Raw genomic sequence first — 72,089 nt, 5'->3', positions numbered from 1 at the left:
CAAAAAGTTATACAATTCCTATAGAAATATGGAGCATTCATTTTAATAGAGCTCTATGTGACTTAGGAGCTAGCATTAACCCTACATCAATAATTAATCAGGTAAAACAATTGGATCTAAGCTAAAGGAACTCGCATAGTCAAAGAAAATGATAGGAAAAGTTGATACATGAACTTAGGAGTAGATTTAGAGTTAATTCAATTTATTTGGTTATTATTACCATCTCGCTTCCAGATTAACACTACTAATTTGTGACTCGAGTAGATTACTAGTTATTTTAGATAATTGGCTTAATAGTAGTTTTCCCCAAACTGCAATCCCTAGGGTACAATCCTCAGAATACTTACCAAGTGTTTCATAGTAAACAAATTATATTACAACCTAACCTGTATACTGGCGGAAGCCACCAAAATTTTATATTTGGTTACAATATTCACACTCTAGACATTAGTACATCAATAGGCAATCAAGTTGTTGGCACCGTTACCAAGGATTGCGATGGTGAAAATTGTTATTGTTTTAAATACTTTGTAAAATAATATTAATCAAAAGACAAATGAGCTAGATAGTGTACTAATTTTTATATTCATTAAGTGTGTTATTTTTCTCAATTTTTTATTTACCTTGTTGACTAGAAGATTTAGTCATAGAGAAATTTGATTATAGGTGGTTTAATGATGAGAGGACTTTTTGGGACGATGAATGGAACTACGTAATGGGTTGGTAGAACGGAGCCTTAACAAACCAATGGAGCGACGACAGCGAAGGTGGAGAAACTAAATATGAACCTCTGTTTGAGTCATACAACCAAGAGAATGATATGCTCGAACATTCAAACGAGCGCTTTTGTGATTCATATAATATGCCTTCATGTGAATTTGCTATGTCGTCCAACTTTGAGCTGTTACCAAACATGTTAGACATGGCAATACAAATGTGGAATGTAACACCTTAACCCGTAATCATCGCTGGAATAGGGTTTCGAAGCATTACTGTAAAAACATAACATAAACACACATATTTCCAAACATTAATATAAACATAGCATAATCAATACATATACATCCATATCGTCCCTTAATCAAGCCCTTGAGTACATAGAAACATTTTAGAAATGATTCGGGACTAAATAGAAAACATTTGGAACATTGAGAAAAAAGTTAGAAATTTCAAACTACAGGGGTCACATGGCCATGTGGCCAGGCTATGTGATTCACATGGCTGAGACACACGCTGTGTCTTATGTTGTTTAACAATCGAATTAAGGACACACGGCCATGTCCCAGCCCATGTCCATGCCCATGTAACTCTCTGAGTTGGGTCACACAGCCAAGCCACACACCCGTGTGCCAGGTCGTGTAACACTCAAAATGGCCTCAGACGCCCGTGTGCCAAGCCGTTTGCTAGGCTGTGTAACTCCCTGGCTTGTATCATGTAAAACCTATAGGGGACACATGGCTGTGTCACATGGCCGTGTGTTACACATGGCTGGGACAAACGCTCGTGTCTTAGGCCGTGTGGGCATGAAATTGGCCAAAATCAAGCCATTTCCATCACCCATTTCATGCATGTACCTACAAGCCATTTCCACCCTTTTTTAAAGCATCAAAACATACCAAAACATGCATAAAATGACCAATTCACTAAACCATTATTCCATCCAACCAATATGCCAACAACGCACCTCCATCACAATTCAACAAATATATCTAAACATATGCAAGATTGACCATATCTCTTTCATATCCAACTAGCTCATTTCTAATTCAAACCATAACCTAACTTGTTCACATTGCAAACATACCATCACTTACCAATTTGGTCATTAAAACATGCATCAACTTAACCATATTAACACCAAACCACAAGGTATCAAAAGTACCAAAAGTACCACAATTTCAATGTAACACCCCAAACCCGGTCTAGATGTTATGACTGAATCTAGCGATGTCACATTGTAACACCACTTACCTGTATTCGACGCCGGAATAGGGTACGAGGCATTACTAGAAGACATACATTTGCATACGTATTAAACCGAGTTACAAAATTTCATCCGAACTAAAACTTTTAAATTACTAACGTGTTTTTATAATTCTTTACAACATATCCTCGAAATATTATATTCATAACAAATAGGGCCTACGAGACCCGATATTTACTCATGTAATTCAAAGCTTCATTTTCATTTCATTCAATTCACAATTTCTCATGTTCACAATTCAAATCAATTTCTCAATCCAATATATATTTCAATCATCTAAGAATATAATTCAAGTTACACGAACTTACTAGGCTAAATTGTAGAAATACCAAAATTTAGGGACATTTTGATAATTTTCTATTTTCCTCAAATTTTCACCCAATCTTGATATAAATTAATATTTCATTCAACTTATTAATTTCAATAATAAAACAATTCATTTCATGTAATTTGGTCACTTTTTGACATCTTTACCAATTTACCCTTAAAATATTACTTTTATTCAATTTAGTTTTTGAATCTAAAACATGCAAATTGGCCATTTTTTATGAGAACTCATGCTAGTTGAATAATCATTTATTTTTATCCTTCTCCTCTCAATTCCACATCCTTAATGTATAATATGCTTATATGTAACATTATCTATAATTCCACCATTTATTTATATATTAATTCAAAGCTGTCCACTTGAGTCATAGTCATTAAATTATTTATATCTTGAGCTACGAAACTCAAATTTAGATCCGATAAATTCATATGAAACTACACTCACATATATTCTTACCATAATATTTTCATAATTTTTGGTTTATCCAATAAGTACAGTTTATTCTTTAAAGATTCCCCAATTTCACTATTTGACAGTTCCGACCCCTCTTCACTAAAAATTAATTATCTCTTTATACAGAATTTGGATGATGTTTTTGTTTGTTTATATTGAAAATAGACTCATTCAGGATTTTAAACATATAAATTTAAGCCTCTAATTATTTTTATTCAATTTTTTATGATTTTCCAAATTTTGAACAGGGGAACCCGAATTCATTCTGACCTTGTCTCACAAAATTTATTATATCTCATGATTTAAAATTCCATTACTTACACCGTTTCTTCTGTGAGAAACTAGGGTTAATAAGATTTAATTCCATATTTTATTAATACTATAATTCAATTTTCACAATTTATGGTGATTTTTCAAAGTTAACCTACTGCTACTGTCCAAAACTATTTTAGTGCAAAATGTTGATTACAGGGTGTATAACTCCCTTATTCCATTTCTCTATAATATTTCTCATCACTTTCACTTATTTCTCTTTACTAATATATCAAGAACTTAAGACCTTATATAATAAAACTCTACTATAACATTATTTCCATGCTTTTTCAGTAATATCAAACTTTAAATATATATTGAAATCTTGATGTTCTTACCTTGTGCTATTGATTTCAATCTTTAACTTGATTTTCTCTCTCCTCCAGCTTCTATTTCTTGAATCTAACTTGATATTCTAGCTCCCCATTGCCTCCTTATCAATTTTCTCTCTTGGTGGTTATGGAAATTTCTTTGATTTCTAAGTGAAAATGGTGAATTTTTGGTGGGAGGACCAAATTGTAAAGAAAGGAAAACTTGTTTCTTTTCCTCTCTTCTCACGTTGGTTGCATGGAAAAGATGATGATTTTTTTCATCATCTATCCTCCCTTCTCTATTAATCATTTAATAATAAAATAATACTAAAAACCTTAATAAAATATTAATTAAATAACATTTATCTAATTAATTAATTAAAAATATCACAAACATCATCATTACCTTCTAGAATTCTCTCTCTCTATTTGACCATTTTCCCTTTATAATCTTTTGAAATTCCATCATTGAGTCATCACTTAATATGGTAAAATTGCAATTTAGTCCCTCAAAATTCTTCATATTTTCAATTTGGTCCTAATTTATCCATTTTCCTTAGTTTCTAGATTATTCCACTCTTAAAATATTTTCACTATTGGTCCTTCAAATTCTTTGTATTTACACTTTAACCCCTCAAATTTTGAGTATTTACTATTGGGCAACAAAACTTTTCTCATTTTTACAATTTAATCCTTTCTTAAATTAATATGTGATAATATACTTCCCAATGTTGACATAACTCAATATTACCCTTTTTATCACTTTATTTCCTTATTTTACTATATCAAGAATATTATCTTACTTTCTTACTGTAGTAATTTTCGGGGTATTACATTTCTCTCCCCCTTAAAATAAATTTCATCCTTGAAATTTCCTTGTTTTATTTTGATCATGAACTTCATCATTTCTATATTCTTTCAATTATCATTTTCTATCCATTCTTATCACTAACATTTCTAGTTTTTATATCATTTTGTACTTCCTTTTCAATAATATTCTTCTTTTTACTGAATCGAGTTCTTATTTTCTCTCTTTCTTCATAACCAGAAGTCCTTTCTTCATTTAGTTTTCTTAAAGTTATCTATATCATTCTATAGTTCCCTTCTGTACATATTTACCTAGATTAGTATTTGTATTCATTCTCTATTCTTTCATTTCAAATTTTATTTTTAATTCAATATATCAAACATGAATCAGAGGTAAATATTTACCTTGTAACGAAAATTATTTATCTTTTTTAGCAGAGGCTCAGTAGATTAAACAGAATACTTAGGATATACGGAACTGATATAGAGGTGCATTATTATGCACTATTAAACAGAAAGCACTAAAGTATTATACAGAGAACATAAATGTGCTAATAATCAGAGAGCACCGATGTGCTAATAATCAGAGAGCACGCTAAACTCCCTTAATATCCTAATAGTTCTAATCTCATCTACTTGGGCAAGTTATTTCATGCATGCATCTCACTTTTACACTTTTCTTATAATGCTTTTACATGATTTACAATTTAATTCTTGTATCAATAATCCATATATTTATATCTTTTCTACCTTTAATACATGTATTATATTTCAAAATACATTATTCATCCGTAATTTACTAATAATTCATATCATGTACTTCACATATCACGTTTACATGTTTTGCAATTTAGTCATCAGCACAATATTTCTTGTAGCAAAACAATATACTTTCTAAATATGCATGCAAAACAGAACAATAACAGGTCATAAACTGACCAGACCAACAGGGCTTTCGTCTAACATTATAATTAGCTAACATTCTCACAACATAAGAACTCTATCAGAACTGAACAATTACACATACATATCTCTGAGAACAAAATAATATATATAATATCCAGAAAAGATCATCATGTTCATTGCGACTGTAACCTTCACACACAGACATCTTTACCACTTAATTACCATTTCTCTAACTAATTATGTTATCACGAATCTCACTTTATTCCATTCACTAAAAAAAAAACTTCCAATTAATACATACATTCTTTTAGGTATCATACCTGAATATTTTGTCTCATCAAATTTAACTTCTTCTTTATTTACTTTCTTACTTGTTTACTTACTTGCTTGCTTAAACAACTCATGATTATAACTTACTCCTTCCTTATTGAAATTCCTATATCAACTAATAACTGAAATATTCTTAATCCTTATACTCACCTAAATCTATTTATCATACTTTTACCTGAACTTTCATGTAACATAATTTCTTTACTAGCCCGTTGAATTACTTGGAATACTAAGGATACTCAAGTCTCTTATCTGAATATAACATGCCAAAGCTATGTCCCAGACATAGTCTTACATGGGATTTTTCCTGTACTGCCAATGCCATATCCCAGATATGGTTTTACATGAGAGTTCTCATATCAGTGCCCATGCCATGTCCCAGACATGGTCTTACGGGGGACCTCTCATCTTGGTGCCAACGCCATATCCCAGACATGGTCTTACATGGGACCTCTCATCTCGGTGCCAACGCTATGTCCCAGACATGGTCTTACATGGGACCTCTCATAATTTTAATAATGCCAATGCCATGTCCTAGACATGGTCTTACACTGGCTCACATATCAATGTCGATGCCATGTCCCAGACATGGTCTTATACGAGATCACATGCCGATGACATATCCCAGATATGGTCTTATACGGAAATCACATATCACATGTTGCCACGGTCCAATAATGGTCTTTTCCGTCAATTCATCACATATCACAGAACGAAAGCACTCATTCCTGTGTTCTACTCAATTTGATCTTTCAATTCAATTTTCATACTATTATAATATTCATGGTTCAATAGAAAAGACATAAAACAAACATCATATTATTTCTAATTTAACAATTAAACATAAGATTCTATCATATAAACATACTGATTACACTTATTCAAGCAAGTGTACATAAACATACATTCCATCTATTTGTGTATATTTACTTACCATATTTACTTAATCAAATATGTTGAGCACATAACATCATATGCGCGCTAAGCAAACGCGGATGAGCATATCACCATATAAACTTTCATTTTATTCTATGTTTTTACATTTTTCAACTCATGGTTGTCTTACTTCATACGTTAACACATACTTATCATGAATTTTCTATTCATACCTTTCTAAATTTCGTTCCATCATAAACACATTTCAATCACCTCAACATAATTTTTTTTCTTTTAGCATTATTGGAAACAACTCGGTTCGAAGTCATCTCTGTCTTACAAAACAATTTCATTGGAGTCGGAAGATATTACATTATCACGAGTAATATAATGGCATGTATAGCTAAACTCACATACACTATGTTAGTCCAAGAACCGACTAAACCATAACTCTGATACCACTAAATGTACCACCCCAAACCTGGTCTAAACGTTGTGACCGAATCTAGCAATGTCACATTGTAACACCCTTTAAATGTATTCGACGTTGGAATAGGGTACGAGGCATTACTAGAAGACATACATTTGCATACGTATTAAACCGAGTTACAAAATTTCATCCAAATTAAAACTTTTAAATTATTAACGTGCTTTTATAATTATTTACAACATATCCTCGAAATATTATATTCATAACAAATAAGGCCTACGAGACCTGATATTTACTCATGTAATTCAAAGCTTCATTTCCATTTCATTCAATTCACAATTTCTCATGTTCACAATTCAAATCAATTTATCAATCCAATATATATATTTCAATCATCTAAGAATATAATTCAAGTTACACGAACTTACTAGGCTAAATTGTAGAAATACTAAAATTCAAGGACATTTTGATAATTTTCTATTTTCCTCAAATTTTCACCCAATCTTGATATAAATTAATATTTCATTCAATTTATTAATTTAAATAATAAAACAATTCATTTCATGTAATTTGGTCACTTTTTGACATCTTTACCAATTTACCCTTTAAAATATTACTTTTATTCAATTTAGTCCTTGAATCTAAAACATGCAAATTGGCCATTTTTTATGAGAACTCATGCTATTTGAATAATCATTTATTTTCCTCCTTCTCCTCTCAATTTCACATCCTAAATGTATAATATGCTTATATGTAACATTATCTATAATTCCACCATTTATTTATATATTAATTCTAAGTTGTCCACTTGAGTCATAGTCACTAAATTGTTTATATCTTGAGCTACAAAACTCCAAATTAAGATCCGCTAAATTCCTATGAAACTAGACTCACATATATTATTACCATAATATTTTCATAATTTTTGGTTTAGCCAATAAGTACAGTTTATTCTTTAAAAATTCTCCTATTTACTGTTTGACAGTTCCAACCCCTCTTCACTAAAAATTAATTATCTCTTTATACAGAATTTGGATGATGTTTCCATTTGTTTCTACTGAAAATATACTCATTAAGGATTTTAAACATATAAATTTAAGCCTCTAATTATTTTTATTCAATTTTTGATGATTTTCTAAAGTCAGAATAGGGGAACCCAAATTCATTCTGACCTTATCTCACAAAATTCATTGTATCTCATGATTTAAAATTCCATTACTTACACCGTTTCTTCTATGAGAAACTATACTTAATAATATTTAATTCCATATTTTATTCATACTCTAATTCAATTTCCACAATTTATGGTGATTTTTCAAATTTAACCTACTGCTGCTGTCCAGAACTGTTTTAGTGCAAAATGTTAATTACTAGGTGTATAACTCACTTATTCCCTTTCTCTATAATATTTCTCATCACTTTCTCTTATTTCTCTTCACTAATATATCAAGAACTTAAGACCTTATCTAAGAAAACTCTACAATAATATTATTTCCATGCTTTTTCAATAATATCAAACTTTAAAAATATATTGAAATCTTGATGTTCTTACATTGTGCTATTGATTTCAATCTTTAACTTGATTTTCTCTCTCCTTCAGCTTCTATTTCTTGAATCTAACTTGATATTCTAGCTCCCCATTGCCTCCTTATCAATTTTCTCTCTTGGTGGTTATGGAAATTTCTTTGATTTCTAAGTGAAAATGGTGAATTTTTGGTGGGAGGACCAAATTGTTAAGAAAGGAAAACTTCTTTCTTTTCCTCTCTTCTCATGTTGGTTGCATGGAAAAGATGATGATTTTTTTCATCATCTATCCTCCCTTCTATATTAATCATTTAATAATAAAATAATACTAAAAATCTTAATAAAATATTAATTAAATAACATTTATCTAATTAATTAATTAAAAATATCACAAACATCATCATTACCTTCTAGAATTCTCTCTCTCTGTTTGACCATTTTTCCCTTTATAATCTTTTGAAATTCCATCCTTGAGGCATCACTTAATACCATAAAATTGCAATTCAGTCCCTCAAAATTCTTTACCTTTTCAATTTCGTCCTAATTCATCCATTTTCCTTAGTTTCTAGATTATTCCACTCTTAAAATATTTACACTATTGATCCTTCAATTTTTTTGTATTTACACTTTAACCTCTCAAATTTTGAGTATTTACTATTGGGCAACAAAACTTTTCTCACTTTTGCAATTTAATCTTTTCTTAAATTAATATGTCATAATATACTTCCCAATGTTGACATAACTCAATATTACCCTTTTTATCACTTTATTTCCTTATTTTACTATATCAAGAATATTATCTTACTTTCTTATTGTAGTATTTTTTGAGGTATTACATTCAAAGCAACATTTACATGCCAAAAATATCAACTAGCCATTAAACATAAGTCCACCTATACATGCCATTATAACCTTGGCAAAAACATCAAAAACTACTGATATATTCATTGGATAGTGTGATAGGTCTCCGACGAGCTTCCAAACTAATCGAGCTTTTAATAATCTATAAAACATAGGAAATAAAACTACATAAGCATATAATGCTAAGTAAGTTCATAAATCATAAATATAGCTTACCATTTCAATGCACAATCTTATAATTTAAACATGATTCAATCCAACATAAGCTTGGCACAAGCCTGAGCATCATCAATAACCCATGTTAGTACTCTAACACATAACTCAAAAAAGTTCTCACATGGTGAGGTAGATTACATGAATATAGTGCCATTGAATTCATACTTTCCATAAACATAAATATGCATACATTGATCATTATCATTTCATACCCTTCCTTAAGTTCATAACATAGTCAATTGGAACACTTATCATTCCTTCCCTTTACATGCTCATTGAACCACTTAGAATAATATCAGATACATGGAAAAGCTCACACAAAGTGTGCTAAACATATGGTCGAAACCATTCCTTTTCCTTTTCCTTTACATCGTTGCTCACTCGGGCCATAAAATGGGTCTGCTCACACAAGCTGACGGTCGGAATGTAAGCTACAAGATCCACTCACACAAGTTGACGAGCATCCGTAACAAATGCAGGACCTCAGCCATCGGTAGGACATTCAAGACCAGCACCCGAAACATGGTAACCCTAATGACATGTCATTTATATCCTATATATTCCTGAGGTTCAAACAAGGTTCGATAGTCATCGTAACATCGTAGGCTTCTCATCATTTCGTTACGTGATATATAGCACAATAACATAAATATCAAAATAACATTACAATGTTATTTAAACATACAAACTTACCTCAATACCCTAAAGATGTCGAAACAAGATCAACTAATCCAAGGCTTTAGTTTTTCCTAGTTCTAGATCCGTACGAGGTTTATCTTGATCATGCAAGCAAAATGCAATGGTCAAACCCTAGCTATTCTTTTTCTTATTTAATTTTATCTTTATTTACCTTTTTACATTTTTAAACCTTTAAAAACATTCATAATTTCAACGAAACCAACCCATGAATATCCACTGACTATATAAATGGTCTATTTACCATCTAAGTCCTCTATTTTAAAGTTTCATAACTATTTGATACCTTTAGCTACTAGAACTCTATTTCTTGCACCTTTTTTATTATTTTAGTCCTTTTTACTTAATTAAGCATGCAAACGAAAAAATTTCTTAACGAAATTTTTATACGATCTTACTAATAAACCATAGACATTAAAATAATAATAAAATAGATATTTACTCCACTACACCAAAATAGGCTTTTAGCGGCATTTTTTGTGGTGTTTGGACAAAAAAAGCCACTAAAAATTGAGCATTAGCGGCGCTTAGAACAAAATGCCGCTAAAGATATAGCATTAGTGGCGCTTGTTTGGAAACACTGTAAAAACTCGGATCTTTAGTGGCGTTTTTTAAAAAAACGCCGCAAAAGAACATCATTAGTGGCATTTTTAAACAAAAACACCGTAATAATGCTGACAAAATGCATCGTTTAATCTTCAAGAATAGCGGCAGTAGCGACGCATTATACAAACACCATTATATAGTACAATTAGTGCCATTTTTTTGTAAGCGCTGCAAAAAATGTTGAACAAAATGCGGCGTATGATATTGAGGTATAGTAGAATTAGTGGCGCTTATGCAAAAACGCCGCTAAAGCACAGCATTAGCGGTGCTTTATGAAAAGCGCCGTAAAATATCTTAACCAAAACGCAACGTTTGGTCTTGAGGTATAGAGCCAATAGCGGCGGTTGTAGAAAACGCCGCTATATCCCGCAATTAGCGGCGCTTAAATAAAAAACGTCCAAAAATTTTAAACCGAAACGCAATGTTTCGTCTTGAGCTATAGCGTCGTCAGCGGCGCTTACTCGAAAACGCCACTATATATCAGCTTGTAGTGGCGCTTCTACTGAAGCACCGCAAAAATTTTGACCAAAACGCATCGTTTCGACTTGACCTATAGAGGCGTTAGCAGATCTTACCTGAAAATGCCACTATATCCTTCAATTAGCCACGTTTAACTAAAAAACACCAAAAAATTTTAAACTGAAACGCAACGTTTCATCTTGAGCTATAGCACCGTTAGCGACGCTTACCCGAAAACGCCGCTAGTAGAAGCGCCGCAAAAATTTTGACCAAAACGCATCATTCTGGCTTGACCTATAGAGTCATTAGCAGCGTTTATTTAAAACCGCCGCTATAGAGCAACTTTTAGTGGCGCTTTAGGGAAAGCGCCGCAAAATTGTTAACCAAAACGGTGCAGTTTTTAGTACTTCAGTGGCGTTTTAGGTAAAAATGCTGCAATAAAATTAATGTATTTTCCATTTTAGGATTTAGAATTTAAGAATTAATGTTAATGGTATAGAGTTTTAGGGTTTATGGTATACTACTTTTTATTTTGGGCTAGGGATTGAAGGTTTGATGTTCAAGGTTTAAAGATACTATTTGAAAACTAATTAATGAATAACATTTGAATTTTACTGGGATTCATGCCACTTTGTAGCACACCTATATTATTTAATATAATTAAGAATATAAAATATATGTTTTGTACTAAACTAACATTGGCCACTCGAATTCCCAAAGTTATGGTTTAGGATTATGGTTTATGATTTACGGTTTAGACTTTAGGGTTTGGCCAGTTTTAAGGTTTAGAGTTTATGATTTGGTGGTTGTTGTTTGTGTTTTACAGGTTTAATGTTTAGGGTTTAGGGTTTAAGATTTTCGATTAATGTTTACGATATAGTGTGGATTGGATTTTAGGGTTTGGTGGTTTGATGTTTTATGGTTAATTGACGAGTTTAGGATTTATGGTTTATGGTTTGGGGTTTGGGATTTATAGTTTATAGTTTGGGGTTTAAGATTTACGATTAAGGCTTATAGTATAGTGGGGATTGAATTTTGGGGTTTGATGGTTTGGTATTTTATATGGTTGACGGTTTTAGGGTTTCCACTTTGGGGTTTGGGGCTTTGTGTTTAATCTTGGATATTTTAGAATATAAATGTAAATAATATAAATATAAATTATTATTTAAAAAATATATCAAAATGGGTTAAATCCCAAAAGCACACATGAACAATGTTTTATTGTTCAATTGTATACATTAACTTTTAATAAGTTTGATCCAGATCTTGTAAAATAGTAACATAATTATTGATATAATTAAAATAATTTTTTATTTATATTGCATACATAAATATTTATATTTATTCAATATAAAAATATATTGATGTATTTATTTTTTAAAATGTGTAATTATTTTTTAAAAATGCATTACTCTCCTTTTTTTATTAGTTAATATTTTCTCTCTAATTTAAAAGAAATTATAAACATTAGCGGCGTTTATGTTAAAAGTACCGCAAAAAGTGAGGCATTAGCGACGTTTTTATGAAAACGCCACAAATTTTATTGAAATGTTAGCAAAACATCGTCGTTTTGTTCTTTGTTTTTAGTGGCGCTTTTTGTAAACACCGCAGAAGTTTATTATGAGTTAAGAAACTGCGTAGTTTGGCATTTGTCTATAGTGGCGCTTTCCTTAAAACACCGCAAATATGTTTTAAGTTTTATATAAACGGTGCCATTCTTTCTATATTAGTTGTGGCGTTTTTTAAAAACGCCAGGAGTTTGATTTAACTGATGCGGAAACGACTGCGTTTGACTATATTTAGTGGCGCTTATGTATAAACGCCGCAACTGAGTTAAATAGGAAAAAAAAGGCGTCGTTTGTTTTCCATCCTTTTGACCGAAACAAAACCAAACCCCTATTCTCCCCCCAAATTGTCATCTCCCCTAAATCCCTAAAATTTCCCCTAATCCCTAACAGTTCCCCAAACCCGACGTAATCCTATATGGTGCCGTCTGCTTTGCTGCATCACAGCCTCCGTGCGTCTCCGATGTTGCAACCATCGGTAAGTTCGGCAACTTCCATTTTCTTCTTCATGCGTGAATGTTATCTAGAATACCGATTTTGAACCAAAAAAAATCCATTTCGGGGTGTTTCGAGTAATGTCGTGAATTTGGGGCTTCAAAACATTTGGTTTTTTTTATTTTCATTTTCAAAAAACGTTATAGGTTGAGAACTTTGCATAAAAAAATCAGTTTTATATATTGACATTTTATATATATCAAAAACCAGTTTCATATATCCTTTTCATTTCATATAGTAGGGCAAATCTCGTTGAAATTTATATGTATATGTATATGTATATGTATATGTATATGTATATGTATATGTATATGTATATGTATATGTATATGTATATGTATATGTATATGTATTAAAACTAAAGCATACCTATTCTTATTTCTTTTTTGCCTTGTTGAAAAATTCAAGAAAAAGAAAGAATTGAAGTCTTACGGTACTTAGATGAAAAAGAAAATTCAAAGTGTTCTAGTATGTTTTACCCTTCTGTAATGGAAAAAAAATGGTTGAGTTGGAAAAAGAAAAATATTAAGTTATCATTAAGGGAGATGAGAAATGAATGATTTATTCTCAATTTGATTTTTGATATGCTTGAGCTTAGGTTGATTTATTTGTTAACTTGCTAGTTCAGTGCAACTATTTACTCTCTCTTTTTTTGTTCAGTAACTATTTATTTATTCGTTATTACTTTTTCAATGTTAAAATTTGACAGCACACATATATGCAGTAAAGGTTTAGTGTTTTAATATTTTCTAAGTATTTGAATTTTTTTAAAATCGTTTGTGCGTAGATGGCATTCTTTTTTTTTAACATATTTGAGATTTTAAATTCTTAAACATGCTACTTGATTTTTTATTCACATCACTGTATTGTCTTCATTAATGGATGCTAAGTATCTTATGTTTCACTTGACTTTATCAATTGATACTTTGTTTAGTTACTTTTCTATAGTTTCGTAAACACCTGGATGCTTTTAGTTCTCTTTTCTTTATATTTGGTTTAGGGTCACTGGTATTCATTTAGTTTTTATATTTGGTTCTCATATTGGTAAAGTTTTAAGCTGTCATTTAATGTTTCCAAGTAATATTTGGTTGTGATATCGATAAAATTTTACATATTTGATGGCTAAACTGAAAAAAATATTTGCTGCTAGTTTGATCATGGTTCATCTATTGTAGGCGGAATTAATATTTGGTGCAACTTAATACATATCTGACCATTGACATCTGGTTTGTTGCCTATGTTTTGGTGGAAGTATTGTTTGGGCAGGTACATGTTAAAATTTGAACGTTTTTTTCCCTTATTTACATGCATTTTCCCAAATTACTTAATAGAATTCATATTTTTGACTGCAGTCTCTGTTTGCTGGTGAGAGTGAAGTAGACAAAGTTGAGTTAAATATTAAGGTATGTTTTAGTTCATAACTTAAATCAGTAATAGTTTTATCATGATGATTTTTGAAAAATGTTTCTTTTGAGGCTCTGGATTTGTATACATGTAATTGGTTTTGGTTGTTTTCCTTTAGCTTATGTTTCATTTTACTTATTTTACAATTGCCATGTACTTTTCTGACTTATGTTTTCTGTTATCATCCATCAACGATTGCTATATATGTTAAGCAAATTAGAAGCAATTTAATAAATTGTAATGGGATTTGGATTAAATTTTTTTATTTTAAAATTATTCGAAATTTCTTAACTACACGTTACATTAAATAACAAATTAATCCACTTTCTTTTCACATTTCAGTTTCATTGATATCAAATATGCTTAATTGTTGTACACATATTATTCCATATCGCAAGTAATTTATTTAGAAAATGAAGGTTATTTATGTGTAAATAATATAAACATTTGGTTAAATGTCTGTATAGTTTGCAAATATTTATATTTTTTCCTCCAATTTTTTTTTGCCTTTAGTTGCTGTTTTAATCATGGAAATTTAGTTCGTTTTGTTTTGTTTTATTTAATTTGAATCATGGAAAAAAATTTCAAACTTTTAATTTATTTTTAAGTTTAATTTTAGATTACTTACAAAAATTTAGTCAAAACTTACATAACTTTCTAATATTTTATTTAATTTGAATGACGGAATTCAAAGTTATTTAATTTACGCAATTAAATATTTTATTTAATTCAAAGGTATTTTTTATTTGTTTTAAAGTTAAAATTAGGGTTTTTTACTAAATTATTATAAAAAAATAAAAAAAATAACCAAAATATTATAACTTTTTTTATTTACCAAAATATTATAATTTTTTTTATTTACCAAAATATACCAAAAAAAACAAAAACCTGCAAAAAAAAAACTGTGGCGGCACCAAAGGTGCCAAAGAGATTGGCGACACCAATGGTGCCAAAGGACTAAAATGTAACTATCTGCAGTTTCAAGGACCTAACATGCAAATTTACTATTTTGAATTTTGAAAGTGAATTGCTGCCGCTGTGCGTGTGGGGCGCACTAAAATTGAAATGTGGCTAATTGCCTTCAAAGCCCTCCTTATTTTAATTAAGTAATAAACTCTAATTAGTTAAGTGATAATTCAGATACTTAGAATTCTAATTAAGTAATAACTCTATTTTAGTTTAATAAACTATTCTCATTTAATAAACTCTAATTTAATAAACTCTATTTTGGTAATTTGATGAGAATAGTTTATTAAATTAAAATAGAGTTATTAAGTAATTTGATGAGAATAGTTTATTAAATTAAAATAGATTTATTACTTAATTAGAATTCTAAGTATCTTAATTATCACTTAACTAATATTAGATTTAATTAAAAAAAATTAATAGAAATACCAGCATGCCTTATTGAAAAACCAGAAGTAATAATAAAACTGATCACCCATAAATGTAACCCAAATAGAAAAAATAAATTATAATTATAAACTATTCTCATCAAATTTAGTAAAGTTTTTAAATAAACTATTCTCATCAAATTACCAAAATAATACATAAAATGTGAATTAGTTTATCCTTTTTTAAATAACTTTACTTTAGGTAAAATATATTTACTTTAATAATAAAATAAAGGGCTTTTATGAGTAAAAATCATAGATTAAGAGCTTATTTAACTACAAAAATAGGTTGAGGGCTTGTTTATTAAATAAAAAAGGGAGTTAAAGGGGAATAAAAAGAAAATAATAAATAAGGAGGGCTTAGAAGGCAATTAGCCTCATTTGAATTGCCTTCTAAGCCCTCCTTATTTATTATTTTCTTATATAATATTTGCAATTCACTTTCAAAATTTAAAATGGTAAATTTGCATGTCAGGTCCTTGAAACTACAGATAGTTACATTTTAGTTCTTTGGCACCATTGGTGCCGCCAATCTCTTTGGCACCTTTGGTGCTGCCACAGGTTTTTTTTTTTGTAGGTTTTTGTTTTTTTTGGTATATTTTGGTAAATAAAAAAATTATAATATTTTGATAAATAAAAAAAATGTTATAATATTTTGGTTATTTTTTATTTTTTTATAATAATTTAGTAAAAAAACCTTAAAATTAACATAACATACATAAATTAAAGTTAAAATTTTTTAACTTTTGTAAATGGTATAACTTGCTGAATACAAAACTTATATAATATTAAGATCAAATTTCAAGACTTGCAAAATCTTGCGATCATATTTCATAATTTATGTATTTTATGTAACTTCCATAAAATATATCTTACATATAGCTTAAGTAACAGTAATTTCAGATCTACTTTCACAACTTACATAGCTTTTAGCAGGACACTTCATAACTTATATAATATTAAGATAAAATTTCTAATCACACATCAATTTCTAATTACATAAAATTAAGATAACTTATATAATATTAAGATAAAATTTCTAATTACATAACTTATATAATATTAAGATAACTTATATAATATTAAGATCAAATTTCTAATTACATAACTTATATAATATTAAGATAAAATTTCTAATTACATAACGTATATAATATTAATTTCTAATTTCTAAGTACACATCAATTTCTAATTTTATATAACTTATACAATAGTAAGATAAAATTTCTAATTACATAACGTATATAATATTAATTTCTAATTTCTAAGTACACATCAATTTCTAATTTTATATAACTTATACAATATTAAGATAAAATTTCGAATTACATAACTTATATAATATTAATTTCTAATAACATAACTTATATAATATTAATTTCTCATTACATAACTTATATAATATTAAGATAAAATTTCTAATTACACATCAATTTCTAATTTTAGATAACTTATATAATATTAAGATAAAATTTCGTAATACATAACTTAAATAAATTACATAATACACAACTTATTACATAACTTAAATAACTTACATAATACATAACTTTCATAACTTACATTATTCACAACTTGGCCGATTAATTAATATTATACATAACTTACATATATAACTTACATAACTTACATAGCTTACATTCTACACAACTTACATAACATACATAATACATAACTTACATAACTAACATAATACATAGCTTACATAATAAATAACTTATTAAAATACAACTTACATAGCTTACATGATACATAACTTACGTAGCTTACATAATAAATAACTTACATAAAATACAACTTACATAAAAAAGTCTATGACATAGCTTACATAATACATAACTTACATAGCTTACATAATAAATAACTTACATAAAATACAACTTACATAGCTTACTTAATACGTAACTTACATAACTTATATAATACATAACTTACATAATTTACTTAATACAGAAATATATATCATACATAACTCATTTATACTTATAAGTGAAGAACTGAACGTTGTAGTTTTGGATGTTGAAGAACTTCAGAAGGTATAGGATCGAGCTGCATTGACTTTATGCAACTTGGAGAAAATTTTCCCACCTTCCTTCTTCACTATTATGGTTCACTTGATAATCCATCTCTCGCATGAAGCAATTCTCGGCGGACCCGTTTTCTATCGATGGATGTATCCCATAGAAAGGTGTTAACTTATTTATGAAATTCCCGTTCATTCACCTATATGCCTTTAGATACAAATTTTGATAATGTTGTATATCGTGTTTAGGTTCCTATCAAAATTAAAGTCTTACTGTCGCAACAAGCGTTATCCAGAAGGATCAATTGCTGAAGGCTACTTGGCAGAGGAATGTATGACCTTCTGTTCAAGATATTTGGAAGATGTTGAAACAGGGTTGAACAGACCAACTAGAAATGCTGGACTTACGGATCATAACTTGGCCGATACTTATTTGTTCCAAAGTTTTGGAGAACCAATCAACAAAGTTGAAATTGCAGAATTAGATGATTTATCGTGGGTACAAGCACATCGATATGTTCTATTTCACCATGAATCAATGGAACCATTATGGAAGTAAGTTCTGGAAATTTGATAAATATTCATCAATCCAAAATTGTTTATCTTCTAACAAAGTGAACATTTCTTTAACATGGTGAGTACAAACAAATATTGAGATCTCGTTCGCGCTCCTGAAGAACACAACATCGAGATATCAATAAGTTGTTCAAAGAATCTTTTCATGAATGGTTAAGCCAAACGGTATGCAATTGTAGCTTTCATCGACAAATAATATTGTTTTTAATAACATTTTTAATTACTCAGTTTACTTTCCATTCAATAGGTTTGGAGTGGGAAGAACGTCAACGACGAAGTTAAATGGCTTTCCCAAGGTCCAAATCGAGTAATTAAAAGATATAGTGCATTCCTCATGAACGGATTTAGATTTCATACAAAATATCACGAGAGATTGAGGAGAATGCAAAATTGTGGAATAGTTGTTAATTCCTCAATTACAAGTTATGCTAATGCTAGGGACAATAATCCTGTTGAGGGAAATGTGGAATATTTTGGACTTCTTACTGACATAATTGAGTTGGATTACTACGGCAAATGGAAAGTTGTCTTATTTCAAGGTGATTGGGAATATGTTAGTACTGCTTGTGGAATTAAGCAAGATCAATTTGGTTTTACAATGGTGAACTTCGCTTGATTGATTCACACAGGACAACAATTGATTGATGAGCCGTATGTATTCTCTTCTCAAGTCAAACAAGTTTTTTACTCAAAAGATCCAACTGATGAGGGTTGGTATGTTGTACTCCGTAACATCCCTAGAGACTTGTTTGACATTGGCAGTGGAAGTAGAGATAACATCGACGACAGATTAGAAACTTTTCCCTTTCTAGAACAAAACTTAAACAAAAATATCCCTAGTACTAGTACACAATTTCAATGGGTTCGCCAGGATACGGATGAAGATATTTACGAATTATGATTTAGTAAGATTTTACGATTGTTTAATTATATGTAATATCATAATTTAAATCTTGGTCTTATTATATATTTCAACTATTTTATATGTGCTGTTATTGTTCTAATTGGTTGCTAAGTTTTCAACTATTTTATGTGTATTGCAGATAAAATGCCTAGAAGAAAGGTGCAAGATCTAAGCATTGTTCAAAATACTCCAAACTCGGTAGAAACAAATAGTACTGAACAACAGACTGCTATTGGATCTTCGAATGTTCCGATTACACCTGACGAACCTACAGAAATTCAAAGTAATTTAACATTTAATTTACATGAGTGTTGACTTATTGTTTATTTATTTTTAAAATTCTTATATTATAATATAACATTTTTCAACTGAAAGTGGTGGGACGCGCAGAGTTCGATGACGTACACTGCTTAGGGATTTATACGAGTTAGATCCATTTGAGCGTGTCAAAGTATGCAGTAACAGTTTTGGTCAGCCTGTTGGATCAGAAGCTTGACTTTTAGCAGGATACCTGGGCATTTTAGCACAAAATGCAAATTTTTTGCCTATCAACCACGAGTCATGGCATCAAATGCCCGATAGTAACAAAAACCAAGCCCTCGATAATATTAAGGTAACAATACGTTGATGTCATCTGTAATACTTGGGTTTAAGTTTCATTTATATTTACTTTTTTAACTTTTTTTAGGCGAGGTTTGCTTTAGAGGTATCAGATGCTTATGTAAAGAAGGCATTGGGAAAAAGGTGGAGAGACCATAAAAGTACATTAAAGAAAGATTATTATAAGACAAAAACAACCCTCGACGAAAAATTACAAAATGTACTGCCGTGTATGCTAAGGTACCAATGGGAAGATGCGGTTAGATTTTGGCATTCGAAGAAAAGCGAGGTATGACGTACTTCCAAACTCTTGTAATTATTTTTCTTTATAGTATTTCTTATGTACGTACTAATAATTTCATAAAGTAGGATCATGAACGAGTTGGAAAAAGCAGCAGACAGAAACAGAAATTCACTCACACAGCCAGGTCGAGAAGTTTTGCTTGTGTAGCTAAGGCCGAGGTAATTTTACATTTTTAAAACAGTTACATATGTATTACTTTCCATTAAATTCTTTTTTACTACTATATTGTAGGAACATTCGTCCGGTCAAAAAGTTGGACGTCTTCAACTTTTTGAAATTACACATAAGAAGAAAGATGGATCCCCTATGACTCCTGAAGCTGCAGAAATTATGGTACGTTTACTTAATACGATTTGAATTATTTTAGTTATTTATAATGTTTATTTTATAATGGTTTAATTCATTGCTTGTAATGCAACTACTGTTAAGTTATGTTGCATTTGTTTTTTTAATATATATAATGTTCCTAACTATGTCATTTGTTTTTTAGGAAAAACTAAAGGATAAAAAGGCGGAGTACGAAGTGATTGCTTCCAGTGATAGTTCTGTTCATCTTGAAGACATTGATAACCGGATTATTACTGAAGTTCTGGGTCTTGAAAGGTATGGTCGGGTTCGATTTCAAGGATCTTTTGTTAACCCAACCAAATATTTTGGATCCATCTCGCAGCAATACATGCCTTTGGGAAGTCAGGCTCAAGTTGAAGTTCAGAGGTTAAAAGACCAAATAGCTCAGATGCAAGCGACCACAGTTTAGGTTCAAAGGAAATATGAAGAACTTCAGCAGCAACTTAAAGCTGAGGCGGAAGCGAGGAAAGTAAAGGCTGCAGCGAGGGAAGCAGAGTAGAGCAGAAAGTATGACGAACTCTAATAGCAGCTTCAGAATATGATGAAGATGTTTTAGCAGTCGAAACATCTGCCGTCATAGTGTATTGTATAAAATTTTTTATCATTTAAGTTTTAACATTTTTGTCAAAATAATATAAATTATATTTGATTTATTGATATTTATATTATTTTATTCCTTTAATTTGAAATATTATATAAATTTATTGCTTTTGACTGGTTTAGATTTGCTTGCTTTTGATTTGTTGCTACAGGAGGGCCCAAAATATGAAAAATTATAATTTAAAAAAATTCCAAAATTAGTGGCATTTTTCGAAAAAGCGCCGCTAAAGAACATGACCTTTAGCGGCGCTTGTGGGAAAAGTGCCGCTAAAAGTCAGGATCTATAGCGGCGATTGTGGGATAAGCGCCGCTAAAGAACATGAGCCTTAGCTGCATTTGTGGGATAAACGCCGCTAAAGAACATGAGCTTTAGCGGCGTTTGTGGAATAAGCGCTGCTAAAGGTCTTGACCTTTAACGGCGTCTATTTCTATAAACGCCCCAAAACTTAGCAACATTGTAAATAGCGGCGTTTTTTGCGGCGCTTTTAAATACTTTTAGTGACGCTAAAAAGCGCCGCTAAAAGCCAAAAAAAACGCCGCTAAAGACCTGTTTTAGTGTAGTGCTTGTTAGATTTGTGGTCCCAAAACCACTATTCTAATTTCACTAAAAACGGGTTGTTACATGGAAAATGCTTCAAGAAATACCTAAGTTGCTACCTCGAGGGGAAGATGTCATGCATGATGTTCCCCACCATGATCTTGAGGAACCCCGCATTATCGTTGACCACCCTAGAGTAGATAATAGTAGTCAGCAAGAGTTTGCAACCAGAGATCATGGTGATGAATTGAATATGGCTAAAGCTGTCTCTGATCCAATTAACGAAGAAACAGACATAATAATAGAAGTAACCACTAACAAGGAGCTTAAACCGATCTTGAATGAAAGTGTAGAAAAGCCAATACATTTTCTATCCATAGCAGAAAAGGCCAGCCGAAAAGGTCGATGAGTTCAATTCATTCGTATTCAACAAGGGCAATAAAGCTCGAGTGACCAAAACTTTACATGACATAGAGGGGAGGAAGCTCGAGGCAATAATACCACAGAAAACAATGTGGTTGGCTCAGATTTGGTACCAAATGGTTGGTTCATATATATCGACTACAAAACAAATGTCAAACCACAGTGTCGAGAACCAACTGGAAGTTCTTCTATAGTGGCAACACGGGTCGTCCCGATTTTTTAAAAGGCATAATGCCAAAAATAAACCCTAACTTTTGGTTATTTGGTCACTTTAGCCCTTTATGTTTATTTTAGAGCACTTTAACCCCTAACATTTTTTTGTCAAGTTGGTCAATTTTTAACGGATATGCTAACGTGGCCGTTAGTTGACTAACAGTCAATATTAACCGTTCATGTGGAGGTCCATATGTAATTAAATGCTGATGTGGCACTATTTTGTCTTATATGCCACATCAACAAATGATTTTAAAATTATTTTAAAATCACCATCATCATTGACGTTTATTCTTTTCTATTGTTTAACTTCTCTATCCCTCCCACAATCCCAATATAACACCCTAAACCTGGCCTACGAGTTATGGCCGAATCTGGCGTTGTCACATTGAGGTGTTTAGCGTAAAACTTCTTGTTGTTGAAATCTTTAAAATTAGTTAATGATTTTGTTATTAAATGGTGATTCCAAAACGGGTTGTTCATTTCCAAGCGTGCATCATTAAAAACTAATCACTTTTAAAACGTTATAAATTTTCCAAAATCTCATTTATTGCAAAAAAGTGGTGTCTTTGAAAATGGTTACCTTTTGAAAACTCGTCTTATTCTACAACTATTAGTTTGTATCAAACTAAATAAAAAAAAACTCCAATTTAAAGTTTATAACTTTAAAGAGGCATTTTTACATAAAATTACCCAAATTCATCTACTTATAAATCAAAAGCTAAAAACGAAAGCTGATGCGGTTGTGTGGCCACCTCTGAGTCCCTCGCAGCACCGAATCAACTATGGTTGAGGATTACCTGCATAGTTAAGGGGAGAGGGTGAGTTTACGAAAACTCAGTGTGTAATCCCTTATCAAACAGTCGGCATACAGAACAGAATCAGTCTAGGCCAAGGCCCTTTAACAGTAACAATATAGTGTGGGCTTTAGCCCAACACAGAAACAGTGTGGGCCTAAGTCCGATACAGTATCAGTATGGTGCAAGTATGCAAAACCATCCCAATCCAGCCAACACACCACCCGTACCAACCCAACACACCATGTGGGGATAAAGTCGACCCACCCAACCCTCACACCAATATCCAAGCATAGTTGCCAGTAGTAATAATGTAGCAAAGCTGCCAGTAGTTAGAATGGCTAAAAGCCGTAAACAGGATAGCTATAAGCTATAAACAGAATGACTGCAAGCCATAAGTACAGTAATTTGATTGGCACAAAGCCATCAGTAGCAGTGATATGATCGACACACGGCCATCAGTAACGGTAACATGATCGGCACAAAACCATCAGTAGCAATGATATGATTGGCACACATCCATCAGTAATAGTGAAATGATCGGTACATAGCCATTGGTAACGGTAATATGATCGGCACAAAGTCATCAGTAATAGTACTATGATCGACACAAAGCCATCAGTAGCATCACAGCAAAGCTGCCAACAATAGTATCGTAGCAAAGCTGCCAGTAATAGTATATGTGGCCAAGCCACCAATAACAGTGATTGTGGCAGAGCCACCAGTACAATACTTCCTCCATAACAGTATCCCAACCCCATGCAGTATGTCGTGTATGCAGAATGCCGTGCTCAGAATCAGTCATTCAAATCACAGAAAAATCAGTTATACCAAACAGAAACAAATTAGTCATTTAATCACAGACAAAATAATCATTTGACCTCGACGGGCAAAAGTAGTCATTTACCCACGAGGGCATTACGGTCATTTTACCCTACAAGGGTATTATAGTCATTTTACCCTATAGGGGTATTACGATCATTTTACCCTACAGGAGCATTACTGTCATTTTACCCTATAGGAGCGTTATGATCATTTTACCTTACATGGGCATTACGGTCATTTTACCTGTACAAGGGTATTACGATCATTATACCCTACAAGGGCATTACACTCATTTTACCCTATAGGGGTATTACGGTCATTTTACCCTATAGAGGCATTACAGTCATTTTACCTTACAGTGGTATTACGATCATTTTACCCTACAAAGGTATTACAATCATTTTATCCTAGGAGGTATTATGGTTATTTTACCCTATGGGGGTATTTCGGTATTCTACCCTACGAGGGTATTTCGATCATTTTACCCTATGGGGGCATTTCAGTTATTTTACCCATTGAGGGTATTTCGGTCATTTTACCCATCAATGGTATTTCGATCATTTTACCCATCGAGGGTATTTCGGTCATTTTAACCTTCGGGGGTATTTCGGTCCAAATATCGACCTCTCAAAAGGTCCGCAGTCGCCTCGAGCAACTCAGGTAACCTAATTGGTCATAATAGTGTAAATGAGCCCAATGCCCATTACTCAGCCCAAGTGGGCCCACATGTTCGTGTGGCCTATTCAGGCCAGATTTCACCACGGCTATGAGAACTACATAGCCCAGTCTAGTATTTGCCACAAATAATGGGTTTCATCTGTGTGGGGCCCACAAGCCAATTGAGCCTACACAGCCCAACGTGGCCCATTACGGCCTAAGCCCATGAAAATGCTCATGGAGGCCTCCACATTTTATCACCCATGATTCGCAGGTTTTGGCCTTTGATATCCTCCATAACAACCTCCAAGTCCCATTCAAACTCTCACCCAACAAAGTTCGAAACCACCTCAAACTCCTGTCGCCTCATGGTAGCAAAATAAATATCCTTTTTGCTTGCAATGGGATTTGAACCCAAGCCCCCCCAGTAGCTCAACATGCCACTTGCCTCTTGTCACAAGCTTTTTTGTGTTACATTTTGTCTTCAATTAACTAAATGGTCTAAAGGCCAAAGTCCAGGTTCTTTTAAAAGAAAAACCAAAATAAATTGCAAGAGCCAAAACTTGAACCCAAGCTCCCTTGCAACCTTAATGACGCCACAACCACTAGACCACATGTTTCCTTATGACATTTTTTAACACAATAATTTAAAAGGCCTACATCCAAGCATCTAGGGTTTTATCCACTTAAAACCAAAATTTTTGCTAAAGCCCAGGTTTGAACCCAAGACTTTTCCAACTCCTCTCAAGACCCTTAACCACTAAAGCAAACATACTTTTGTACACAGTTTCCAAATCGTTCCCTTGCTCAAGGCCCAATACTTTTAGGCCCAAATTCTGGGGCGTTACACCCAACCACCTTTCGCCACCCAATCCACCATGTTGACCACCACCACCACCATATCATATCTTGCTTCATTACTCACCCAAATGTAGCATGGTCATGTAACTGATTCCAAAACCTTAAGGTAAACCTTGGATCTCTATTAGAGACTATAGAAGAAGGAATTCCCTGAAGGCAAACTATCTTAGCAATATAAAGTTCAACTAAATTTTCCATTGAATAAGTAGTATTCACAGACAGAAAATGAGCTAAATTAGTAAGTCGATTACTATTACCCATACAGAATTCTTCTTAGAAGGACTGTAAGGCAAACCTGATACGAAATCCATAGTAATCGTATCTCATTTCCATTCTGGAATTTCTAAAGGATACAACTTACCTGAAGGAACCTGATGTTTAGTTTTAACTCTCCAACAAGCTAAAAAAGTTGAAACATGCTCTGCAATTTCTCTTTTTATATCAAGCCACCAATATGAGCTTTTTAGATCTTTATAAATTTTGATTCTTCCAGGATGAACTGAAAAGGGCCTCTGATGAGCTTCTCATAACATCTCATTTATTAACCCATTCCCAACTGGTACAAACATTGTATTCATGAATCTTAACTCACCATCATTTTTTAGACTAAATTTTACTGCTTTGCCAGATATCATTCTCTACTTAAACACTTCACATTAAACATCTTTCACCTCCTCTTCTAATATCTAAGAAAGAAAGGTTGGCTTTACCACTAACTCTATTAGCAAAGATCTATTATCAGACATACTCACTTTTTCTTGAAAAGACAATAAGGTTGCCACAGTTTTTCTACTCAAAGCATCTGCTGCTACATTTTCCTTCTTTGGATGGTATTCAATGGTCAAATCATACTCTTTCAATAGCTCTAACCATCTTCGTTGGCGTAAATTCAGATCTTTCTAAGTCATCAAGTACTTTAAACTTTTGTGATCAAACAATATGACACTTCTCTCCGTACAAATAATGTCTCCAGATCTTTAATGCTAACACCACTACTATCAATTCCAAATCATGAGTTGGGTAGTTTCTCTCATAAGGTTTAAGCTAACATGATGAATAATCTCTAACCTTTCTTTTCTGCAATAGCACAAATCCTAACCCTCTCAAAAATGCATCAGTGAAAATTGTTTACTCTATCCCAGACTCTGGTTGTGCAAACACTAGAGCTTCAGTCAAAATCGTCTTTAATTTCTCAAAACTCTGTTGACATTCATCAATCCACTCAAGCTTTTCTTTTTTTTTTCAATAATCGAGTCAAAAGTGATGCTATCATAGAAAAACCATTCACAAATCTTCTGTAATAACCAACTAACCCAAGAAAACTACAAATTTTAGATACATTTTTGGGTGCATTCCATTCAAGAACTGTCTTTACCTTGGCGGGGTCAACTTTAATACCATCAGCAAAAATAACATGCCCTAGAAAATATACATCTTGAATCCAAAACTTGCGTTTACTGAACCTAGCATACAATTGATTATCATATAGAGTTCTCAACACAGTTTTCAGTTGTTTCTTATTATCAGTCTCATTCTTAGAGTAAACTACTATGTCACCAATAAAAACCACTACGAACTTATCTAAATACGGCTAACATACACTATTCATCAAATCCATAAATATAGCGGGCACATTTGTCAACCCAAAAGGCATTACCAAAAATTCATAGTGACCATATATTGATTGAAAAGTTGTTTTAGGAACATCATCACCCTTAATCTTTTCTTGGTAATATCAAAACATCAAATCAATTTTGGAGAAAATAGTAACCCCACTTAACTGATCAAATAAATCTTCAATCATTGACAGATGATACTTATTCTTTATTGTGACTTTATTCAACTAGTGGTAACCTATACATTGGCGCATAGTTCCATCTTTCTTCTTCACAAATAGAATTGGTGCACCCCACGGTGACACACTTGGTCTAATAAAACCCTTATTCAACAGATCTTGAAACTTCTCTTTTAACTCTTTAAGCTCCAATGGTACCACCATGTATGGAATACAACAAATAGGTATTGCTCCAGTTCAATTGAAAACTCTACCTCTCTTTCAGGAGGCATTCCAAGAATTTCCCCAAGAAACACATCCACAAATTCTCTTATTGTAGGGACTTGGCTAACTTTTTTCTTGATTTAGATGAATCCATGATATAAGCCAAATAAGCATCTACACCCTGAATAATTAGTTTTTTGGTGGACAATGAAGTAATTATCCTATTCGCCAATCCAGTTTGTAAACCAAGCATCATCACTCTTTTACCATCATCATTTCTTAAGCGTACAGTTTTAGTTCGACAATCAACCATAGCATTTTGTCTTGTCAACTAATCTAACCCCAAGACTACATCAAGGTCATGAAAAATTAACAACAACAAATCTGCTAGAAACATATGCTTGCCAAAAACTAATAGACAAGTTTTAATCAACTTATTCACCATAGTACTCTAACCCAAGGGACTTGTTACTCGCACATCCGTTTCAGAGTATCCTACCTCAAGATTAAGACCGTCTATAACCTTAGTATAGACACACAATGAGTAGACCATGGATCAATCAAAGCATAAATATTGTTTCCAAGAAAAAAAATTACCAGTTATTACTTCAGGTATTTTAGCATCCTCCTTAGCTTCATCACATAAGCTCTTAGTGATACTCCAAAACTTGGCTTACTAAAATTTTTCCTCTATGTTCCTTGTACTGAACCAAATTTCGTTACCATTCTAGAACTACTCTCATGCTGAATCTTTTGAGGACTTTTGACTGATTGTTCAGTGCTTACTTCAATCTTAGATGGGCAATCCTTAACCATATGATCTCTGGACTCATATCCAAAACATGCCCCTAAACGCTTCCTACATTCACCACCACGATTCCTACCACAATATTCACAATAACTTTTCACCATTCTACAATCACCAGAACTTGTCATATAAGCAATTGGTCTATTGAATCCTTCACGTTTGAAACTTATGATCTGTGAATCTTTTCTCGAAGCTTAAAAGGTTTGATCTTTAGGCTTCTTAAAACCCGCTGGTGATGGAAGACTTGACCTACCTCTCTTCATTCTTTCCCTTTCAAAAATTATTGCTTTTATCTCTAATGGTCGATTCCATCTTATGGGCTTTTACTGTCATTGCTGTAAGAGTTTTACATTCAGCCGGTGCTACCAATGCATGAATTTTATCCCTTAGTCTCCATTCAAATTTATCACACATTTCTTTTTCAGATTGAAACATATTTTTTGCATAGCGACTAAGTCTGAAAAATTCCCTCTCATATTCCATAATTTTCATTCTCCTTTACCTCAAATACAGAAAATCCTTTTTCATCTATTCAACATACATCTAATTAACATATCTTTTTCTAAACTTTTCCAGAAGAAGATTCAACCAATCATTAGCTCAGGAGTCACACTAACCAAGGTTTCCCATCATTGGTAAGTTTTTTCTTATAACAATGATATAGCACATCGAAGACTATCCTCAAAAGTATATTTCAGTTATTTTGTTACCATACACAAACAAGATAACCACTGCTTAGCCACAGTGGGATCATCACCTTTAACACCAAGGAACTCATTGGCACCTCTTTTCTAGATTTCTCTTACAAGGTCAACCTTAGGTGGAGTTATAGTAGGTACTAAAGGTGCAGGGTGTGCTAACAAACCACCTCAGACTATGGTTACGGTAGTTATTATTGTTAAGGCTTTTGATTGTTTCCCATAAACTGATCGAATAAGTGTGTCATCATAGTGAAAAACACATTCCTAAATGCATTCTCTACAATTCCCATATTATTATTAGTAGTAGCTTGTTTTTGCGTAGGCATATGACTTTCCATTTCCTCACTCATGTCTTCTCTAGAACCATTAGACATTTTCTTATTGTACTACAAAAGAAATTTTAACTCGATTTAAAACACTAAAGACTAAGCCAGCGGCGTACTATGCATTATTGGGTGTGACATAGCCATCAATTTTCCAAGAATCAGCTAAACATTGGCTCTAATACCAACTTGTAACATGCTAAACCCGATCACTTAGAAGTATCCAAGTAAGACGTGTCACTACAAAGAAATCATCCAACTTCAAAACTGAATCTGGCGTAAACTTTGTAAAACTTTAATGTTTAAAATAAACCTTTAATAAAATATGGAAAATAGAGTATAAGCCAAATGGCGTATAGAATTTCAGTAAGGTATTTTATCAACCCAAAATACTATATTTTAAAATATTCCATAAACTTTAATGAAACTTCATTAAATCATAATTCTTCAACATGAGTCTTAAGTACAATTTCTTTCAAAATACAATTAAACATCACCCTCATCATCATGCATAATACAAATAAATAGGCACAATAGTTGATGTCCTCTCGCATAGTCCTTCAGAAAGACTTCCCTCAATAGTAGGCCTAAGAAGGAAAAAGGAAACGAGGTAAGTTCAAAAGAACTTAGGGAGTTCCAGAAGAAAGTGTACCAATAGTTACTAATACTTCGAGCAGATCCTTTCAAAGATTCAAACACAATCACACAATTCACCGGATAGCAAGTATTATACACAGACACACTATATGCCGGTTTACTTTTACTTTGGCATATACAATACACCCATATGACTATTCAGACAAGCCTTTTTCATGTTAGCCATGTACCCAGATCCACAATCAAATTCACATCATTCATTCCATTAATTTTCCCTTGGTTTGTATCTTTGTCGTGATTTGCCAATCTAGTTTGCAACATACATTTGCCCTACCAAAGGATACACAACCATTTTAATGTACATTCCACCGAAAGTAGCACCATGAATATATTTCTTTAACATCATTTCCAGGAAACAGTCCATACCATTCTTGTTAAAAGAAGAAGGTTGTGGCTTAAGCATTAAGAATGGTTCTTACACTTTAACACTGACATAATAGACTCAAACTGACAACTTTTAAACATTCTTTTTCATATACGTATTACACCTTTATAGAGTATGAGTACTTACCTTACACGAAATATAAAATAAGAATATTATACATATAGAAGTAAGAAGGAACTCACCAGAAATACAACAAATTCTAGATGGCAGGACCTTTACCTTTGTCACTCGGATCTTCTATAACGTCTTGAGCTAAAATATGAATAATTAAGCTTAATAGATCGTTACACTATTAAATCCAATCATGAATGGAAGAAGCATTAACACATAAACCAGAATCAAGAAGTTTCCTTCCTTACATAAAAATCTTACACTTATGCATGCAGAACTAACAATACGTATATAACTATGAAAATAACCTAGGGTTCATCAATATTTACAAGGGAGTTAAAGACTAACGTGAGAGTTGGCTGAGTACAGCGAACCCAACTTCAAAAAGATTTTTGGCCTTAATCTTTTTAAAGAGGGTGCAGAGAAAATCAAGAAGAAGATGAATACAAAGAAAACTCAAAGTTCACCAATGAAGACACCGATACCCTTACATACTCAAGCATAGAGACAAGGTTTAGTGGAAGAAATAGATTATTCCACTAACACCATTGATTCTCGTGATTAAGTGCGCTTATCATAATTTAAGTATTATCAACTACAGTATCATAGTTCCATTCTAGCTAGTTCTTACTACACTAACTAAAAAGTCTTTCTAAAATAATAAACAAATCTATTAAACTATGAATTTAATGACTTCACCAAAACATCTGGGGTGGCGTATACCCAACAAAAGAATCCACCAATCCACATATCCTGCCAAAATGTAAAATTCACCCATCGGCTTCTTATAATTTTGGTAGAAGTTAGCCGCGATGTACCGGATGGAGTAAATAGATCTCCATGGCACACAAGAACGTCTAGTGGTGGTAATTAATTCTTTCCCTGTATCGAAGATGATGCAAATATCATCGTTACTAATAACATACCTCAGTAGGTTCGTAAAGAAGAATTCTCATGACTTCATGTTCTCATTATTTAATATGGTAAACGCTATAGGGAGCACGTGCTTGTTCCCGCCTTGAGCAACTGCAAGAAGTAGGATTTGTGTATACTTGTCGTATAATCAGGTCCCATCTACTTGTAAAACCGGCTTATAGTAAGGAAATATGCGCATGCATGGATCAAAAGTCTAGAACATCTGTTGGAAAATTTTTTTCGATTGCAGTTGGTCATCCGGGTCGTAATAAGGTCGTGTCTGCAACTCAATGATAGTCCCCGCTACGTACTCCGGCATAGCAGCTATCCATCCTTGTAGCTCATTGTACAACACATCAAAATCTTTGTACAATTTCTCAATTTCCATCTATTTAGCAATTCATGCCTTCTGGTATAATACTCAATACTGGAATTGTGATTGCATTACGGTAATTAGTACCGGAACTTTAATGGTCGGCATGTCCTTCACTATTAGCATGATGCACGTACAGATAGTTTTGGAATCAAGTTTTCGATAATCTTCTGTCATACATGTTGAATTGCATATGTGAGGCCCAACAAATTTTCGTATCTCCCACATCTGTGACTTCTAGATAAATGTGGCTCGTACCTGCCAATTGCAGCCTTCCACCGACCTCCAACACTCCTTAATAAATAATTTCAGTTTAGACACTGCTACTTTGTAGCCCACTGATATATTCATGTTATACCGCTTAATGGAAAATACGCACTCTTCTTTACTTTCTAATCTCTGACCCATGAAAAACTCCTCAAGATCATCATCTACGGTCAGCCAATGAGCAAGTAATATTTTAGAGTACTCCAAAAACTCGGCTGCGTGCGCCGCATCAGGGTATATTCGCGACATGTGTGCCCCAAGATTATTGTGTATCACAATACAACGAATCTAGTTCTCGACTGAAGACGCGTTAATGTTTCCATCGTCATTCACGCCTTCGTCGTCAATATCATCCGGGACCTTGTCCACATCGAGATCATTATCACTATCGACCTCGTGATCAAAAGGATCACTACCATTGTATACATCACCAACAACCACATCAGTCTTATGTGCAATATTAATATCGATGTCGATCCAGCGTACAATTGATTGACTATCAATGTACGATGTTGGAACCACCATACATGGCTCTTGAGCTCCATGTTCTTCACCTAATGGGGTGGGATCTTCAGTTGGCTCCTCACCAGCTAACTCAGCAAATAATTGAATCGGTGCATTTTGGTTGCTCCAATTCCCACAATAAAGAGCGACCATTGTCTCCACGTATTCATCATCTACAAGTTCCATTTGGGTGAATTTTATGAGATCTGTCGAAACTGGAAACTTGTAGAAAATTTTCAAGATCCTTCTCCCACAACGTTTATCAATTTTTGCACTAATCATTTCCTTCATATCATCAAATGAGACATTTCTATTAAATCTCATTACTATTTGTTGGCGACATTCAAATATACAGCAAAAAAATAATTACATAAAAATTTTAATGAATAAAAAGTGACCAAAATTATAACAATATGCAAAAATTTTCATTCATAAGCTCAGACTTTTTCAGTTCTCATTTCATACATGTACAACCATATTTACTCATTTTTTTTCACATTCTCTACTCTCTAACATTTATTCTTACATTTAACCACTTAAACTCATTTCTAACAAAATAATTTATTCTCGTCATAATCCATTCTATTTAAAAAAACAAAAATACCTTATCATTCTTTTTTCTTCTCTTTTCTTTCTTTCTTTCTTCTCCATATCTTATTCCTTCTCTTCTGCTAATTTTTTTAAAACTCTCCTTCTAATCTCATCTTCACAGGACGATTAAATAGGCCAAAAATTGACCATTGGTGCCGCCTATCAGATAGGCATCACTCCTATTATACCATTTTAGTATTTGTACACGGGCCTTGTACCAGACTCAAAAAAATTATACAAAGTGGTGTCGCCTAAGTATATGACACCACTATTAAAATATTAATTTTTAAAAAAAATTTAATTTTTTTAAAAAAATTAATGATGCCGCTTATGAAAAAGGAACCATCACTCTAAACATGTCAATTTCATAAATAATTGTACTGAGAGTAAATAATATTTTTTATATATTATTAAGGTAAATTAGCCGAAGTTGGGATATTGTAGTTTATGGGGTGGGTGGGGGTGATTTGAGACAAAGATTATACAGGTTGTGTCGTGGATGAGGATTTGAGCTCACGTGAAAACAGCCATCTGCTACTTTTACAATTACCAATGCCAATTGCAGGGAGCAATAACGGTGGTCATATCCAAAACTGTAATCCCACTCACTTATTAATTATTAAAGCAATCGATCGGCGTTAATCGTTTCAACATATTATATTCGTTTGATAGGCAGCCACGAAAGAAACAGGGAAAGGGTGACGGGGATGGTGCTGATTGTTGCTGGGAGATGTGGGAGTGGTGGGCAGGCAGTGGCGCTGCAGCACCAGGTGGAGGCGCAGGCCGCTGGTGAGGGTGGCGTACAGTAGCCATGGCATCTATGCCGTCAACAGCCACGATCAATGTGAAGCTTTCTTTCGGTCCAAATGGCAAAAGAGAGAGAAATAAAAATCATGTCCTAATTGCAAATCCGATCTTTAAATGTACAATCTACTGCTATGTAATGAATAACATAATTATTTAGAACTTGAGTTTAACATTCTCTTTAATACGATATTTATGTGTGTTTTTTTAATGTAATATTTGAATTTGATAAAAGTTATATATTTTTATATTTAAAAGTAATTATGTTAATTTTTTATCATATAATTTAGATTTTAGGGTTAATTTTATGAAAATTTATAATAATTTAATAATGTTAGTAATAAACTTTCATCCAATCAATCAAAAAACTCGAAAAAAACACAATTTTTAGATTCCATTTAACAAATTAAACAAATTCATGATTAACACTAAATTTATTCTTTAACAAAAATCATAAAATTTAATCCTAATAATATTATAAATTAACTTTTATCAAATCAACTCTAAAACTTAAATTAAACACTAAAAAATTAATGTCATTAACTTTGGGTATCAAAATGTAGAACTTTTACCAAATATATGTACCACATTAAACAAAACATGCATGTACCACATTACAAAAAGTTTCTCAAATTGAGGTACCAAATGATATATTAAACCATGAATGAATAAGGGTTAAAATATGTTTCAAATTCTTATAATTTTGTATACCAAGAATTCGGTTCTCTTTTATTTTTAAGAATTTTGTCCCTCGATTTTTAGATTTAAAAATATAAATCCAATTTTTATCGTGATTAAAGTTATTTTGTTAAATTCAAATGCATTACTTTGGTTACATAGCTAAAAAGTTTTTTCTTTTAATTCTAAAATGTCACACTTGCGAATTCAAAGAAAAACAATTTAATAGTGTTAATAATTAGAAATAAAAATATAAAATATAAAATATAAAAAAATAAAGAGACTAATATCCTAAATATATAAATAAAATAACTAAATTTCAAATGTAGAAAGACTACAAAATAAATTTAAACTAATGAATTCAATCCTTTTAAACGAGCCACCAATTGTTGATTAAATCATTTAGGTTTTCACACTGTTACCATATGATAATCTTCATTCATATACATATTAAATCGTTGTCAACTATGATACAATCTTTAATGGTTTCATCCTCATTTGACTTAAAATAATCTCCATCATTGAATTGAAGGAAGTAAACCTAAGCCATTAAATATGCTAACTCAACTTTATTTATACCCCTATTTAGTTAATTGGTGACAAATATCTAAAATCTATCTTTTTATATTGGAAAGTGAATTTTTTTTTATATGGAAACTCAATCATTGAATATATATAAAATATAATCATGGGAGGGGACCTTAACCATGGACTTACCTTTCCCTTTTTTTTTTCTTTTCAATCGGTGCCCTATTTTTCTTCTTTGTTTCTTTCCTTCTCAAATAGTTCTTTTTTTTGCAAACTTGTAATCAAATTGTTTGTCTCTTTGTTTATTTACCTATACCAATATATTTAATTTTTACACATCAATACTCTAATATCATATACTTTTCATTTCACATCTAATATTATTTATTATTTATTATTTTATAAAATTTTAAGAATATTATAATAAAGGCTTAATGATAAATTTAGCTGCTAACGTATGCATGTTTTGTTAAAATGGCCGTAATTGTATTTTTGGGTCTTTTTTTGTCATCAAATTTTGTTCTTTTTTTCAATCTGCTTTTTCTAATAGATTTAATGAATAAATTCAATTTTTCAATTTTTCTTTTCTTTCAAAAGGTTTCAATCTTTCAGTTTGTTTACTGATAAGTTTTTCTACTGAGTTAACTCTTTTTAGATAATTACGTTTATTTTCTTTAAATTAAGATTTATCTTTTAATTTAATGTATTATTTTTCACTTGTAATTATCTTATTGGGTTATCTAAGCAATAAATTACATCTCATTGAAAATATTTCACATATAAAATTCCACATCATCCCCATTAAGTTTTTTAATGGTACTTTCATTAAATCTGTTAGAAAAAAGCATACTGAAAAAAAGAACAAAAGTTTATGGCCAAAAAATGCTCAAAAATACAATTAGGATCATTTGACAAAACATGCAAATGTTAGTCGCCAAATTTGTCATTAAACCTATAATAAATTAAAATAAACTATTAGAGTAAATTTTTTATTTTCTTTTTCAAATGAAATGATAATTGAAATGGTTTCAATTGAATAAATTTATGTAAAATTAACTATGTATAAGTAATTTTAAGAGTATTAATTAATTTATAAATGTAATTGAGTGAATTATATAATTGATGTAAAATCATTATTGAATCGGTTAATATATGAATATAATGATAGTATGAAGGTGTACAAGTAATTTTAAGAATATTTAATTCAAGGTTGTTGGAATTAGATCAGACCGGCCAATTAGATAGAGAATTGTTGGGGCTTTGGTTCGAGAGAAATGTTAGAACAATTGACGGGTATGAATCGAGTTAAAAAAACCAATTGAATCGATGGTTGAATCAGTTTTCTCTAATTTTAAACGTATTTTATTTTTTTTAATTTTCATGAATTCTTAATAATTAATTTAATTAAACCAAGCAAACCGATTGAACCGAAAACTAGTGTCCAGGTCGATTTGACCATCGATTTTGAAAACTTTTGTATTTATCAATTGTACATTTCTCTAATTAAATACAAATGGAATCAAATAACTAAATTGATTAAATTATAGAACCAATTAATTATTTATTTGTTTATTTAAATTGGTCTATGTAGAAATAAAAACAAATAAACACGTACACATATGTCTCTAATTACAAGCATAATCAATTAAATTATCCATTTTTCAATTAATTATTGATTTAATTGTATAGATTTATGTACAAATGTAAGCCCAGTAACCCTTATGTTTCTAATGAGGTCCTGATTTGGGGTTTAGGGGAATTTAAGAACCGAAGTGAAAAGGGTATATTTTAGGGATAAAACAATGCATTAAGCCTAAACAAAATACTTGGCACATAGCTAAGTAGGTTCAGGTTTACTGATTGAAATACACTTTGATCTAATCAATACTCTTAATATTATTTATATATAATTCATCAAGTTAGATCAATGCAATGATTGCAGGGTTAATGTTATAATTCATTTGATTTATTATCAATTAGAGGAATGTAGAATTGATTAATACTCTTAAAATTATTTTTACACCATGATATTATTACAATCCTATATAATCTGATTCAATCGAATTAATGATTATAAGATTAATTGTATAATTAGGGAAAAGGGTATGTACATAATGTCATTATACTAGTACATAAACAATTCAATTGGATTAATGTATCTACAACTAATTATATAATTTATTCGATTACTTTCGTATAGTTAATAATTGTATGATTAATAGTATCCATACATAATTCTATTCAGTTGGATCAATGACTATATGATTAACAGTAAATTTAATTCGATTACGTTCATACTTAGGTAAATACAAATGCATGTAATGTCATTTCACTTGTATAAAAACAATTTAATAGGATCATTAAATGTAAGATTAATTATAATTCAATTAAGTTCGTATAATTCATGATTGTATGATTAATAGTACAGGTGGCAATCGGACAGGTTTGAGTGAGTTCAAGTTGGGTTGTTTCCGGTTCATGTTATTTTGAGTTTAGTCTTGAGTTCAGGTTTATTTTATATTCGATGTAATTATATATAAACTGTTATAAAATAAAGAGAGGTGGAGAGAATAAAGAACAAAGAAAATATAAAAGCAATAGAGGATGTTCTCTATTGATCAAAAGGGATTATTACAATACTTCATCAGAGTCTCTATTTATAGGCATAAGAAGTATAAAAGAAGTAGAGATCTAATTCTAATAACTATTAGAATTTAAAGTACATTAAAACTTTATCTTGATCATGATGGACATCCACTTAATAAGATATTCATAACACTCCCCCTTGGATGTCCATTGGTAGAGAGTGTGTTTCGTTAAAACCTTATTAGTAAAAACCCTATGGGATAAAAATCTAATGAAGGAAAAAGAGTACACAATCTATAATACGCATAATATGCTGCCTCATTAAAAACCTTACCAAGAAAACCCAATGGGACAAAACCTCGGTTAAGGGAAAAAAAGTGCAACGCGTATTTTGGGGAAATATATTTTCTCCCCTCATGAAAACATCACATATTTTCTCATATTCTGCGTATTCAATCTTGAATACTAGTTTTTCAAATTACCATTTGAATGTATTTGCTAAGCATTTATATTACTATTCTTTTAAAAGTCATGAGTCAGGGAAATTTGGGGAAATATATTTTGATCTCTTCAGGAGATTCAACAATAATCATAACAAGCTTTAATCGTGATTCTTTTATAAAAACACAAATAGGTATTTTGTATCATTTTATAATCCTCCTTCAACTACTATTCAGTAAGTCAAATTTACCACATATGTTCAAATGATTTCTTCATATAAATGAATAATTTCTCGAGAATTTCAATATGCTTCTAGCATCCTAAATCCTTCAAGGATTTTAATATAAACTTTACTATATAGTGATTCATAAAAGGTTATAACAATAACCATTAAACGCAAGTTAAATCTTGTATGAATTATCAATTTAATAATATATCTAAAGGTTATTACATTCACCACAACAAAATATTATATATTTTCATATCAATGCCAAGACTTAGCAAAAAACTTCATATTTTTATTCCGCTTTTGCAAAACTACTTCAATTGCACCCTCGCTAGCTTTATACCTTTAGATATTTAGACTACTGGTCCAAAAACTCCACGAAATTTAATTGTACTTGAGTTACGTCTTCCTATTTTGATCAATTTATTCCATATCTATATTTCTCAATAGATTTATTCAAGATCCTCCTTTCATTTCATTATTTCAATAATAATATTGCATGCAAAATCATTGTCGACCACTTTTATTATTTGGTTTCATATTCTAGAATTGACATAACTTATCGAGATCTCTTATTTTTCATTATTTTAAAATTCAGTATCAGTCTTGAGTCTCTTTTGGAGCACATGCCTCCACTATATGACCTTCTAAAAGAATTTTCATCTTTGGAACCGATCAATCTATTATTTATTCTAACTTATTGTCCTACTGAGACTTTGTTTCAAATTAAAATATTAAATGGTATATAATACTTGGTTATTCTCATTAAGTCTATAAATACATCTAATAGTTACCTTATAATGAGTTATCCTTATTGAACTTCTGGTTCAAATTACTCTCCCCCTAACTCATTACAAGTTATTATTTCTCTCTCCCCTAATGTCGAAAAAACTATCAAATCAAAATTGTAATCACAAATCATGCCATAATTGAATCTTGAATACATTCAAAACATCTAATAACATAAATAAACTTGTAATTAATATATATTCTCAACTTTATTTGAGGATTCACTCATCTTTGTGCGTTGTGGTGGAGCAATTGGAACATATACGCACATACAAAAATTCAAAGATGAGAAAATTTTAGCTCTTGATCAAAAACCAATTGTAATGGGGAGTATTTATAACTTACTGACTTGATGCGTACAACACATAAATCAACATAATCTCATATTGAAATAGGAAGTTTAGTTCTCATAAGTAATGGTTTAAACATTAATTAGAGGTGTTTAATCCATAATTTCTCTAAACCATTATACATAAACTTTTATAAAAGTTTTTCAAAATCAATCAATAAAAGATTAAAATATAAACTTATCAGTATTAGCAAGATGAATTATCTTAATTGCATGATTTGAAATTAGTTATTTAAACAAGCAATCTTGCAAATGACAGATTGCAAATTGATAACACATATATGATTATTTTGTAGATGCATCTACCAAAATCATATAATATCAAAATCATTCACATGGTGGATGAATGAGCCCATATTCATTTCAGAAATGCAAGACACTAAATCTCAGCTTTAGCTAATGAGTTTCTAAGAATCAATTTTCATTGAGAACAAACAACAAATGAGAATTTTTTTTTAATTAAAGAATCTTCTGGTTCTTTAATAAATGTCCATATAAATTCTCAATCAATTTTTGCATCATATTTGATCCAAGATGGTTTAACTGGTCACGCTAAGTAGTAAACGCATTTGTATCAGTAAACTTCTAGTTTACTTTAACATGCATTTCAATTGTACTAAATTGTAACAAATTTATAATTTTACTATCATTCCTTTTACTTTGTATCCACATATAAGTACTATTGTGACATTTACTACTGAAAATGTCTAAATCAATGTGAAGTCTATAATGCCACTAAGTCAATATAATTTCATATAATTATATGCAATATTCGCTTTAGGGAATATGCCAAAATCTTCAAATATCAAAAAATAATATTTTTTTTCTTCATTCACAATCTCAATATGAGATCCATTATAAATATCTTTTAAAACCAGTGGATTAACTATAACAAGATAATAATACATTAATTTTTCTAGAGTTTTCGACTAATTTTGTACTACCAAATATTGGAATAATATTGATTTATATTTTATTTTGTGTTCACTTCGGGAAACGCAATAGATTTACTAAGACGAACTTATAGATGTCCCAATAAATTTTTTATTTCATAATCACCATCTTAAAAACATGCGTGGATTTCAAATTAAAATCTATCTATTCATGTTGTCATGATTAGTCTCCAACCACATCCTCAATTACAACAACAATCATGATCTCTATATTTTCATTTTTCATAATTATTATATACTACTACATTCACTTCAAGGAATGAATCAAAACTAGTAGAAAGAATTTCATAGTTTTTCATTAGTAACATATTATTTTGTTTAGCCACTAGAAAGTATGAGATCGTTCGTCATTCTCACAATGTTGTTACTACAGGAGCACATTAGATATTTCAATCATATAGTGTAATGTATTCCTTCGGGGAATATATATAATACAAATACATGAGTATCTCATGTTATTTATATATATGGTTTTAATGTAAAACACATGAAGGTTATATTCAACATATATATTCTTGATCTGAAAAATAATATTATATTTTACAAAATTTTGCATCACAAGGAGCTAAAATATAAGCTTTAAAGAGCTTTTTACAGTTTGATGCAATATTAGCTCTTTAGGAGCATATAATCATTTTATTGTATAACCTTAATGAATACTTAATTTGAATAGGTATAAATAAAATATATATTAAACATAACAAATAATAATTTTATGTCACTAATAAATCATTGTAGTTAGATAATATATATTTTATATATCATACCACAACAAAATACAAAATATTATAATGTCAAATTAAAATAAGTTTACAACTATAAAAGTTTAAACATAAATATTTTCTAGCCTCCACCTCTTATGACATAATTTCATTTCGAATTTTACAATGATATGAAATTATCACAGACAGGGTGAATATCCCAAAGGTCATGACAAGTAAGTATTTTTACTCATATTCTGCAATAATCATATATCTTAATCAAAATCAAAATTAAACCAATCAATTCTATTAAAAATGAAAAAAATATTTATCTCCACATAAAAATCCTAATAACTAAATACGTAAAGGGTTTTATAAATTCATAGAGATACGGATAGTGAATTATATAAATTGAACTTTTTAATAGAAATCAAGTCAAATTTCAAAAGAAATTGATTAGATTGACTTATGTTACCATGGATGAGAAGTAGTGTGATACGGGGTTACGCGCGGACCAAGATTGAGTTGCCAAGTCACGGGAAACTCCTACGAAAACCTTAAACAATCAGATCTGAAACGAAACAAAAAAATTAAAAGATTAGAACTTTGAATTTCCATATCTGAAATAAAATCCCCAAATCAGCAAAGAATCAAATTGAGAATAGAAATAAGTGTTAATAAGGGTTCTTGAAACCCTAAAGGAGATTGTGATTCTGCCCAATTGAACACCAAGATAGTTTTCCCCAAATTTCGACAATCTAATTTCACCCAAAAAGAGTATGGAAGAACCCTAGAAATTGGGGATTTTTTGGGCTGATTCCTTAAGATAGAAAAATGCTGAAAACACAATAAAAATAAAAAATAAATTAGATAAAGATTCAGCACAAGTAGAAATAAAGAAAGAATTGACAGTAAGAAATTAAAAGATAAGTCCTAAGAAGCCTTGAAATCCCGAAAGATCTCACAACTCCCTTCAAACGGCTCTAATCTCCCCTCCAAAGAATATCAATGGCAAGAAGAAGGTTGAAGATGGCTCCCACAATCAAAAGATTGTTAAAACAACTTCTAAAGAAAACCCAAGAGAGAATTCTTGGAGAAAAACTCAAAGAGAATTCTGCACTTAAACAAATCTGAAATTTAATGTATTTGAGTAGTTGTTTACAAGGTGGCCAGCCATGCCTTTAAATAGGCCTTATAACTAGTCCTAATCTAATTAGAAAACTAAAATAAAAAAACTCCTAATTATTTTAATATGGAAATTCAGTCAAAGGTCTTTTATTTGGGACTCTTAGACTGAATAAAAATTTAAACTAAGTAAATAAATAAATAAATAATAATAATAAAATAAAACTTTACAACTTGGTCCACTTTGACAATTTGGCCTGATTTTCAACTAAGTATAGGTAGATTTCTTGATTGGGCTGGGAATTTGCTTATTGGGCCTTGCCTTCAAGAATTTGGGCTTGTAATCCATCTCCTACCGAAATTGAATCGTTGATGCTCGTAATGGAGATCCAATGCACTTTGGTTGCAAGATTTGGTTTCTTGGACCAAGATTCCCAATATTTGAAATCTTGATTTTCCCGTTCTTTTGTGTACGCATCTAAGGCCTTGCTAACAAACTCCTGAATGGTCCCATTTAGTTTGGAATGCATTTTTCGGGCCTTTGATCTCGTATCATTCCCCCCTTCCTCAAAAAGATTCGACCTCGAATCTAAAAAATCAAATGGGGATAAGTCAGTCACATTAAAAGTGGAACTTACATTGTACTCACCAGGTAGATCAATTTTATAGGCATTATCGTTGATCCTCTCGAGTACTTGGAAAGGCCCATCGCCCCTTGGGTCCAACTTGGTCTTTCTTTTTGCAGGAAATCGTTCTTTCCTCATATGGACCCAGACCCAAACCCAATCTCCGGGTTCTAGGACAACCCGTTTGCGCCCCTTATTTGCTTTGTTGGTGTTGGCATCATTTGTTTTGGCTATTCGTTGCCTAGCCTTCTCATGTAAGGATTTCACCAACTCAGCTTTCTGTTCACCATCTAAATTAACAATGTGTTCAAGTGGTAATGGCGCAAGATCAAGTACTGTTAGTGGGTTAAAACCATAAACAAGTTCAAATGGAGAATAACCAGTTGTAGAATGAATAGATCTATTATATGCAAATTCAACAAACGATAGGTATTCTTCCCAATTTCTAATGTTCTTTCCCACAACAGATCGTAATAAAGTCCCTAAGATCCGATTAACTACTTCGGTTTGGCCATCAGTTTGGGGGTGACATGTAGTGGAATAAAGTAATTTAGTACCAAGCTTACCCTACAATACCTTCCAAAAGTGGCTAAGGAATTTGACATCTCTGTCAGAAACAATTGTTTTAGGAATGCCATGAAGTCTTACCACCTCTTTAAAGAATAAGTCTGCCACATGTGTAGCATCATCTGTTTTGTGACAAGAAATAAAATGTGTCATCTTTGAAAACCTGTCAACAACAAAAAATATACTATCTCTTCCTTTCTTATTTCAAGGCAAACCTAGAATAAAATCCATGGATAAATCTACCCAAGGTGAAGTAGGAATCGGTAAAGGAGTGTAAAGGCCATGAGGCATTACCTTAGATTTTGCTTGTTTGCATGTAATGCACTTGGAACATACCTTTTCGACATCCTTTTTCATATGTGGCCAATGGAAGTGTTCTTGCAAGATGTCTAGTGTTTTGGCCACTCCAAAATGTCCCATCAAACCCCCACTATGGGCCTCATGAATCTATAAGTCTCTCATGGAGCACTTTGGTATGCATAACCTGTTTATACGAAAAAGAAAGCCATCTACAAGATAAAATTTTTCAAAAGTAGTATGTCCACAATTCCTATAGATATGGTCGAAATCAGCATCATCATCATATAGCTCCTTAATATGTTCAAACTTTAAGACTTTAGCATTCAATGTAGTTATTAAATTATATCTTCTAGACAAAGCATCTGCAACTACATTATCTTTACCTGTTTTATATTGTATCACATAAGGGAATGTTTCAATGAATTCTACCCATCGGGCATGTCTTTTACTTAACTTACCTTGTCCCTTTAACCATTTAAGGGACTCATGATCTGTGTGTATGACAAACTCATTAGGCAGCAAATAATATTGCCATACTTGAAGTGCACGAACCAATGCCAAGAGTTTTTTGTCATAAGTTGAATAGTTTAATTGTGCACCATTCAATTTCTCACTAAAATAAGCAATAGGTTGCTTATCTTGCATTAAAACGGTGCCAATTCCAATTCCTGAAGCATCACACTCAAGTTCAAAAGTGTTAGCAAAATCAGGTAATTTAAGCAAAGGAGCAGAACATAACTTAGCTTTTAGAGTTTGAAATGCCTTTTCTTGGGTTTCACCCCATTTGAAACCCATTGATTTCTTTATAACCTCTGTTAATGGGGCAGCAATAGTAGAGAAATCTTTCACAAATCGTCTATAAAAACTAGCTAAACCATGGAAAGATCTCACCTCAGTTACCGATTTAGGAGTCGGCCACTCCTTAATTGCCTTGACTTTGTCCTCGTCGACATGAATACCTTGAGCACTAACTATGAAACCTAAGAATATTAGTTTATCACAACAGAATGTGCATTTCTCAAGGTTGGCAAATAATTTTTCAGTTCGCAGAATATCCAAAACGATTCTAACATGGAAAACATGATCATCTAATGACTTGGAGTAAACTAAAATATCATCAAAGTAAACTACTACAAATTTACCCAAGTGAAGCCTTAAAACATTATTCATTAATCTCATAAATGTACTAGGTGCATTAGTAAGGCCGAAAGGCATAACTAACCATTCATACAATCCAAATTTTGTTTTAAAAGCTGTTTTCCATTCATCCCCTTCCCTCATTCGAATTTGATGATAACCGCTTTTTAAATCAATTTTTGTAAATATTATTGAACCATGTAATTCATCAAGCATATCATCAAGTCTAGGGATTGGGTGTCGATACTTTACCGTTATCTTGTTGATTGGGCAACAATCAACACACATACGAAACGTACCATCTTTCTTTGGCACCAATAGGACAGGAACAGCACAAGGACTTAGGCTCTCACGAATGTACCCTTTGTCTAGTAATTCCTCAACTTGCCTTTGCAATTCCTTTGTCTCCTCGGGATTGCATCTATAGGCTGGTCGATTTGGGATTGAAGCTCCGGGTACTAAGTCAATTTGATGTTCTATCCTTCGTAAAGGTGGTAAACCTTTAGGGGCCTCACTAAAAACATCCTCATAATCCTGCAAAAGAGATTGAAACACACTAGGCAAATTTTCGTTAATGTTAGATAAAGATAAATAATTTTGCCTAAACCTCACAAGGATACAAGGCTGTTTATTAAGTAGGGCCCTCTTCACATCTTTTTTTGTTGCCAAAAGATTTTTTCCACTCATTTTACCACTAGAGGATTCACTCACCTTTGGGCTTTTTAAATTTTGACTTTTCCACTACTATTAGCCTCTTTTCTCTCTGTCTTTTGTACTTGCTCTTTCTCCCTTACCCCCTCACAAAATTTTATCATCCTCAATTGATCTTTATATACATCAGTAGGATTTAAAGGAGCAAAAGTAAATTTCTTACCTTTAAATACAAGGGAGTATCGATTAAGTTTACCTTGGTCTGTAACATCGCGATCAAATTGCCAAGGTCGTCCAAGGAGCAAGAGTGCCGCATGCATTGGGACTACATCACGCCATACTTCATCCTCATAATTTCCGAGTTTAAAAGTGACCAAGGACTGTTTCGTAACTTTAACTTCGGAACATTCATTAAGCCACTGAAGGTGATATGGCTTAGGGTGTTTGGTGCAAGGCAACTTTAAAGAATCAACCAAATAGCTACTCACCACATTTGAGCAACTACCACTATCAATAATGAGTGAACATAAGTTACCTTTAATAAAACACCGAGAATGGAAAATATTGGCCATTTGGCTATCATCATCTTTCATCTGAATGTTAAGGGTTCGACGAACTACAAGGCATTGAAAATCAGCAAAGTCCCCTTCTCTGGGTGGTTCAACCAACTCTTCGCCATTATTACTGTCATCAACAAGTTCTGGCATATCTGGATCTGTTTTATCAGAGTCGGAAGTATACTCACCATTATCTTTTAGAAGAAGGAATCTCGTGTTAGGGCATTCCCTACTATAATGATCACGTCCTTTGCACTTAAAGCATTCAATCTCACGAGTCCTCTTCGCACTCGAATCACTTAAATTGGGCTGCTTAGAAGGTGTTTGCGTTTTAGCAGGAGCCCCTTTTTTCCAATCTGATTGCTTACTTCCATTACTCAAAGAAGACTTGTTAGTAACAAAAGGGGATTTTGAACTCTTAAAATCAGAATTGGAGTTGTTACCTCGGTAATATTGTGAAGTCGAGAAGGAACCAAACCTTTGTTCCTTTAGTTGTTGCTCGATCTCAATGGCTTTATGAACTGCTTCTTCCAAATCAATGTAAGTTTGTAGCCTCAATGTATTAGCTATCGGCCTGTTCAAACCATCAATAAATTGAACCATAGTTGTTTCTTCATCCTCCTCCACGTTAGCTCTCTGAATGAGCATCTCCATCTCTTTAAAATATCCATCCACCGTCCTACTACCTTGAATAAGCCTTCTAAGCTTTGTTTTGATCTCTCTATAGTAGTGAGGTGGAACAAACCTTTTTCGCATAATCTGTTTCAATTCATCCCATGTCGAAATCTCACCTTCATAATTCCAATGACGATTTACCCCAAGTTGAGTCCACCAACTTAATGCATAATCTGAAAATTCCAGCGTTGCTAATGCAACCTTTTCATCATCCGGACATTTATAATACCTAAACATAAGTTCAATCTTAAATTCCCATTCACAATAAGCTTCTGGATCATTCTTACCACGAAATTGGGGAATTGTGAACTTCGGTTTTGCCAAAGAAGGTTGTCCACGATAATGAAAATCATCATCCATTCTAGGGACACGTCGAGGGCCGCGCCTATGGGGCTGGTTATCCCTATCTTCCCTGATTGGATCTCGATATTGAAGTTCTTGATTCATTCGTACCTCATTCAAAGTAGTATTCAATGCTTGAAGTGTAGCATTTATTTGTGTGATTGTAGCAGCGTGTCCGTCTAACTGTTGTTGGACTTCCATAAGTGTATCATTATGGTCATCTTTAGACATTTTCTAAAAAACCTGCAAAAATAACACTCAACACTCAAAAATAAAAGTTATCAAACCTCACCGTTAATCACTCAAAAAGAAAAATTTAAATTCTCAATGAGCTAGAATTCAGTCTTGTGAGTCCCTTAGGAGAGTTTATATCAACCAATTAGAGAGTGGATGAACCGATCTACCAAAGAATCCTAATTTGCACTAGGATGCCAAAAACTGACGAGACACCAATTGATTCGTGTTGCACCAAGGAAGAAGTTGTGCACACGTTCAAATCCTACTAACACAAGAAACAAGAAGGTGTTAGATAACGTAAAGGAAGAATAAAGGCAAACAAATGAAAACCTACAGCTAAGAATCAATAAAAATTGCTGAAAACAGAAAACCCGAAAAACTGCGGAGTAACTTGACAACTTCGTTCGAGGTATTCCCGATCTCCAAAAATCACGAAATTAAATCTGGAATGTCCTTATATATTGAATTTTTGATCTGGAAATTTTGGGCACCAAATTCAACCCGCTGAGTCTTTTTTAAAATTTTTATTGAATTTCGTCTTTTTTTATTTTTTTTGACTTTTTGGACTGATTTTTTTACGGGAATAATTTTTTTATATTCAATAACAGTGCCACAAATATGTATGTAAAATTTCAGATCAATCGGACAACGTTTACCCACTCAAATGAATTTTTTTCGAATAATTTTTCTGGGTAAAACTGCTGTTTGTGCTTTAAAAAATAGAGATTAGTTTAGAAATCAACCAAGAACACCCAAAACGCCCAAAATCTGATACCAAATGATACGGGGTTGCGCGCGGACCAAGATCGAGTTTCCAAGTCACGGGAAACTCCTACGAAAACCCTAAACAATCAGATCTGAAACGAAACAGAAAATTAAAAGATTAGAACTTTGAATTTCCAGATCTGAAATAAAATCCCCAAATCAGCAAAGAATCAAATTGAGAATAGAAATAAGTGTTAATAAGAGTTCTTGAAACCTTAAAGGAGATTGTGATTCTGCCCAATTGAACACCAAGATAGTTTTCCCCAAATTTCGACAATCTAATTTCACCCAAAAAGAGTATGGAAGAACCCTAGAAATTGGGGATTTTTTGGGCTGATTCCTTAAGATAGAAAAATGCTAAAAACACAATAAAAACAGAAAATAAATTAGATAAAGATTCAGCACAAGTAGAAATAAAGAAAGAATTGACAGTAAGAAATTAAAAGATAAGTCCTAAGAAGCCTTGAAATCCCGAAAGATCTCACAACTCCCTTCAAACGGCTCTAATCTCCCCTCCAAAGAATATCAATGGCAAGAAGAAGGTTGAAAATGGCTCCCACAATCAAAAGATTGTTAAAACAACTTCTAAAGAAAACCCAAGAGAGAATTCTTGGAGAAAAACTCAAAGAGAATTCTGCACTTAAACAAATCTGAAATTTAATGTATTTGAGTAGTTGTTTGCAAGGTGGCCAGCCATGCCTTTAAATAGGCCTTATAACTAATCCTAATCTAATTAGAAAACTAAAATAAAAAAAACTCCTAATTATTTTAATATGGAAATTCAGTCAAAGGTCTTTTATTTGGGACTCTTAGACTGAATAAAAATTTAAACTAAGTAAATAAATAAATAAATAATAATAATAAAATAAAACTTTACAACTTGGGCCACTTTGACAATTTGGCCTGATTTTCAACTAAGTATAGGTAGATTTCTTGATTGGGCTGGGAATTTGCTTATTGGGCCTTGCCTTCAAGAATTTGGGCTTGTAATCCATCTCCTACCGAAATTGAATCGTTGATGCTCGTAATGGAGATCCAATGCGCTTTGGTTGCAAGATTTGGTTTCTTGGACCAAGATTCTCAATATTTGAAATCTTGATTTTCCCATTCTTTTGTGTACGCATCTAAGGCCTTGCTAACAAACTCCTGAATGGTCCCATTTAGTTTGGAACGCATTTGTCGGGCCTTTGATCTCGTATCATAGTGATTATGAACATCCTTTGTAATGAAGAAAAATAGATCATCCCCAAGCAAATAATATTAAAAAACAAACTTTAAAAGTGAATCTTACTTCTCAATTTCATATAGATAACGGTATCAAATCTTTCACCATCCTTAAGAATATAAAGTAAAATAAGTTAATCAAAACAATAATAATATATAATGAGAAAAGAATGAAAAATAATAATCAGATATGAAATATTAAATAAAAAAAACTTCCTGTAAAAACTTTGCATCTTGCCGTAAAAAAATATTGAAAATCATGAAGGAAAAATTTGATCGTCAATAAAAGGAACTATCACTTTGAGCAAGATCGTGCTTATAACGTGTTATAAAATAAAGAGAGGTGGAGAGAATAAAGAACAAAGAAAATATGAAAGTAATAGAAGATGTACTTTATTGATCAAAAGGGATAATTACAATGTTTTACCAAAGTCTCTATTTATAGACATAAAAAGTATAAAAGGAGTAGAGATCTAATTCTAATAACTATTAGAATTTAAAGTACATTAAAATTTTATATTGATCATGATAGACATCCACTTAATAAGATATTTATAACATAAACGCAATTTAAAATGTTTACATCTCAAATTCATTGCTTTCAAAATCGAGTTGGACTAATTTGATTGACAATCAACCAATACACTAGTCTGAAACAAGCAAAAAGCCAACTGACTGTGAATCGATTACAAAATACAAACACTAAAGTCAAATATACATTCCATTTGGCCAAATCTGAGTGATCCCTATACGTCGAAGTATGGTTCAAAGCTCAAAGCAATTTAATATTTTTTTAAACAATTTCATTGTAAGTTTTGATCATATTTTCTCTTTTTGAGCCTAAAACTACTCATAGCCTCTCGCCAATTCTTAAATAGGAGTATAATACGCTTTAACGTATTCAAATTCATGTTCTCTTGTACTGAAACAATACCTATACCAATCGAACTAAGTCTCAGCCGACAATGTTTAATATTATTAAAATTATGGTAATAGGTTATTTTAAGTTTGAAGTTTATAAATGGATATTTTAAATTTACTTTTAATTCCAATGGCTGAAGTTTTATGTCACGTGGAAGATCCCGCCACTAAAGATCGTAATGTATTCTACACCAATTAAATCTGATTTTTATCAACTACCTATTGAACAAGATTTTTTTTTTTTACCATAATTTTGTTCTTTTTGGCTACATCAATAAACCACTTGAAACTTTTAATTGTCTTTTGCACAAATACATCATTGGACATTGTGTCTTTAGTCCATAAAGTAAGACCTGAAAGAAAAAACCTTTCACTTGACAAGTTACAAATTTACTTGTAAATAACAAACAAACTCTGATGAACGCAAATGTTGGTTCATAATCATACAGTTTAGACGAAAGGGTAACTGCGAATATTACCAAATATCAAAGGCAATTTTCTCTAGCAAAGACAATGCCTAACATATACATGATGCAGCAAGCTGCCATGTTTACTGGCAACGTTGAACAAAATCTAATTATCTAATAACACTTTAGACCAGAGGCGGGTACTGCTTTGCTTGCAAGCGGACCCTTCTCTTATATTCATCAGCATCGTGCAAAAGAAAGAGAAAGTATATATGATTAAATGATTATGATTTTACTTTAATTGAAGCTCCTCGAAAAGGGAGGAATACAGAGTGCCATGCCTAGAAACTTAATTGCATTTAGCAACCAATAACCATCTTAAATAGAATAAGGTTTAATGAGTTAGATCGATTTAAAAATGATATCAGGAACGTTATAATCATTCAGTTCATAATCAAGATTATCCAGTCAATGCAAAATCAACTCAAGAAACATACATGTATCAAGATGTTGTACCCTTCAGCTTGAGCAGGATCGGTAGTATTTGGTGCATTCAGCAAGTCCTGGATTCCCACAAGAATCTGTTTCACGGTTATGGCAGGTCTCTAGCCCTATGGAAACAAAAATGGCCTTAAACCTCCAAGATGGAGAGATGGAATCACTCTGATCCAAGTATGTAAAACAACAATCAAGAGGAGAAAATACTTACACTATCCTCATTAAGGATCGAAAGGCAAATAGTACCAGATGGGTAAACGTTTGGGTGGAAAAAAACCTTGTGGAAAATTACACTCTGGAGGCTTGCTATGATAATCTTCACTGAAGTACAGTGTAAGTGGGAAGTAACCACCCTCCCAATTAGTTTGTAACATAGATCAGACATCGAGTTAAGCCAATTGAACTTTTAAAAGAAACACAGCTATAATTGTATCTAACATGCACACATTCTTTCACTATTCCTTTCTCTTTATTCTATACTAACACAAATTCTCATGAGACTTTTTAATCAAATATTTAACTTCTTCAAAAAATTTGTTTAAAATCAAATTTCAAAGATGTAAAATTTGTTTAAAATCAAAATATTGACACAAGCTTTCATTACTCGTTCTTTCACTTCAAACAACTGAAGCAAATTCAGGGATGTCAAGATCAAAATCAATAGCAACACAAAGTTGCAAAGCAGACCTAAAATTTGCAGCCCAAACTTGTAAGCTTTCAATCTGCAACATATAAATAGCCAGATAACCTCAGGATTTATAATCCTATAAGTAGCCATTCTACTTATTGAAATTGCAAATGCCTTAAGAACCAGGCAGTGAGCAACTCAATTCGAAAAGCTTTCTCCTAGTCATATCTAGAGGTACATGAACAATTTTTAGTTATCAACAGTGGTGAAAATTTTCCAGAAAATAGTCCTCGCCAATAATGTAGATAAGTCTCCATTAACATGGAACAAGAAGATGAATGAGGCCTAAGTTCAAAGACCACACCAAAGTTGATTACTATATAATTAACAAATGACAAGAACTTTAAACAATATTGGTGAACCGCTAATAAGAACAACCAAAAATGTAGACAAAATAGATTTCCATGAGTTATGACAGGTTATTAATGAGAAATTTGTGTGTTCATAAGCTCTGCAACTAAGATAGAAGATCTAAAGCTTCAACAACCACTAAACTCCCAAAACAAATCAGGAAACAACATTTTAAGATAGCAATAATGCCCAAACTGCTTTAGACATAGGGGAAGAAGCAAAGGAAGTGAAAATGAATGCAATTAATACTCAACTCACAGAAGCAGGTCTTTTGGCTAGCAGCTATACAATACCAAACAACTAATCTATAAACCATTAAAATAATGTTAACAACATCAAGTTGTGATAATACATATAATAGCAATTAATAGGTAGTCTCGACTCCACAGTTCATAGGTCTCTGTTTTCAAGACTATTGATCAAATTATGTAAAGGTCACCATCATAAAATATCTACAACTATTTAACCTATCAACCTGACATAAAAGATTGTTTAGATACCAAAAAAAAAAAAAATCACTTATAAAAGCCTCAAATCTATTTTTATTTCCTCTTTTTATGTACAAAAAAAGAATATATCAACTTCCAGTTTTTGTACATGCAGTTCGATATCTACCATTCTTCCCATCAATCATCATTTTCCTAAAACGTTCTGAAAAAAGTACGACAAATAATGCATCTATAGCACAACCTCCAAATAATCACGGTGAAAATAAACCCATCACTAAAATTTTTAGAACCATCAATATCTTTGCAGTCTATGTTTTACAAGCTTAAATCGCATAAGATTAGGTTTCAATTAGATCAATTCAGCTCCATCTCTAATATTATCTCAAAATGACTGCCTAATTTAACCAAAATGAAAAAATCTAAAACAAAATTATAAATTTAAAAGAACAACACAGTGTCCAATTGCCAAGAAGTGAAAATAATAGACAAACCCGCCCGATTTATTGAACCAATAATGGAAAAAAAATTATAGGAACTAAATAGAAAATTTAACTTACCAGGAATAATGACTCAGGTTTCGCAACAAATTCCTGAAATTTCAAAAGAAAAAGGAAATAAAAGAACATCAAAGAAAATAAAAATAATAAAAAATTTTAAACCAAAAAGGAAAAAGAAAGAAGAGAACGGACATGAGGATGGTTTTTCCTCTATGCTTTTCATTCCTCGGCAAGTCGACCACGCGCTATTCCTTCCGACATATCTTCTCTTACTTCCTCCTACACCTGATCATTGATAATTGATAATTGGTTGGTACACTCAACCCGGCCCAAAACCCCGTCCAGAAAATAGAAGAGTTTTGATAAAAATATAAGTTAAAAAAATATATTTTAGCAAACAAATAAGATCCATTTTAAAAATAGGTCGGATTTCAGATAAATTTTTTCTTCGAGTTTGACTTGATTCGAATTTGTAAAAAAAAATTTATTGTTTTCTATTATTTTGTTGCCATTTCATTATTATATTGTTATTATTATATTGTTATTATTTGGATATTATATAACTTGTTAAGTTGTACTTATAATAGTGTTATTTAAGTATAAATATTTTTTAATTTATTTTTAATTTGTTGAGAAATATTTATTTTAATATTTTTAATGTATTTGATGTATTATATATTTTAAATTTATTTTTATATAAAAAATAATATAAAATAATTAATACGGGCAGGCCTGGTTGAGCTCGGGTTTTATCTTTTTTATTTGGGCTGGGCTTATCAAACAAGGCTAAAATTTTGTTACAGCCCAACCCGACCCATGTTCACCTCTACTCCCTCCCTCATTTTCTTTCTTCAATAATTAATTTTTTATAATAATGAATAATAGCTTAGAGGTGCTCTGGGCTCAGTCAGGTTTGAGTCAGACTCATATAAGGTATATAAATCAATTTTTTAAGTTCGGGTCCAACTTGGCCTAAAAAATAGGCTTATTTTTTTCAAGCCCAAACTGATTTGAAAACATGTATGGATGGGATGAAATTTATTAAATTCCATTCATCGAAGGTGTGAATTTTCAAGTTTGGAAAATCAATCAACTTGCGATGACTTTTTGGGTAGGATCCAGATATATTTGGGTTGAGATGTCTTATAGGGTTCAAAGATCTATTTCTTAGTTTTGAAATACACTTTCAATCACTTGATTTCAAGTTTAGGAGCTCAAGTTATGACCGTTTTAGTGAAGACTGCGCAAGTAGAATCTCTAGACGAGGTTATTACGGAAATTATGAGTTTCGGGATTTTAATTCGAGTTTAAATCTTATTAGGTTCGATTTTTAGGCTTATGTTTTTATTTGATATGAGTGCAGTATTGTATTTATTAGGTATTATTATTTTATTATTTATTTATTCCGAATTTTGAAGATATTTTTTAAGTATTTTAAGTATGATGAGAGTTTTATGTTTTTTAGTTCAAAATTAATTGTTTAGATTAATTAGATATCTTTTTATGATTTTAAAAAATAATTAACATTATTATATTATAAACTTTTCATCTAGTCAAAAATTAAAATAATAAAAAATATTAGATGCAGTGGTAAGACAGATTATAAGAGAAAATGAAGTTTAAACCTTAAAATAATATTATTGAAAAGATAGTTAGGAATCTTGAATATAAATCATAAAACTAATATGAAAAATACTAAAAAAAATAAAAAAAAATTAAAATTATAGAGCAAGGAATAAAGAAAATGCAGCATGATTTGTTTGTTAACGGCGGAACCAATCCAAAAAAACCCACATAATATTTTTTACAGTTATTATGCAAATATGAAATAATCCGGATGCACTGTAAATGGGAATTTTTGAGTAGGTGAATTGTCAGCTTCAGTGGTAACTAATTAATTAAGAAATGGCATTATATTTAAAAAGGTTACGTGAGAACTAAACCTGAAATTGATCAAAGGCAAAACGACTTTTGGATTGTAATTAGTTATGGGGTCACTCACAATAATAGTTCCCCAATCCACCAACTCCCTTGCCTCCAGCCACCCTGTTTTTCCCCTGCTTTTCATGCCACATCATGTCTTGGATCACCCCCTTTTCACCATAATCATCACTCACGTCAACTAACAATTTTAACATTTATGTTACAATATATTTTTATATAAAACTCGACTAAATAATTAATGAACTTTTATATATATATATCCGAGGTTAATGATAATGTGATTTATTGATAAAATATTGGATTTTCAATTTCAGTAATCAGGAATCAACTGATGGCAATATAAAAACATGCAAGCCCAAGAAAAGTTATAATAACAGACACTTGTTGAATGTATTATTATTATTATTAAGTTTCAACAACCGCACAATGTTTGCATAGAAAGAAAACCAACCAACTTTTTAAAAAATGAGAAAGAAAATACTTAATTTGTTTTCCATGTGGTTTAATTTGGATTCTAGAACATTATTAGGTTGTGTGTAATATCAGTTCATGTTGGCTAATCTCTTACATTGCTTCAACCTTATGTATATCCATCCTTAAATCAAACCCCATTTTTCTCTCAATCTTCTCATCAGAAGACCAAAATCTTCTGATTCATTTCAATAGAAGAGGGGGAAAAAGTGTTAAGAAGTAGAGCACTTGTTCCTTTTTTGTTTTTGACAGAGAATCCAGAATAAAATGAAGACCAGTAACACCAATACTAAGCTAATTCTCCTCCATCCTTATATCCAAAAACAAGGAAGCTCAAACAGATTATGGCTTCTTGCTTTTGTCTCCTTCTTCACCATAGCTTTCCTTCTAACTCTTATATACACCAGAGAGTCGATTTCTACTATAACTACTGCCCCAAGCACAACTGTCACCGGCCCTGCAGGCTCCGCCATTGGTGGTCCGCCGTTGCCAACCACCGTGGTCAACACCCTCCTCCACTATTCTTCAAAATCCAACGATAGTTACCACATGACATACTCAGAGCTCAAGCCAATCTCCGATGTGCTGAGGAAATGTTCTTCCCCTTGCAACTTCCTTGTTTTCGGTCTAACACAAGAAACCCTTCTCTGGAAGTCCTTGAACCACAACGGACGCACAGTTTTCATCGACGAAAACCGGTATTACGCCGCTTATTACGAAGAGTTACATCCCGAAATCGATGCCTACGATGTACAATACACGACCAAGATTAGTGAAACCAGGGAGCTAATAACATCGGCTAAAGAACAGATTCGGAACGAGTGCAGGCCGGTCCAAAACCTGTTGTTCTCAGAGTGCAAGCTTGGGATCAATGATTTGCCGAACCATGTTTACGAAGTGGATTGGGATTTAATATTGATTGATGGACCAAGAGGTGATGGACCCGACGGACCTGGAAGAATGCAACCCATCTTCACTTCGGGGGTGCTAGCGAGAAGCAAAAAAGGGGGCAATCCAAAGACTCACATATTCGTTCATGATTATTACAGAGATGTGGAGAAGATGTCTGGGGATGAGTTTTTGTGCAAGGAAAACCTGGTGGAATACAATGACACGCTTGCACATTTCGTGGTTGAAAGAATGGAGGAAAACAGCTTTCAGTACTGTCGCAACTTTAATCATAATATTACATCCACAAAAGCTTCCTCATCTTCCTAGTTAAAACTACTTATCCAACTTCATAAAAAACATACAGTCCAAAGGGGTCAGTCAAGATATGGTATTGAAGAAAAAGAAAAAGGAGAATATGGATTATTTATCATGATTTCATTGGAATTTTGTGTTAGATCGATCGACCCTTTTTTGTTGAGGGGGTGTGTGTGTAAGAAATAACCCTTTTTCTTTACAATGAAAAGAAATTTAAGTTCCTTGAATCGGAAGTTTCAGGACTTCAAATTTGTCATTAAGTTCTTACCCGAATTCTCTTCTTCTCCCCTTTGTTTATTTTTGTGCTTTAATGACAAAGAAGCTGATGAACACCATGGAGTGTTTGTTTTAGGTTTCTACATGGCTTGGAGTTGTAGAAGTTTCAAGTAAAAAAAAAAAAAAACACCAAAGTTTTTCATAAAAAGGTAAAATTACGAGAATACTTAATTTACTTATTAAATTGTGCGGATTTAATTCTCTATTTTTATTTACTCAATTATTTCTCTACTTTTAAATTTACACATTTTTTAGCTTTTAATCTAACATTTTCCGTCAAACCCATTAGATTTAATTAGGCGGCCTCTTCTAGGTTTACACAATCTTTTTTCTTTTATGAAGAAAGAAGGTAATCGACTGCCTTTAAATTAAGTACTTCTTACATGTGATGCACCAAATTTATCTTCTAATAGAAGTTCTCTAACAGAAAAGTTAGGGAACTCAAGAAGAGTGAGTTCAACATCAATATTTGAGCCTAATTGAGCTAGCCAATCTACCACCTTATTACCCTCCCTTGGAACAAACTAAAATTTAACTTCTTCTAATTGCCTCTTAGCTTCCATAATCTGTCGTATAAGTGTCATCAAATTAGTACTCACAAAATTTCCCAATATCATCTCAATAGCATCCAAGTAGCCACTCTCAACAATAATCTTAATGTAGTTTTGTAGGCGAGCCACTTCAAGACCAGTTAAAATAACCCGTAATTTAGACTTTAGAGCAGAGCCTCTGCCAATATATTTCCTGAAGCCTTCCAACCAATTCCCAGTAGAATCTCTCACCACACAACCAACCATCAGATAGTGTCCATTCATATTAGAAGACCCATCAACATTAACCTTAACCCATCCACTATTCAGCAGATGCCATTTCAACCTGACACCTTGGTTAACTCCTAATGAACCATAACCCATTAGTGATTCACAGATATTAGAGACAAAGCATTCTTCCCTACATACAATCTCATCAGGCAAGTTTGAAACTTGTTGAAAAATAAATTTATTCCTATTCATCCACAATAGTAAGCATAAGACAGCAAAGAGTCTCATTTCCCCCAAAACTACCATTCAAGTTGGTAATTACCCAATCCAAAAGATCTAAATTAAGGAAGTGAGACAAGTAATTTGGGGGTATTACCTTTTCCCATACCTTAGCTACAACAGATCAATCACGCAGGTTATGAATGATTGTTTCTTGAATATCCCCACACATGGTGCAATCCTTTAAGGGAGACATATTCCTTCTATTCCTTTCAAATTTTGTTAAGAGTTTCTAGTGTATAACTACCCAGAGAAAATGCTTGATTCTTGGTGGTAGATTAATCTTCCAAATTCCACTCTAAATATTATCCCCTACCCGGTCATCCATCTGTACTAAACTGTTGCATGCCGCTTTGATGGAGAATTTCCAAATTCTATGAGTTTGCCACAGACAAATGTCTCTCCCGACCATTTCACAAGGAGGAGGGCATACATATAGTCCAGGACATCTTTACCAACATACTACTGAAGTGATGACCAGTTTCACTGACCATCCGCTTTAACCATATCGGCTACCTTGATTTTTTTCTCTCTATTCGAGTTGGCTAACATGTGATTTCGAATCGCTCCCAATTCAGGAACCCAAATATCGTTAAAAAAATCCACATCTTTCCCATCGCCTATGCTCCAAGAAATGTTTTACCTAAACTGTTCCCAAATATTTGATAAAGAGTGCCAAACATAAGAACAACAAGGCTGATAAATAGATTTGGGGCATCGATCCATTATCTTATATTTCTATCGCAACAAGCGTACCTAAAAAGCATCCAGATTGGTCGTAAATTGAAAAGCTACCTTCATAAGAAAAGAGCGATTTTAGGGGGGTCATTTTCCTGAATCCAAGACCCCCATAGTTCATAGGTTGGCAACATGTGTCCCAATTAACTAAATGCACTTTCTTGGCATCTCTTGTGGTGCCCCAAACAAAGCTCCTAATAATTTGTTCAATCTTGTCACAAACACCTACAGGAATCATGGTTGATTGCACAAAGTAACTTGGGATGGCCAAAAATACTGACTTGGCCAAAGTAATTCTATCAGCCATAGAAAGGAGTTTAGCGTCAAACCCATTAAGCCTCTTCTGCACCTTATCTATAATAAATTGGAACGTACTCTTAGTGACTCTCTTATGGAACAAAAGCATTCCCAAATAGATCCCCAAGTCATCCACTTCCTGAAAACCAAACTCCTTACTAAGCATCTCCCTAACCAATTTATCAGTGTTGGCTGAAAATGAATTTTTTTTCTGCATTCATTTTGTGACCTGAATACAAGCAGAATTGGTGAAGGACCAATTCCATGGCTACAACAATTTTCTTACTTGCTTCTTCAAACAATACTAAGTCATCCGCAAAAAAAAAAGATATGATAGAGGAGGCTCTTCCCTTTCAAGCTGAACAGGTTTCTAGGTAGATTCAGTGACAACCAACTTAATAGCCTCACCAAGCTTCTCGATAGTTAACAAAAATAAATAAGGAGAAATAAGATCCCCTTGCCTTACTCCTCTTGAGTGGAGAATTCTTCTGTGAAACACTCATTCCACAAAATTTGCATGGACATAGACGTAGCACATCACATAATGACATGAACTAATGTCTCAGGAATTTGGGTATCTAAAAGTGTATACTCAATAAACTCTCATCTTAATCTATCATAAGCCTTCTCCATGTCAATTTTGATTTCCATCCATCCTTTCTTCCATTTTTTGTGCCGCATCGAATGAATAACCTCTTGAGCAATAATCACGTTATCCAAAATATTCCTTCTCCAACAAAGCTAGTCTGATTAGCTGCAATAAGAGACGACATGATAGGTTTGAGATAGTTCACAATTACCTTCGTTTGGACCTTGTAAGGCACTATATATAAGCTTATGGGTCAGAACTGAGAGATTGACTCTGGAGAACTTACTTTGGGTATTAGAAGAATCAATGTTTTGTTAAGAAAAGATTCAATATTACCTCATTCAAACACCCTTTTAACCATGCACACCAGTGACTCACCTACAATATTCCATTAGCTTTGATAAGATTGGGCATGAAGGCCATCCACCCTCGGTGCTTTAAGCGGTGCCATCTCAAATAGAGCATCATGAACTTCTTGATGCGAAGGAATTCACCCAATGAAATTCAATAAATCTTGTTCAAGAATGGAGAACATGTTCTGAACAGGAAACCGACCCATACTAGACGAATCTTTCGTAACCTTTTAAAGAAAAGAATAGTTTCAACTTTCAACACTTCCTCATCATAGCACCACTCTCCATTAGACGATCTTAGAGCTTTGATCTCATTAAAACGCCTCATTGAGTTAGCCTTACAATAGAAGTATTTGGTGTTTCGGTCTCCAAGAGTTAACCAATCACTCCGCGCCTTTTGTCGCCAAAGTCTCTCTTCCAAGTCCATAATTCATTCAAGTTCTACTCGCAATGATTTCTCAAGATTAAGAAGATTCTTAGATTGAAACATCTTCAGTGCTCTTTGGATGCAATCAAGTTGGTTCGTCATATTTCTCTTTCTCTTCAAAATGTGCCTGAAAACATCCCTATTCTATGTTATCCCTGTTACCATAAACTTCTCAACCAAATCTTCTAACTAGCTCTCACTATTTCAATTCCCATTAACCATATAACTAAAATTACTATGAGACAACCAACCACTTAAGAACCGGAAAAGACGAGGGGAATTTGTTTTTACCTTGCTACCGAATGAAATCGAGAGCGGGCAATGATTGGATTTGATTCTCAGCATATGGAAAACAACAATATTTGGGAACATTATCTCCCAACGAGAATTGCATAAGGATTTATTAAGATGTTCAAATATATTCCCTCTATTCCAAGTGAATTTGGGACCTTTAGATTCAGGATCCTTCAACTCACAGACTAAACATACCTGCTGGAAAGCTGGATAACAACAACCCTATTCGAGCCACCTTTTTTTCTCATCCTCATCAAGCAAAGCATTAAAATCCCAGTAATCAACCAAGGGAGATTAATATTTGTAGCAATGCAGCTTAGGCCATACCATAAATCCTTCCTCAAATTTCTACGGGGACTCCCATAAACACCTATAAAGAACACCAAATCTATAACATCATCAAATTTAATTTTCATGTGAATAAACTGCATATGATTAACCATAACTTCGACACGGATATTATCTTTGCATAGAACCCAAATTCCACCTGAATATCCCACAGCTTCCACTTGATGCGAATAAGGCACACCAATACTTTTAATTACTCTATCAGTTTTTAATCCACTAATTCGGGTTTCCATCAAAACCATAACACAAGGATCTACTTCATGTAAATACTCCATATTTCTACCAAAATTAGGGTGCCCAGCACCTTGGTAATTCTATAAAAAAATTCTTGACATTATAAAAATCAAAATAAAAAAGGCCAAACCTTTGAGGGCACCATCACTCTTCTGATGAATCGTCCATGAGTATCGCGTCGCTTTCACCCCATGGACCACTCCTGATGGTCGACCTTGAATTTGTCCATTGTCAGCTTGGTCCAACACCACCAGTTCTGTGTTCCCCTCTCGCGTATTCACAACTTTACCCTCCACTTTCAGACGATCCACCATTCCTTAGATAACCTGTCAAACAGGAACCATGCCAGCTAGGACATCAAGATTATCCCCATCTCCTCTGGACTTAGAGCTCAAAGTATTATTACTCTTATTTTCCTTCAAAAAAGGAAGGAGTGTAGAACGAGGAATAATATTTTTGATGCCCAGTTCATTTCCCATAAGAGGAGAAGAACCAATCAGATCATTTGAGTTTTAGTTTTCTTTGAAATTATGAACTGAGTGAAATTTTCGATCCAATATTCCTTGGTTACCATTGGTACCAAATGTAGGTAGCCTAGAGCCCACTTTCAACCCAATCTTGAGAGTTCTAGAGCTCATCCCAGTCTTCTCAATTCCACCCTCTGATTCTCTAGTCTAGGCCCACCCACAGCCTACTTATTAGCCTACCATTTAACATCTACAACCCATTTTTTATAGCCTTTATCTTTAGTATTCTTCCCTTTATTACCCCCCATCAAATTCTCTTTCATTCATAATCTTTGTAACAGATGCAGTGAGCTTTTCTTAACCCTCACCCAATAATTCTGCAGGTAAATTAGCTCTTTGTTCCTTCTATTTCCCGCAATTAAAAATACCTGCACCATTCTCATCGAGATCCAAAAAGATGTTTCCTTTTCCACACTCTTGTCCATCATTGTTTCTCTAATTTTGTCTACAACTCCGATAATTCACAATCATCCAATCACCGAACCTTTCATTCTTAACCCGTTCTTGAATTGATCCAGTGTTTTCATGTTGGTCCAATCTAATAAGATCCTTAGCTTCACCCGATCCTTTCTCAATATTCTCCATTATCTTTGATTGATCTCCATTATCTTTGATTGAGAATAATCTTCTTTCAAGTGCCCAAAGGTGCCACAGCCAAAACAAACTGTTAGAAGATATTCATACTCCACTCTATGGATCCTACTAGTGATTCTTATTCTGGAAATGAACGGCTTGCTTAAGTCGATTTGAACTACAAATCTGGAAAACTGACCCCCTGCTCCTTTATCCGTCATTAAATCAATTTTGATTACATTCCCCACCATTTCATCGATGGCTTGGAGAATACTTCTCTTGTACAATGATCCTGATAAACCCTGTATACGAACCCACACAACAACACTATGAGGGAACAATTGTAATGGAGAAAACTACTTCGCCCAAGGTTGAACCATTAGATACTGTTCGTAAATCACCCATGGACCATTCGAAAGAATGTTGCTATATTCCACAAAAGATTCAAACTTAGCTAGAAAATAGTCTTTTTCAATATCCATAAGTTGGAATCACATAGATGGTTTCCATAACGAAACTTTGTTCCATAAGACATTGTATCCTATCTTCCCCCTAAATGTTTGATGACCACATTATTTGACACGCTCTCCTCAGTTATTGAATAGATTCTATTCGAAAAACTAATTAATGGAACTCCATCAATATTTTCATTTCTTATATCTCCATCCATTAAATCAATATCATCATTTGCCCACTTATTATTCAGAGAATTATTCAACGAATTCAAATTCATCACTGCATCTCTAAATGAGAAAGGTTTAGAACCCATTGGCTTCGTCTACTCCTTCCCTCATTCGTCATCGGGAGGGTCCTCTTCTTTTTTCCTTACTTTTTTGACCGTCTGACCAGGAAGACCCCTCGTATCCTCGCTCATACCGCTTTAGAATATTTTGAAATATTTTTATTTTTGGTAGTGGTAACTTTACATAATCTTTGATTTCAATTTTTTAAGTAATGGCAGTAAGGTTTCACTTAGTTTTCACGTTCTTTGTTTTATTTTTTTCGCAACTTTTGCTCCTTTTTAAGTGTTAAGATTAACTTTTGAGTTTTACATTAAACTTTTAACTATTTTAAATCCAACATGTAATTAAGCAGTGATAAAAAAATTTGTGTAATTTAGAAGAAGCCACGTAACTACATCTAATGGAATTAATGAAAAATGTTAGACTGGGGACTAAATAAATGCAACTCGAAAGGTAACAAAATAATTTTAAACAAATAAAAATAAAGAGACCAATTTCACACAATTCAATAAGTACTATATTTAGAAATTTATCTAACAAGCAAAATTTAAACAAGGATTACAAGCAAAAAGAAGGTACTAGAAATAACATTTCCTAAAAGCCAACAGGTGGAACTAAGAATCGGACTTTGACCATATGAACAAGATTAATAAGTAAATAGTATGAGTACTAAAATCAACAGCGGAGCTTTCACTCCAATCGTTCTCCACAAGTTAAATGATTCCATTAGGTGGATCCACAAAGAACTTGGTTTCCAATGTATCTAAGAGTAGCAATTTGGCCATTAAATCAGTTGATCTATTAGCAACTCTACTAATGTGTCGGACTATGACCATCCAAGGCTTGAAGCAAATTCGACTGAGATGAAGTACTAAGGCATCTTCAGTATCATTGCTCTACTACCTCTATATCAAATTCTTAAAAGACAATCAGTCCGTTTCCATTTCCACTTTCCTAAAGCCCAATGACAATGCCAACTCCAATCCTTCGATTATTGCCTAAACCTCGGCTTCAGGAATGGAATAGAATCTTGACCTCCTACCAAGTCCTTGAATCCACTGTCCATCATGATCCCCAAACGGACCCCTAACTATAGCTCTCTCCCTGTCATCTAAGACAGCAGCGTCAACATTAAGCTTAATCCAACCAGTTTCTGACAATGTCCATCAAGCAGTCCGTTAACTCTATGTAACTTGAATATAATATATGAGGAAATATATTTAATTTTTTATTCAAAAAATTCATAATGACTAATTAATTAAATAACAATTCAAAGAACTTAAATTTATTCTCAAGTCATTTTTTGTACTTAGCGAGAGCTTAGTGATACATGCGATCTATTTGTCTTCATTGTTTTCATTCATTTCATATTATTGGTTCTTACATGCAATTCGTTTCTGGTTATCTCGAGCTAGTAAAGGGACCGATTGGGCATATATAATCAGGGCTTAAATAATTTGTAATTAAGTTTTAGTTTTACGCCTACTAATTACAACATTATTTAGTCACGAAGTTATTGCACTAAAGTATCGTGACCGAACTCTCCCTTATTATATATCATTACAAAAACTACTTAATAAGTGCTCGTCTAATGACCTTGTCATAAGTGTGTTGTCCTCATAGAAATGTCCTTAATCTCTTTGGGATAAATTCGTTCTCCTAATATGATCCTATTTTTTCTCATGGTAACCATTACATCTTCCTTCATAAAAAGTCAATGAGAGGATATCATTTTCCTTTTATTGGGCTATGAGTTCCAAAATTGTTGAATGATGTTACATACTGCAGAAATCATATACCCGATGTACTAGCTTTTGGTTCACTATCTATTTGAACTCGTGTTTTTAGTTACATCAAAGGATATGAGTCACGCATACATAACCCATCATCCACTCAGGATTAAAGTATGTTGCACTATGAACGTTACAAGTGAATAAATCCACAAATGAATCTAAGATCTATTCTACTTAGGTCATATCAAATGTATTATCAATCTAGTCAGACACAACTATGTCTCTATCTTCTAGGAGTTATCCACTCTGATACCCAAGACAATGTATCTCCCTAATTGGGCTTGATAGATGACATATTAGTCATTCAATCAATTTGATCAATGTCGATTAGACTAAATATGTGTTTAGATTATCTACTAATGTAAGTCGTCTTTTCGTATTATGATACAACTACGTGATGCTACTTAGTATTACTTAAACGTTAGATAATCAGTAAGTCAATATTTGTTCTCATTTTTCTTTGAATGCAAAATTCGTTCAGGACAATATACAAAGATATTAATGAAATTTATGGATATATATTAAACCACTTGTTCAAAAAATACAAGTACATATAGACAAAAATACTACATTAAGGGCACTAGATTCCAAAACTATGAGGTTTAATTAAGGCTTTGTTCATTCCTTACCAATTTACAATATAATTATAATTAATGTAAATGCAGTTTAAATTCTCATTTCATACTCTTCATAAGTCAACTTCCTTGAGCGATTTTAGTCGCATGATTCATTAATAATTTTGTTTCTAATTTCTCATAGTCCTATGATTAAATATCAACTTATAGATTATGAGGGCATTAAAGATAGCCATTTAATTCTCTAGAATTTGCATCATAATTCATATTTAGCCCACCTTTCTCACATTTTATATTTTCATTCTTTTTATAGCATTTAGCCAAGTCATGTTTAGCCCCTAGAATTCATTTCATAATTCATGTTTGATTCAATCTTCTCATATATTGTGCTTTCAGTTTTCTAATGATACATAGCCCCTAGTAAACACTAGTAGATGGAGACTCGGATTCATGGGAATCCTCCACCACACTAGAAAGCACATAAGTGCTAACCTGAAGGCATCATATAAAATCTCTCCTAACACACCAAAGGGTTCATAAAAATATAACTACACCACACCAAGATGCAATTAAGTGCATGGCCTGAAGGTGATGTAAAGCACAATAAGAAAAAACCTCCACCACATCAAATGTAACACCCCATATCAGACTCGATCTCGAGCTCGAGCTATAAGATGCTACTATCATCAATTTAATAAATTCAAAACATCATGGAACATATCATCATTTAAATACATAAATAATAAACATTTAAGTGCATAATCACAATCATTTTTGGGTCATACATGAGCTTATAAAAGCTCTCTTATTAACCCGAGCTTGAATTAAGACCAAACTATAAGGTTTTAAAAATTCAAGTACGATGTTGCAACCTCAAATCCTCTACGTCGTGACGTCCCCAACACAATAAGTCACAAAATGACTTTAAGTATATTGACGTCACAGCATCACTCACTATCAGCACCACATTGCGACATTGGAAAATTGTGGTCGTGATGTGAACCTTACTTTTGTTAAAAATGTCATTTTGAATCCCAATTCAAGATGTGCCAAACAACCTATACCATTTACACAACTCAGTACACATAAAAACATCCCAAACTCATAACACTTCATACAAAACAAATCATTTAACCATTTCTAATAAAAAACAATTCAACATGAGTTCAACCTATTACAATTCTATTCATTTCAATATATTTAATCAAATGCCAAATGAACCTATGTCAAAACATATTATGTAACAGCTCGTTTTTCAGTGCTGCCGAAAATAATGGTCTTAAAACCTCGTTTTTCAATGATTTAATATTTACGAGTACATTATAGCATTATATTGATTTTTTTCAGTAATTTTACCAAACGATTAGTGATTAAGGTACAAGAACTAAATCATAAAAATCATAAAAGTTTATCGTTATTGATTTTTATTAGTTAAAAGGTTTAAATAGTAATTGTTCAGGGGTTTAAGTGGAAATTAAACTACTTTAAATTATGGTGGACGATCATGTGTTTATAATTTAGTAAGTTATATATTAATTTATTAATTAAATAATTCATATATTTTAAATAGTAAAATAAAACCAAAGTTATTATTTTCTTGTTTCTTCAACCTTTCACCATCTAAAAAAATTGAGAAAGCTTCGAAGCCGTTGAAAAAGCTTCAAAACGTTCAGCCGTTGAATATATGTCCAAAGTGAGCCTGTTTTCCCTAAATTTTATGTTTTTTAGATCATTGTAGCTTGATGTAGCTAGCCCTGGGATTAAATTATGATACTGTTAAAGTTTTCAAATGTTACCATTGATATTTTTGAAGCTTTTGGTGTTTCGATGTTAGCTTCTAAGCTTAGAAATAAAAAAGGGACTAAATTGTAAAGTTTAAATGTTATTTTAGAGTATAGGGACTAAAATGAAATAATTCAAAATTAGCATAAAATTTTTATAATTATAGATATTAGAGGTCTATAGAAGGATGTGATCAAAATCAGATTGGAAAAAGGGGCTTAAATGTGAAAGAAATGATAGTTTCAGTTTTAAGGACTAAATTGAATAAAATGTGAAACTTTAGAGAAATTATGAAAAATTAAATTAAATTTTCATATAAATTTAATAAGATGTTATAAGGTAATTGAAATTGATAAATTAAAATGAATTATCGTATAGGCAAGATTTGAATCAATCGGTAGATAATCGATGATACAAATCCAAAAAATCATGGCCATGTCTTCAATGAAAATAAGCCAACAATTTGAATCTCTATTGGCATTGTAAAACTACCCGGATGTTTTAACTTCAGAGGTATCTTCTTTGCAATTAGAGGCATCGATGTTAATTTTCTCACCTTTTTTTTCATTTTCCTATGCCGTTTCATAATTTCCTTTAAATATTTGGCATATTTCAGAATTGTCTATAAGCTCTAATAGTGGCAAATTGACATTGAGGGATTTAAGTAAATTAAGAAAATTTATAAAATCTACATTGTCCCTCTTTTTTTGTCCCTTAATCTCATCAGGATAGGACCTTTGTTGTGCTTGGGTTTGACATTACTGGATCAGAAACTGATCCGGCTACCTCATCGATCGGCTCATGGTGCTCAGCTTCTTCATCCTCCTCCGTGGGTTCGTCGAAATCTTCTAAAATTTCCTCTTGTTTATGGATGGGTATGATTGGTGGCTTTATTGCCTTGCCCAATTGCAACGCGATTTCCTTTGCATGCTCATTTCCATCTCTCTGAGGGTTGTTCTCCATGTTACTAGGGAGACTTTGACCATTTTGTTTTTGGAAAATTGTCATCAATTGACTCATTTGGTCACAAAGGCTATCCATTCAGGACTCAAGTAGTCCATAGTAGCTTGGACTTGTTGAATGTCTGTCTTCATAGTTTGCATCTCTCCCTCTAGTCGGTCGAATCTTTGACCACATGTAGCATTGTCATTCCCCACGACTGTTTGTTGCAATGGTGGAGGTTGGTAAGGAGGGTTCTATTTGTTTTATGGTTGATTTGCACCTCATTTATTACCTCCCTAATTGAGGTTCCAATGATCCCTCCAACCTTCTGAATAGGGATTTTCACCCCTATTATTTACATAGCTCGCTTTGACGAGTGTATCCAAATGGTTAAACTTTTCTAAAATTTTTTGGAACTGATCATTGTCGTTTTCTTCGTTTACTATTTTCACCATTAGAGGCTTAAATTTGTACATGAATCTCTCATTAGGCCACATGTACGAATTCATGGTCATGTCTTCAATGATTTTGTAGGCTCGTTTGTATGTGTGGAATATAAGAGATCCGCCAGATGGTCCATCTAAGTTAGATTTTATGTGGTCGTTAACACCATTGTAGAAAATTTGTATTTGGAATCACGCTTGTAGTCCATGGTGTGGGCATTTTCTTAACATTGTCTTGAAATGCTCACAGGCCTCATACAGGGACTCACCTTTGAACTATTTAAAATTGGCGATTTCTCGCCTTAATTGAATGGTTCAGTTAATCGGGAAAAATTTATGGAGAAAATTTTCCGCTAAGTCATTTCAAGTTGTAATGGAAACCTACTCTAATGAATCCAACCAACTAGTCGCATTGTCGCATAAAGAAAATGGGAATAATCTAAATTTTGATTCGGGTCTTCAACCATGTTCTCTTTAAAATGCAGTACATTTTGGATCATTTGGATTACCTCAAAATTATTAGCGTTAATCACCAGCCATTTTATGCTTCCTCGCACCGTGTCTAATGTAGGTATGGCGTACTTATGCAACATCATTTGTTCCATTAGGACTTCTTCTAGTATATTTCTTTGTTGGTCTCTTGGTTATTCAAACAATGGATTTTCTCGGGGTAAATTTATAACCGCAAGTGGATCAGTATTCATCACTTGACAATTGTGCCTGTGTAATTGCTCTAGATCTAAGTGTGGTTCGATTGGAGTGTTGAAGCTTCAGGTGAAATGCAACTTGAAAGGAAAATAAAACCAAAAATAAAAAAAAGTTAAAAATTGTATATATAGGTCTTAACTATAATACCTGTAACACCCCGAACCCGAGACCGACACCGGAGTCGGACACGAGATGTTAACAAACTTTGAAAAATTTTCCAGACACTGCCCAGTCTGAGTACTAGTCGCTTCAAAAATAATATCTTGAGTTCCACGACTCAAAATTCAGTTTTGTGATTTTTCCCTGAAACTAGACTCATGTCCCCACCTATGGATTTTTTTCTAGAATTTTTGGTCGGGCCAATTAGTACAGTTTATTAGTCAAAGTCTCCCGTGTTACAGGGGTCGACTACACTGACCTTTTCCCATTACGACTGGGATATCTCTCTGCACAGAGCTTCAATACTGATGCCGTTTGTTTCTCTGGAAACTAGACTCAGAGAGGAATCCATACATATATGGTATGACCCCTAATTATCTCTGGTCAAATTATAGTGAATTTCCAAAGGCGGAACAGTGAATCCAGAAACTGTTCTGGCCCTGTTCCACAAGAACCCGAATATCTCTTTCTGTACTGTTCCTATAATTGTTTCGTTACTTCCATATGAAAGTAGATTCATCAAGGTTAGATTACATAATTTATTCACTATTTAATTCCACTCCTACGAATTCTTGTGATTTTTCCAATCCACACCACTGCTGCTATCAGCTTCTGTTTTCAAAGGGAACCTTACCTAATTTGGGGTTTCATGGACCAACTAGGGCCTTGTCATACATAAGCCCACATATGATCATACTTAGCCATTCTAGTGGCTGATCATTTGCTCAACACTTCCATTCCAACATAGTTACATCATGAAACCATCTATACATTCATAAATACGAATGGTCTAATGCCATACTCCACTTCTACAAGCCATTTTCGCATGGCTGTACACTTATACATTTCATAAAATACTCGAAAGACAACAACGGGTAGTCCTATACATGCCATATCAAAATTCAACCAAAATAGTACCCAAAAGAGCCTTTGATAGTGTGGGCGACTTCGACTTCAAGATCCCGAGTCCGATAGCTGGAGAACCAAAAATCTATAAAACAGAGGAGCAATGTAACGAGTAAGCAATTTATGCTTAGTAAGTTTGAGCAAGGAAATTCCAGCATGCACAAAGAATATCACACATTTAGCTAAACGGAATATTTCATAATACGCAATTTATCGATTTTAAACTTGTTTCACAACATTAACAACCCTTATACACATACACAATAGACTAACTTAGCCGAAGGCCGATAGCTCGTTTATCAACTGAGCGAACATTTATTTGTAAGGGCTCGATTTAATTCAACACATACTTAACATATCCCCATATTGGGATGTTTTTCGAGTATTCGCTGGAATTTTACAGCAAGCTCATTCATTACCAAATCACGTACCTTCGGGATTTAACCGGATATAGCTCCTCGTTCAAATGCCTTCGGACATAGCCCGGTTTTAGTAACTCACACAATGCCTTCGGGACATAACCCGGATTTAACAACTCGCACGAATGCCTTCGGGACTTAACCCGGATTTAACAACTCGCACGAATGCCTTCGGGACTTAACCCGGATTTAATAACTCACACGAATGCCTTCGGGACTTAACCCGGATATAATAACTCGCACGAATGCCTTCGGGACTTAACCCGGATTTAGTATCTCGCACAAAGGCCTTCGGATCTTAATCCGGATATATTCACTTAGCACAAAGCCTTCGGGACTTAGCCCGGACAGCATTCAATTAATCATGCACATCTAACAATAATTCATAGCACATTCATATTTCATTTTCGTTTACGAAACTCAAACACAAGGCACATATTGTCCTTGCACATTCGGCTCAATAGCCACACATAGAGCATGATTTAATCACATCGAAATTTAAGCTCTCTTACTCAAGAACTTACCTCGGGTGTTGTCGAACGATTCCGCTAGCTATTCAACCACTTTTTCCTTCCCTTTATCGGTTTTATTTCCCCTTTGCTCTTGAGCTTAAATCAAACAAATAAATTGACTTCATCATTTTAGGCATCAAAAGATGAACACAAGGCACTTAGCCCATATTTATACATTAGACATTAAAGTCTCATACATGCAAAAATTATGCATCAACACAACATATTAGCTAATTTCTTGCCCTTGGCCGAATATGCATGTCCATTTTTTTGGGGTCGATTTCAACACTTAATACACACATGTACACACTAGTAAAGCATCCTCCCCCTTTTCATCAATTTAACACATGCATTGCTCATTAACATGCCAAGTTACATTCGGCCTTAGCACACATCTTGCTAGCCGATTCTTCTCCATTTAGCAACCAATGCACATATGTGCTCACACAACAAAAAAA

General features: G+C 32.7%; 2 protein-coding genes, 1 long non-coding RNA gene and 1 other non-coding gene across 6 annotated transcripts; 2 read left to right on the top strand and 2 right to left on the bottom strand.

Annotated features, from left to right (window-relative positions):
* Positions 1-48,909: 48,909 nt before the first annotated feature.
* On the bottom strand, positions 48,910-53,733 carry LOC107945485 (uncharacterized). Of its 3 annotated transcripts, none has more exons than XR_001696576.2 (3): positions 53,525-53,671; positions 51,347-53,425; positions 48,910-49,515 (listed from the first exon to the last, which is right to left on the bottom strand). It is a non-coding gene; the product is annotated as an uncharacterized lncRNA (long non-coding RNA). The 3 variants fall into 3 exon arrangements; XR_001696577.2 differs by lacking the exon at positions 48,910-49,515 and adding an exon at positions 49,524-49,631; XR_001696575.2 differs by lacking the exon at positions 48,910-49,515 and having other exon boundaries at positions 51,121-53,425; positions 53,525-53,733.
* Positions 53,734-55,649: 1,916 nt separating this feature from the next.
* LOC107945484 (protein IRX15-LIKE) lies at positions 55,650-57,180 on the top strand. Its single transcript, XM_016879507.2, has one exon. It carries the CDS (start codon positions 56,015-56,017, stop codon positions 56,963-56,965), a length of 951 nt encoding a protein of 316 aa, XP_016734996.1. The 5' UTR covers positions 55,650-56,014; the 3' UTR covers positions 56,966-57,180.
* A 3,798-nt stretch (positions 57,181-60,978) lies between these two features.
* On the bottom strand, positions 60,979-62,110 carry LOC121224077 (uncharacterized). The gene is made up of 2 exons (XM_041106580.1): positions 61,680-62,110; positions 60,979-61,337 (listed from the first exon to the last, which is right to left on the bottom strand). Exons 1-2 carry the CDS (start codon positions 61,861-61,863, stop codon positions 61,153-61,155), a joined length of 369 nt encoding a protein of 122 aa, XP_040962514.1. The 5' UTR covers positions 61,864-62,110; the 3' UTR covers positions 60,979-61,152.
* A 7,019-nt stretch (positions 62,111-69,129) lies between these two features.
* Positions 69,130-69,235, top strand: LOC121224847 (small nucleolar RNA R71). Its single transcript, XR_005922590.1, has one exon. It is a non-coding gene; the product is annotated as a small nucleolar RNA R71 (small nucleolar RNA).
* The last annotated feature ends 2,854 nt before the right edge of the window (positions 69,236-72,089 follow it).

The sequence above is a fragment of the Gossypium hirsutum genome, chromosome D12 (assembly GCF_007990345.1).
Source record: "Gossypium hirsutum isolate 1008001.06 chromosome D12, Gossypium_hirsutum_v2.1, whole genome shotgun sequence".
Taxonomy (NCBI): Eukaryota; Viridiplantae; Streptophyta; class Magnoliopsida; order Malvales; family Malvaceae; genus Gossypium; species Gossypium hirsutum.
The sequence above is the reverse complement of the archived record's forward strand: the minus strand, read 5'-3'. Positions and strand labels throughout refer to the sequence as shown.

Excerpts from the sequence above, each read along its gene's own strand:
- LOC107945484 (XM_016879507.2), top strand. The coding sequence starts at position 56,015 with ATGAAGACCAGTAACACCAATACTAAGCTAATTCTCCTCCATCCTTAT.
- LOC121224077 (XM_041106580.1), bottom strand. The coding sequence starts at position 61,863 with ATGGTGGATCGTCTGAAAGTGGAGGGTAAAGTTGTGAATACGCGAGAG. Across the intron at positions 61,338-61,679 it reads GAGTGATGGTGCCCTCAAAG|GTGTTTATGGGAGTCCCCGT; the intron begins GTTTGGCCTTTT and ends TGTTCTTTATAG.